Source organism: Oncorhynchus keta, chromosome 28 (assembly GCF_023373465.1).
Source record: "Oncorhynchus keta strain PuntledgeMale-10-30-2019 chromosome 28, Oket_V2, whole genome shotgun sequence".
Classification (NCBI taxonomy): Eukaryota; Metazoa; Chordata; class Actinopteri; order Salmoniformes; family Salmonidae; genus Oncorhynchus; species Oncorhynchus keta.
In genome coordinates, this window is record NC_068448.1 from 72829227 (window position 1) to 72901315 (window position 72089).

The window sequence follows — 72089 nt, forward strand, 5'->3', positions numbered from 1 at the left end:
TCCAGTTATATCAGTACATGTGTGCCAGCCTAAACATTACGAAACTTCTATTCGATCAAATAAGCCTCACGTAATTCAACACTCTCTCATAGACCTCCATACAATATAGAGCTTATCTCACGTGGACAGATAATGGGTGGAGTAAATCCTCTCGCTTCACCTCTTCCTCTCTGCAGCGATTCATATGTATAAAGTGGATATGTACAAATGAATGTGATATTTGAGTCTCTCTCTCTCTCTCTCTCCCCAACTGAAATATTTACAGTTTGTGTGATATGGGGATTGAAGGCATGTTTTTTTTTACATTAAAAATAACTTTTATTAACAATGGCAACACTGCCATGTTGCACTGAGCCTTACTGTTGGAAAACCACATCAGTGTCCGACTTTTGTCTGTAGCAGATGCATCTCCCCCGACTTCCCTTCTCAGCTTATGTCTAAAGTCGATTGCTTCAGCCTTACCACTCAAACGCAGCGTGTGTGTGCCTCCCCCTCATGTGTGAGGTGTCAGTGTTAAAAGAAAGATAGTCTATTATAGTGACAAGATAGTGAAGTGACAATGGAAATACATGTCCTCAAAGATGGAAGGAAGATGGGAAGAGGCGAGATCAGGTGGGACCATTCTAGCCAACGAGAGGGCAGAGACGTGTGTCAACAGGCCATAGAGCTAGGTAGAAGACTCATCTTTGTATCTGTGCCATGGTTTCCGTTAGCCAGTAATTGCCGGCTTCTGGCCAATAACAAAATTGCAAAGCCGATAAATAGAATTGTCCGGGCAAAGGAAAAAATACCATTGCGAAATAATGCTTTTTATCCTATTCATTGATGTAAATACCTTTTGAACGGTCATGCATCGTTTTGTGAAATTAAATTGGCGGTGTGTATATTCGTTATGTATCTTATTTACCACACGCGTACAACATACATATACAGAGCCTTGGAGAGAAAATCTGTCAGACAGCTGAATAGCTGCTGCCACAGCTCCTCAAATAGCTCTTTCTTTGCACCTGGAGTGAAAAGTGATTTTTATAAGCCCAATCTTTGTGCAAAAATTATACATGTAATTGTTTGTTTTGATGGCCATAAAAAGAGCTACTGTTTTTATTTCTCAACTGGTAATTGAAGCATGCTTCCCCATTTGCCATTCAAATGCTTAGGCAACGGAAGGCAGGCTTCATCAGCGCGTCACACGCCACTTTGCAATAAGCTGGAGGCAGTATGCATTTGGAAAACATGTACTTAATCGTTTGAAACCTTAACTTTTTTACTACATATTATGAGGCATGTTTTTCATTGCTTCAAAGTAGTCTTGGCAAAATCCAACCATATTCTTAGAAGCAATTATTTTTGGAAAATATAGTGCCTTGCAAAAGCATTTAACCCCCTATTTTTTTCCTATATTGTTGCATTACATCCTGTAATTTAAATAGATTTTTATTTGGATTTCATGTCATGGACATACACAAAATAGTCCAAATTTGTGAAGTGAAATGTTTAAAAAAATCAAAATTTTTTTGTTTTGTTAAAGTGGTGCGTGCATATGTATTCACACCCTTTGCTATGAACCCCCTAAATAAGATCTGGTGCAACCAAATTCCTTCAGAAGTCAAATAATTAGTTAAACAAAGTCCACCTGTGTGTAATCTAAGTGTCACATGATCTGTCACATGATCTCAGTATATATACACCTGTTCTGAAAGGCCCCAGAGTCTGCAACACCACTAAGCAAGGGGCAGCACCAAGCAAGCGGCACCATGAAGACCAAGGAGCTCTCCAAACAGGTCAGGGACAAAGTTGTGGAGAAGTACAGATCAGGGTTGGTTTATAAAAAAATATTCAAAACTTTGAACATCCCACAGAGCACCATTAAATCCATTATTAAAAAATGGAAAGAATATGGCACCACAACAAACCTGCCAAGAGAGGGCCGCCCACCAAAACTCACAGACCAGGCAAGGAGGGTATTAATCAAAGAGGCAACAAAGAGACCAAAGATAACCTGATTGGAGTATCTGTCCATAGGACGACCACTTTAAGCCGTACACTCCACAGAGCTGGGCTTTACGGAAGTGATCAGAAAAAATACATTGCTTAAAGAAAAAAATGAGCAAGCACGTTTGGTGTTCACTAAAAGGCATGTGGGAGACTCCCCAAACGTATGGAAGAAGGTACTCTGGTCAGATTAGACTAAAATTGAGCTTTTTGGCCATCAATGAAAACTTTGTCTGGCGCAAACCCAACACCTCTCATCACCCCAAGAACACCATGTTTTTATCAGCAGGGACTGGGAAACTGCTCAGAATTGAAGGAATGATGGACAGAGCTAAAGACAGGGAAATTCTTGAGGGAAACCTGTTTTAGTCTTCCAGAGATTAGAGACCGGGACGGACGTTCAACTTCCAGCAGGACAATGTCCCTAAGCATACTGCTAAAGCAACACTCGAGTGGTTTAAGGGTAAACATTTAAATGTCTTTGAATTGTCCCAGACCTCAATCCAATTGAGAATCTGTGGTATGACTTAAAGATTGCTGCACACCAGCAGAACCCATCCAACTTGAAGGAGATGGAGCAGTTTTGCCATGAAGAATGGGCAAAAATCCCAGTGGCTAGATGTGCCAAGCTTATAGAGACATACCCCAAGAGACTTTCAGCTGTAATTGCAGGTTATAAGGCAACAAAAATGCCAAGGGGGGGTGAATACTTAGGTACACCACTGTACTTTCATATGAAACCAGTAGCCTATTTATCTCCTGTTCTATTGTTCTTTCTTTCATTGTCCAGTAGCCAAAGGCACAATCCTAGTCATATTAGCAACTCATGCTAGTTGTTGCATCTTTAAATCTCCCCTCTTTTGATATTTTTTATCTCTGTCACATGAAACCGCTCGCATGTATGGTTCACTTTTGACAACGCTGCTTTCCCACTAATTGCGTAATGGAATGAACATTCATGAGAAGCCTACTGTCTTCTGTGCATTGCAACGTTTATAATGTAAAGTAATAATAGTTTATCTTAAGCTAAACATTCTGATCTGTTGCATCAGACTCATTGCTTTTAAATTATTATTTTTGTGTCGCCTAGGCCTTCTGGTGGTATGAATTTGGGATCTATCATCCCACAACTGTCCCATAGTCTGTTTGGAATAGGCTATTTCTTTCTCCACAAGCTGACCAAGAGAAAATGATCATTTTTCTACTATAGGGGGATAGTAGATTGACATAGGCTAGTGATTTTGCGGTTCGTCACTCGTCTTGTTGGCTGAGGAAAAGCACACGTGGACAGTTATTCTAGCATCTTCAAAGTGTGCATCGGAATTCAGTAAGAGGGATGCAGGACGTTGCATCCTCGACTTGCATGTTCTGTTAAGAGGAATTACCATGAAATACATGTCATTTCTGTAATTCTGAGCGCCATTGGTGGAAGCCCTAATCAGGTCAATGCATATGGGTTGTACATTTCTAAAATATCCAGTAAATAAAACTGTTGCTTCTTCTTCTTCATTGACTGATTGCTTCCAACTCATAGGAATCTCCACCCAGTTCACTAATTTAACATGTTTGAAGCCCTCAATGGCAATGCTAAAATGGGTTATATCTGAGTCCTCTATCTATCTCTATGACAACAGGGTTGCCACGTGCTTCCATGTATATCAGTGCATGCGTAACAACCTAAGCATTACGAAACTTCTATTCGATCAAATTAACTAAATTTAACACTCCCTCGTTGACCTCCAAATAAAAATACAATTATTGATAACTTGTTATTTGTATGAGCCCATATGACCTTTTTCTAAACCTAGTCATAGGTCCATATAATAGAACAGACTAGATACTTTACTGCCCATTTTTCAATGGGAATGAATCATTTTGCTGTCACAATACTCAACCTCACACACACAGCAATAAGGCAGTATAAATTGTAGAGCCTAGGTAATTTGTTTAAGGGCACAATGGCAGTGATTGGTGGGCTATCTTGGATGAAAGATCATCAGCTTTCCTGTTGCCTGTTTAGTTTCCATTTGTACCTGTCCCAGAGGTGAAAATCTGAAAAAAAGTTGTTGTTTAACACGTTATGAGATGATATAAAGACAGTATGGCTGTCATACATGGTTATGACAAATCACACAATATATACAGTACCAGCCAAAAGCTTGGACACATCTACTCATTCAAGGGTTTTTCTTTATCTTTACTATTTTTTACATTGTAGAATAATAGTGAAGACATTTAAACTATGAAATAACACATGGAATCACGTAGTAACCAAAGAAAGTGTTAAACAAATCAAAACATATTTTATATTTGAGATTCTTCAAATTGATGACAGCTTTGCACATTCTTGGCATTCTCTCAACCAACTTCACCTGGAATGCTTTTCCAACAGTCTTGAAGGAGTTCCCACATATGCTGAGCACTTGTTGGCTGCTTTTCCTTCACTCTGCGGTCCAACTCATCCTAAACCATCTCAATTGAGTTGGGGTCGAGTGATTGTGGAGGCCAGGTCATCTGATGCAGCAATCCATCACTCTCCTTCTTGGTCAAATAGCCCTTACACTGCATAGAGGTGTGTTGGGTCATTGTCCTGTTAAAAAAACAAATGATAGTTCTACTAAGCGCAAACCAGATGGGAAGACGTACCGCTGCAGAATGCTGTGGTAGCCATGCTGGTTACGTTTGCCTTGAATTCTAAATAAATCACTGACGTTGTCACCAGCAAAGCACCACCACACCTACTTCTCCATGCTACACGGTGGGAACCACACATGCGGAGATCATATGTTCACCTACTCTGCGTCTCACAAAGACACGGGGGTTGGAACTAAAAATCTCACATTTGGACTCCAGACCAAAGGACCGATTTCCACCGGTCTAATGTCCATTGCTCATGTTTCTTGGCCCAAGCAAGACTCTTCTTATTATTATTGGTGTCATTTAGTAGTGGTTTTTGCATCAGCAATTTGACCATGAAGGCCTGATTCACACAGTCTCCTGAATGGTTGATGTCTGTTACTTGAACTCTGAAGCATTTATTTGGGCTACAATTTCTGAGGCTGGTAACTCTAATGAACTTATCCTCTGCAGCAGAGGTAACTCTGGGCTTTCCATTTCTGTGGTGATCCTAATGAGAGCCAGTTTCAACATAGCGCTTGATGGTTTTGCGACTCCACTTGAAGAAACCTTCAGATTTATTGACATTTTCTGGATTGACTGACTTTCATGGACTGTCGTTTCTCTTTGCTCATTTCAGCTGTTCTTGCCATAATATGGACTTGGTATTTTACCAAATAGGGCTACCTTCTGTGTACCACCCCTACCTTGTCATAACACAACTGATTGGCTCAACCCCATTAAGAATGAAAGAAATTCCACAAATGAACTTTCAACAAATCTGTTAATTGAAATGCATTCCAGGTGAATACATCATCAAGCTGGTTGAGAGAATGCCAAGAGTGTGCGAAGCTGTCATCAAGGTAAAGGTTGGCTACTTTGAAGAATCTAAAATATATATGGATTAGTTTAACACTTGGTTACTATATGATTCCATATGTGTTATTTCATAGTATTGATGTCTTCACTATTATTTTACAATGTAGAAAATAGTCAAATAAAGAAAAACCCTGGAATGAGTAGGTGTGTCCAAACGTTTGAGTGATACTTTATTACAGCATCATAATGCATTATACAGTCAAATGTTGCCAGAAAACTAAAATGGCACTACACATAAGAGTCTAGATTCCTGTGTAGACCTACAACAACCCTACAGCAGCAAATGACCAAATGTTCACCCCCAGCCCAGCATGGGTTGTCAGCCTTGAATGGTGATCTCAACATTTATTGGGCAGTTCATAAATGAAGCCTATTTGATACCACAGGGCTGAAGTAGGCTGACTGGTCATTGTAGTGGTAATAACATTGTGTCAGCAACTAACTAATGATAGGTGTTGAATGCATGACCTGGCTATGAACTTTACTCAGAAGAGATATCGATAACGTTATGGCTAATCGACTACCTTGACTTTTTAGTGTGTGCAGCGTGGCTGGTTGTGTAACGCAGAGCAGGCTTTGTGCAGGTGGAGATTGTCTGACAAGTAGAGAAACTTGAACTCGCAAATATTGGCTTTGTCCAGAAGAGGTGTGACACCCACAGCTCTGAGAATAAATGAAGTACTACTCAGCCTGTCTGTGTAGAAATGGGGAAAGTATACTGCCTCTACCTCACAGTTCAACCAAGGTGTATGAATTGAAGAATAAACTGAAAGTTCAAAAGATTATGAAAATTGAAGTTTAATATGAATTGAACAAAAAACGTTTTGGTATAAAGACTTAATCATTGATGTCTTTGGATATAACATTTCTAAGCACTCAACTGAGTCAGTGGTTGGAACCAATGAATATTGGTATATTCCACATAAGACGAGGGATGTTATGCACCCCAAAATCAGAGGGGGACCAAAGCACGTGAGGATGGCTGGGGGGTGGTCCACAGGGGGGCTATGCCTCCCCTCCATAAATTGGAGAACTTAGCTTTTTTCAAACACCTGAAACAGATTTGTCCTGCAATCTAGAGCCATAATTATTCTGCTTAATTCTATGTAAAAACAATCAGATATATACAGTGCCTTGCGAAAGTATTCGGCCCCCTTGAACTTTAAGACCTTTTGCCACATTTCAGGCTTCAAACATAAAGATATAAAACTGTATTTTTTTGTGAAGAATCAACAACAAGTGGGACACAATCATGAAGTGGAGCGACATTTATTGGATATTTCAAACTTTTTTAACAAATCAAAAACTGAAAAATTGGGCGTGCAAAATTATTCAGCCCCCTTAAGTTAATACTTTGTAGCGCCACCTTTTGCTGCGATTACAGCTGTAAGTCACTTGGGGTATGTCTCTATCAGTTTTGCACATCGAGAGACTGAAATTTTTTCCCATTCCTCCTTGCAAAACAGCTCGAGCTCAGTGAGGTTGGATGGAGAGCATTTGTGAACAGCAGTTTTCAGTTCTTTCCACAGATTCTCAATTGGATTCAGGTCTGGACTTTGACTTGGCCATTCTAATACCTGGATATGTTTATTTTTGAACCATTCCATTGTAGATTTTGCTTTATGTTTTGGATCATTGTCTTGTTGGAAGACAAATCTCCGTCCCAGTCTCAGGTCTTTTGCAGACTCCATCAGGTTTTCTTCCAGAATGGTCCTGTATTTGGCTCCATCCATCTTCCCATCAATTTTAACCATCTTCCCTGTCCCTGCTGAAGAAAAGCAGGCCCAAACCATGATGCTGCCACCACCATGTTTGACAGTGGGGATGGTGTGTTCAGGGTGATGAGCTGTGTTGCTTTTACGCCAAACATAACGTTTTGCATTGTTGCCAAAAAGTTAAATTTTGGTTTCATCTGACCAGAGCACCTTCTTCCACATGTTTGGTGTGTCTCCCAGGTGGCTTGTGGCAAACTTTAAACAACACTTTTTATGGATATCTTTAAGAAATGGCTTTCTTCTTGCCACTTCCATAAAGGCCAGATTTGTGCAATATACGACTGATTGTAGTCCTATGGACAGAGTCTCCCACCTCGGCTGTAGATCTCTGCAGTTCATCCAGAGTGATCATGGGCCTCTTGGCTGCATCTCTGATCAGCTCCTTGTATGAGCTGAAAGTTTAGAGGGACGGCCAGGTCTTGGTAGATTTGCAGTGGTCTGATACTCCTTCCATTTCAATATTATCGCTTGCAAAGTGCTCCTTGGGATGTTTAAAGCTTGGGAAATATTTTTGTATCCAAATCCGGCTTTAAACTTCTTCACAAAAGTATCTCGGACCTGCCTGGTGTGTTCCTTGTTCTTCATGATGCTCTCTGCGCTTTTAACGGACCTCTGAGACTATCACAGTGCAGGTGCATTTATACGGAGACTTGATTACACACAGGTGGATTGTATTTATCATCATTAGTCATTTAGGTCAACATTGGATCATTCAGAGATCCTCACTGAACTTCTGGAGAGAGTTTGCTGCACTGAAAGTAAAGGGGCTGAATAATTTTGCACACCCAATTTTTCAGTTTTTGATTTTAAAAAAAAGTTTGAAATATCCAATAAATGTCGTTCCACAACATGATTGTGTCCCACTTGTTGTTGATTCTTCACAAAAAAAAAAACACTTTTATATCTTTATGTTTGAAGCCTGAAATGTGGCAAAATGTCGCAAAGTTCAAGGGGGCCGAATACTTTCGCAAGGCACTGTATGTAATTCTGCATATCTCTTGATCTCTCTATATCCTCCTGATTGGTGGTTCTTTTGTTAATTAAACTAAATGTGCTTCTCTGCATCATCACAAAAATCTGGGTAAAATATTGAAAGGAATGTGATCCTTATTCAGTATTTAATTATTGCTTGCTTTTCTAAAGTATGCCAACCTTAGCATGCTAAGATAGTTAGACAAGCTAACTACTCTAACTTTATCGCCTGAAATGGCTTCTAAGTAGCTAGTTATGAGGTTGGGAGACTGTGAACCTATATGGAACCTATCTAAAGCCATCTTCATAAAACTACGAAGTGGCTAGTAGCATTACAGAGTCCTTTTATTTTTTCCCCACATTTTTTTTACAGGACACATCTAAGGGAGCAAGGCACGCCTCTGCATAAGACCGTGCATTTATTGGGGGTGTTTTACCAGAACATTATGGTATGACATGATATACTGTCTTTGGATATCTTGAGTTCTCAGAAAGAGTCCATGGCGCCATAGCTTCCTTATCAAGACAGTACCATGAATATACATTATTGAGTCCTGTTGATTGGTAACCATGAATCATATCTTGGAAAAGGAACACTGTTTTATGGATGGGTCAGTGCAGAGAGCGTGGTGTGTCACAAAAGTACAAAGTTCCCCTGGAATGGCTATTCTGTGTCTGTGGTGAAGCAATCACTGGTGCATGTTCTAATCTAAACAATGTCTTGTGGAGACATTTCATAAATGCAAGCCTGAGTTCTGAAAGTCAAAGAATACTTATTCTTGTTCAAATGAAAACAAAGCGTGAGCATTGAATTGAACTTAATGGAGGACAAATAAATATAAATAGGCTACTGACAGATCTGGGACCAGGCTACAGACAGATCTGGGACCAGGCTACAGACAGATCTGGGACCAGGCTACAGACAGATCTGGGACCAGGCTACAGACAGATCTGGGACCAGGCTACAGACAGATCTGGGACCAGGCTACAGACAGATCTGGGACCAGGCTAGTGACAGATCTGGGACCAGGCTACAGACAGATCTGGGACCAGGCTACTGACAGATCTGGGACCAGGCTACTGACAGATCTGGGACCAGGCTACTGACAGATCTGGGACCAGGCTACAGACAGATCTGGGACCAGGCTACAGACAGATCTGGGACCAGGCTACAGACAGATCTGGGACCAGGCTACAGACAGATCTGGGACCAGGCTACTGACAGATCTGGGACCAGGCTACAGACAGCTCTGGGATCAGGCTACTGACAGATCTGGGATCAGGCTACAGACAGATCTGGGACCAGGCTACAGACAGATCTGGGACCAGGCTACTGACAGATCTGGGACCAGGCTACTGACAGATCTGGGACCAGGCTACAGACAGATCTGGGACAATGCTACGTTCAATACCAAACAGTTCATTTAGCCTCACTTCCAACGCATGTATCAACTGGTAACCACCACAATACCTTCAGCTACATATCCACATGGTGGCAGCACCACCACAATACCTTCAGCTACATATCCACATGGCGGCAGCACCACCACAATACCTTCAGCTACATATCCACATGCTGGCAGCACCACCACAATACCTTCAACAACATATCCACATGGCGGCAGCACCACCACAATACCTTCAGCTACATATCCACATGCTGGCAGCACCACCACAATACCTTCAACTACATATCCACATGGCGGCAGCACCACCACAATACCTTCAGCTACATATCCACATGGCGGCAGCACCACCACAATACCTTCAGCTACATATCCACATGGTGGCAGCACCACCACAATACCTTCAACATATCCACATGGCGGCAGCACCACATTCAGCTACATATCCACATGGTGGCAGCACCACCACAATACCTTCAGCTACATATCCACATGCTGGCAGCACCACCACAATACCTTCAGCTACATATCCACATGCTGGCAGCACCACCACAATACCTTCAACAACATATCCACATGGTGGCAGCACCACCACACCTTCAGCTACATATCCACATGGCGGCAGCACCACCACTTCACCACAATACCTTCAACTACATATCCACATGGTGGCAGCACCACCACAATACCTTCAGCTACATATCCACATGGTGGCAGCACCACCACAATACCTTCAGCTACATATCCACATGGTGGCAGCACCACCACAATACCTTCAGCTACATATCCACATGGCTGGCAGCACCACCACAATACCTTCAGCTACATATCCACATGGTGGCTTCAATACCTTCAGCTACATATCCACATGGTGGCAGCACCACCACAATACCTTCAGCTACATATCCACATGGTGGCAGCACCACCACAATACCTTCAGCTACATATCCACATGGCGGCAGCACCACCACAATACCTTCAGCTACATATCCACATGGTGGCAGCACCACCACAATACCTTCAGCTACATATCCACATGGTGGCAGCACCACCACAATACCTTCAGCTACATATCCACATGGCGGCAGCACCACCACAATACCTTCAGCTACATATCCACATGGTGGCAGCACCACCACAATACCTTCAGCTACATATCCACATGGTGGCAGCACCACCACAATACCTTCAGCTACATATCCACATGGCGGCAGCACCACCACCTTCACTACATATCCCATTCAGCACCACCACAATACATAGCTACATATCCACATGGCGGCAGCACCACCACAATACCTTCAGCTACATATCCACATGGTGGCAGCACCACCACAATACCTTCAGCTACATATCCACATGGTGGCAGCACCACCACAATACCTTCAGCTACATATCCACATGGTGGCAGCACCACCACAATACCTTCAACTACATATCCACATGGTGGCAGCACCACCACAATACCTTCAACTACATATCCACATGCTGGCAGCACCACCACAATACCTTCAACTACATATCCACATGCTGGCAGCACCACCACAATACCTTCAGCTACATATCCACATGCTGGCAGCACCACCACAATACCTTCAGCTACATATCCACATGGTGGCAGCACCACCACAATACCTTCAGCTACATATCCACATGGCGGCAGCACCACCTTCACAATACCTTCAACTACATATCCACATATCCACATGGCGGCAGCACCACCACAATACCTTCAGCTACATATCCACATGCTGGCAGCACCACCACAATACCTTCAACAACATATCCACATGGTGGCAGCACCACCACAATACCTTCAGCTACATATCCACATGGCGGCAGCACCACCACAATACCTTCAGCTACATATCCACATGGTGGCAGCACCACCACAATACCTTCAGCTACATATCCACATGGCGGCAGCACCACCACAGCTACAGATCATGCACTGAGTGGACAAAACATTAGGAACACCTCCCTAATCTCCAGTTGCACCCCAGTTTGCCCTCAGAACAACCTCAATTCGTCCGGGCATAGACTCTACAAGGTGTGGAAAGCGTTCCACAGGGATGCTGGCCCATGTTGACTCCAATGCTTTGTGTCCAGTTGGCTGGATGTCCTTTGGGTTGTGGACCATTCTTGATTCACACGGGAAACTGTTGAGCGTGAAAAACTCAGCAGCCCTGCAGTTCTTGACTCAAACCGGTGCTCCTGGCACCTGGTACCATACCCCGTTCAAAGCGACTTCAATATTTTTTCTTGCCCATTCACCCTCTGAATGACACACATACACAATCCATGTCTCAGTTGTCTCAAGGCTTAAAACTCCTTATTTAACCGGTCTCCTCCCCCTTCATCTACTCTGATTGAAGGGGATTTAAGTGACATCAATAAAGGATCAAAGCATTCACCTGGTCAGTCTATGTCATGAAAAGAGAATGTTTTGTACACTCAGTGTAGATTACCTCCGAACATTATCATCAACTCACACATAATTCAGCCCAGCATGCACTGCAGCATTTACGTAGACCTAGTGGTAGGCCCACAAATACTTTATTAATAAAAAATACAACTAATAATAGAGTAAATGTTTTCTCACACACTTTCCATCATGTTAAATATTTTATTTGATAAATAAATCATAAATTATTAACATGATATAATAATAGCAATCATATTAGGCTAATATATTATACAGCACTGTAATTGTTTATGGTAACACTTGGCACTATGCAAAGTGTTGTCAAATCAACAACCACAGCTTGAAGCTGGATGCATTGGTTAATGAACATTTTGTATGTGACAGGTGGAAGTTTGCCTATTCAAATGAAGCCCATATGAAGTCATTTAACTATGCAATGGTGTTGACATAGCAAGTTGGCAGGTGTTCTCTTGAAGAGTGCAAGGTGTTGTAATGGTCACATAGGAAATTGCTGGTTTAAACAAAAATAGAAGGCAAAGGGTTTGCATACAACCTAGGTCTTTAGAGACCTGTTTCAGTTCATTTATGTGTGTGTGTGTCTCTCTCTCTCTCTCCGTGTGTGTGTGTGTGTGTGTGTGTGTGTGTGTGTGTGTGTGTGTGTGTGTGTGTGTGTATGGAACAGTTGCGTTAGAAGGGAGATACATCCGTTTAAGCCATATCCCATTGCAGATAAGGAGCGCTGTAGGTTGACCCTGTAAAGCGTCCTGCCTTGACCGGGTCAATAATGTTGCCTTTTCCCTCCCCGCAGCCTATGTTCATGTGTCATCCAGTGGTTCACTCAGTCTCACGCGTGATTACCCGATTTAGTAGCATCATCATCTAAACAGACAATGCCGGCCCACCCATCCCATCCATCCAGTCATGTTCAACCCCGGCAGCGTCCATGGTATGGTTCGATTGCCTCACCACCGCTGCTAGAAGCGCGCCCACGCTGGCGTGCGCCATGATTGGCCGCAGTCCCTGTCGATCATTTTAGCATCCCCCTACCGCCCCTCTGCCCTGCACGTCTGTGGTGGCATCACAGAGCACAGACCCGCATATATGACATACTATAATTCGAGGGGTTTGTGGATGCATGCCAGAGCGAGCTAAAAGCAGATTCTGAGATACCCTGGACAGCGCACATTCTGTCTCCTCGAGCCCACCTCTCTCTCTCCAGGGTAACGTGCCTCACAATCTCAACGCTATTTGACCTTCGCAGTACAAATTACAGGGCTTTCTACATCCAGCAAAAAGAGATGGTAAGCACACTACACATATCGGCTATACTGTCGGCATTTTGTATGGGCGTCAACTGATGTTTGACACAGGTGACAACACGATCGGAGGGAGATAGACTACCTCTTGGGGAAATAGCTCTGATTCGTGTGATTGTCTGAATTGTCATTGAATTATTGGACGTCTTGTGTCAGACTTGAATTAGAGGCACTATCAGTGTTTTTATACTTGGGAAAGTTAAGTAACAGCAAGGAATGTGCAACTGATGATGGTCAGGCGATGGGAAAGTGCAAATTGCAAACTCAATAGTTATTGAATTGTTACGGAATTGATTTTGTTCACTGCAGAAGACTAAACATAGAAATATATATTATCCTATATTGTAGCAATTTATTGCATGGTGCATAGATCATATGCATTTTAATAATACATGTATTACTATGTGCCGTGTGCACACTATGATAAAACATAGTGCTGCGCTATTAACCCGGTTATTTTTCGTTTTTAAACATCTAATTGACCAATGTAGGTTAAATTATTTGAATCTCATTTCTTTCTTTTTTTCTGTGCACTCATTGCACAGTTTCTCGAGATCAAGCAAGAACTTTGCGATGTTGTAGGGAGTTGTAGTTTCTAACAGGCTAATATTCTACATAGTTTATTGCAGAAAACGTGGTAATTAACTACAATGATCATAATCCATTGTGTGCCTACTTATCTGGTCTGTGTTTCTTTTAGCCTGCTACATAAAAGAAACAAGAATGAGCCATCAAGAGGGATAGAGAGCAGTTGCATCGCAAGGTATCTCTACCTGAAAATACATGATCTAAGTGACTGATAGTTGGTATTCAGCAGTCATAAAAGTATGCCTTATATACTATGAAGAACTACTAAAATAGTGATTTTGTCAGACAGCATAGGCAGCAGTTGTATAGAGATGAGATTATGAATATACACAACAACTGAAATATTTTATTAACTAAAGTAATAAATTATGTCTAAGTGATAAGCAGTAATGGGCAGTCACTACCATCATGGGACTTTTATTAATTGTTTTATTCTGTGTTGTTACAGCATTCAACTCAGATAATGCATAGTGCATTTATTTAAAAAATGTATAATCGAAACCGAAATCGAAACTGTCTTTATTTTTAAAATAGTTGAACCGAAACCGAACCGACCTCAAAAAGCACAGCACCATTTAATACCTACAGTATTCAACCCTTTATTTTTTTCAAAGTCTATAGAGACATTGTCTTTTTTTACTTCGTCAATACCTTGCAATGTCTGGCTTGTTGGTCCCTTTTAGTAGAGTGCTTGTGTCAGCAAGAACCAATTCTGTTCTTTAAAGAGGAAATCTGCAGATGAAACAATAACAAAACAAGCTCCCCGCTACGGTTTCAGTAAAAAGCTGAGGGATGGGGCTGGAGAAATGTAACCTGTTAATTAACAAACCCTGTTCAAACACAACAATACTTCCAAATCCATCTGAATTATTTATTGAACTTTGATTGTTAACAAGAGTCAGAGTTGCTTGAAAGATGCTGTCAGCCAGGAGCTGGGAAATCAGGAATTACAAAGCTGCTCTGGGCATTTCTTGATTGTAAATATGAACTAACAAATGGGGCTAACGATAACCTTGTCAATGCCAATAGGGAAAATCTTAGAGTAATACTTTACTTAGTGTAGGGAGGGATACTGTACTTAGTGTAGGGAGGGATATGGTACTTAGTGTAGGGAGGAATACTGTACTTAGTGTAGGGAGGGATACTGTACTTAGTGTAGGGAGGGATACTGTACTTAGTGTAGGGAGGGATACTGTACTTAGTGTAGGGAGGGATACTGTACTTAGTGTAGGGAGGGATACTGTACTTAGTGTAGGGAGGAATACTGTACTTAGTGTAGGGAGGAATACTGTACTTAGTGTAGGGAGGGATACTGTACTTAGTGTAGGGAGGGATACTGACAATCTGAACCAAAAGCTAGTAGTTATAACTGAGTATCTGTTTGAAGCCAGGTAAAAGAAAGACAAAGAGTAGACTAAAGACAGCCAGGTGACGAAGTAAATGATTGGAAAACAACAGAGGATAGGTTTTATAACTACACCTACTACACAACAAGCTCGTTCTTTGAGGGCAACATAGTATGACATGCATGGGTACCAAAATGTATGAAAGTTACTTTTCTTACAGTCTTTCGAGACTACTCCGCTGATTTGGTTCTGGGTGCTGAGATTACATTTCTCATTGATATATTACAGATGTAGGATCTTAATTTGAGCAAGTTTGATACAACAGGAAAATAATCCTGCAGCTGCAGGAAATGTGAATTATTTGGATTATAATTAATGAACATTTTTCATTGGGGCAAATCAAGTCTAATTTCAAAGAGCAAATTACAAACTACAGAAGCCTTTTTAACCTCAAACACTACAAGTTTGACATTCCCCGAAACAGGGTGATCAAATTAAAATCCTACATCTGTATTTGAATAAAACAGATCCCCCCTGTGACATAGCTTATCAACAATATGAAAGATGGTTATCCATCGTAAATAAAAACAATATTTCCAAGATTTGCATGTGCTCTGGCTGTCATTGCTGGCTCTCCAACTAAGTAGCCAGTCCCGTATGTCTCTCTGTTGGCCCATAGACCTAAGGGATAGTTTAAACTCTCAGCTCAGTTTAATGAGATGAGGGACACTAAGTGCCCCTGGACATGTACAGGACAGGAGATGCCAATATGGTGGCACCAAAGAGCTGAGGACAGGTCACAAATTGTGTTTGTCTCCTCTGCATCAGAAACCCAACACCCCATAGCGTATCAGCTTTGGTCTGTGTCGGCCCATCTCCTAAAGAAGGTGGAGGTAGACTGAAATGTCAATATGGCCCCTACCGCTTGTTCCCCCCAGGTCGCCCTTCCGACATTTGTTACTGCAGAACGCAGTGGCCTGGATCAATAAACAGTAAAGCTCTTGGAAATGGGGGACAAATAGAGGAGAGGCATTTCCCCTAGTGACCTTTTCTCCAGTGTCCCAGTGAGAGAGAGAGATGGAGAGAGAACGAGAGAGAGAGAGAAAGAGAGAGAAAGAGAGAGAGAGACAGAGACAGACAGAGAGAAATAGAAAGACAGAGAGATAGAGATAGGGAGCAAAGAGCAACACACCACTCCCTGACATTATGTATAGGATACCGGTTACTGTGACTCGACAAATATTGTGATGGCTGACCAACATATACAATATGAACATAAGCCACTTCCAACACCTTGCTTACCACCTTGCAGCAAAGGCATTTAGCCAGAGACAATAATGTTTGTAAGAAATAGTCAATTTGACATTTAGCAGACACTATTATCCAGAGTGATTAACAGGAGCAATTAGGATTAAGTGCCATGCTCAAGCACACATCAACAAATTATTACCCCACTGCTCTGGGATTCAACCCAGCGACCTTTTGGTTACTGGCCCAATGCTCTTAACACGCTTAACCGCAAGGCTACCTGCCACCCAAATTTTGGCAATTGCTTAATAATAGATCAGATTTATTAAGTGCTTTTATGCATTTGAGGACCTTGTTTTATTTGTAATTCACTGCATCTAAATTCCAACTGTTTACATGAAAAGTGACTCTATAATGTGATGAATGGGCTCTATAATGTGATAAATGGGCTCTATAATGTGATAAATGAGCTCTATAATGTGGTAAATGGGCTCTATAATGTCATGTACATTATTTTGTTAAATGGGCTCTATAATGTGATAAATTAGCTCTATAATGTGATAAATGGGCTCTATAGTGTGATAAATGGGCTCTATAGTGTGATTAAAAGGCTCTATAATGTGATAAATGAGCTCTATAATGTGATAAATGGGCTCTATAATGTGATAAATGAGCTCCATAATGTGATAAATGAGCTCTCTAATGTGATAAATGGGCTCTATAATGTGATAAATGGGCTCTATAATGTGATAAATGGGCTCTATAATGTGATGTACATTATTTTGTTAAATGGGCTCTATAATGTGATAAATGGGCTCTATAATGTGATAAATGAACTCTATAATGTGATAAATGGGCTCTATAATGTGATGAATGGGCTCTATAATGTGATAAATGAGCTCTATAATGGGATAAATGAGCTCTATAATGTGATTAATGAGCTCTATAATGTGATAAATGGGCTCTAATGTGATAAATGGGGTATATAATGTGATAAATGAGCTCTATAATGTGATTAAAAGGCTCTATAATGTGATGTACATTATTTTGTTAAATGGGCTCTATAATGTGATAAATGGGCTCTATAATGTGATAAATGAACTCTATAATGGGATAAATGAGCTCTATAATGTGATTAATGAGCTCTATAATGTGATTAATGAGCTCTATAATGTGATAAATGGGCTCTATAATGTGATAAATGGGCTCTATAATGTGATAAATGGGCTCTATAATGTGATAAATGGGCTCTATAATGTGATAAATTAGCTCTATAATGTGATAAATGGGCTCTATAATGTGATAAATGGGCTCTATAATGGGATAAATGGGCTCTATAATGTGATAAATTAGCTCTATAATGTGATTAAAAGGCTCTATAATGTGATAAATGGGCTCTATAATGTGATAAATGAGCTCTATAATGTGATAAATGAGCTCTATAATGTGATAAATGAGCTCTATAATGTGATTAATGAGCTCTATAATGTGATTAATGAGCTCTATAATGTGATTAATGAGCTCTATAATGTGATAAATGGGCTCTATAATGTGATAAATGGGCTCTATAATGTGATAAATGGGCTCTATAATGTGATTAATGAGCTATATAATGTGATAAATGGGCTCTATAATGTGATAAATGAGCTCTATAATGGGATAAATGAGCTCTATAATGTGATTAATGAGCTCTATAATGTGATAAATGGGCTCTATAATGTGATAAATGAGCTCTATAATGGGATAAATGAGCTCTATAATGTGATTAATGAGCTCTATAATGTGATAAATGGGCTCTATAATGTGATAAATGAGCTCTATAATGTGATTAAAAGGCTCTATAATGTGATGTACATTATTTTGATAAATGCCATACAAATGGACATACGGTGACACACAGACATTTATTGCAAGTGACTTCTCTTCTCTTTTTTTTTAAACTTTCAGAACCATTTACAAAGTTTGGACGAGCGGTTAAACGCGCTTTTTTACTTCCTGTTTGAAGACAGAGGTATGTATATTCCAATTGAAGACTGCAATGGTTGTTAAAACTACAAATGTGGTTGTCAAAACTACAAATATGTCTGCTCAGACGACAGAACTGATGCGTAACTGACATTACAGAGTCCTTCAAAGCTCACCTCACGCAGGAGGGTAGCGGTCTAGGTACACGTCGGTGTGTGTAATCAGACTGACCCATCTGAATACTACAAATTCCCACAGCTTTGCCATATCCCCTTGTTAATGAACTTTTAACACATTTTACAGTACTTAGGGATATACCTGTGTTATTAAGGTGTAATAACCTATGTATTACCTCTGTGATAGAGTAGTAAATAACCAGTTATGGAGTACACATTTTTCATACAAGCCTACTATGTGAATGCCTATACAGACATACCTGGTCCAAGGTAAGTTATGATAGAATTGTTGCCTTGAGGTCGTGATAGAAAGTCATGTCTTAGGGAATTACTTTTATATGGAGTTTTAGAGAATAAACGTTGGGATTCCTTCCTGTCAAGCACTGTCATAGCCTTCTACTCCATTATAATTTGTCAACAGTTATCTTTTGGTATTATCAATGATTGATATTATTGATTATTGATGTTATTATTGATTGTTGATATTGTACTATACTGTTGAGAGAGATTGCAAGTATGCATTTCATTGCACCATTTATACCTGCTGTGAACTGTGGACATGACGAATACAATTTGATTTGTATTTAGTACATAAACCATATAGGCTACGACAAGGTTTTGTAATCGTATGAAAATCATGAACAACGTACTATATATTTTTTTCATATCAGGTCAAGCAGAGTGCAATGTTAGATCTTATTGCTTATGACAGGTTGAATAGTACTGGCTTGAATAATGGAATGGCATGATGATCCCAACACTGATTGTTCACTGTGTTCTCCCCCCTCCACTTAGACTCCAGGGTACGAGGATGGCTCCTGTTGGACTCATATCTCCCCACCCTCTCCCTCACCATCCTTTACCTCCTCACAGTATACCTGGGATCAAAATACATGAGGAACAGGCCAGCATACTCACTCAAGGGGGTCTTACAAGTGTACAACTTCTCTGTGACCATGCTCTCCCTGTACATGCTGGTTGAGGTAAGTTGTTCTAAGACAAAACCTCAGAGGTCAGAGAGATGTCTGAGTCGGGGATATGAGTGCCTTTATACCCTGGCTCGTGTTCATTAGGCATCAAACGGAAGAAACAGACTGACAGGGAGAGACAACCTTGACTTCTCCAATAAGAATAGTATATTTTCATTTTCAGTTGCAAAACATTTTGAAACGTTTTCCCACAATGAACATAACCCTGGGAAAGGGCATCTGTAAATGGAGTGCGTTAGTGACAGTACAGTAGGTACAGTAGGTGTAAAGAGTGTCTGTTAGTGACAGTACAGTAGGTACAGTAGGTGTGGAAGAGTGTCTGTTAGTGACAGTACAGTAGGTGTAAATAGTGTCTGTTAGTGACAGTACAGTAGGTACAGTAGGTGTAAAGAGTGTCTGTTAGTGACAGTACAGTAGGTGTAAATAGTGTCTGTTAGTGACAGTACAGTAGGTACAGTAGGTGTAAAGAGTGTCTGTTAGTGACAGTACAGTAGGTGTAAAGAGTGTCTGTTAGTTACAGTACAGTAGGTACAGTAGGTGTAAAGAGTGTCTGTTAGTGACAGTACAGTAGGTACAGTAGGTGTAAAGAGTGTCTGTTAGTGACAGTACAGTAGGTGTAAAGAGTGTCTGTTAGTGACAGTACAGTAGGTGTAAAGAGTGTCTGTTAGTGACAGTACAGTAGGTACAGTAGGTGTAAATAGTGTCTGTTAGTGACAGTACAGTAGGTGTAAAGAGTGTCTGTTAGTGACAGTACAGTAGGTGTAAATAGTGTCTGTTAGTGACAGTACAGTAGGTGTAAATAGTGTCTGTTAGTGACAGTACAGTAGGTGTAAATAGTGTCTGTTAGTGACAGTACAGTAGCTGTAAATAGTGTCTGTTAGTGACAGTACAGTAGGTACAGTAGGTGTAAAGAGCATTACTCTGTCAGACAAGTCCGAAGGCATCTGTCTTAGTAAAATCCTAGTTTTATACATCTGTATTGGTAACATCCTAGTTTTACACATCTGTATTGGTAACATCCTAGTTTTATACATCTGTATTGGTAACATCCTAGTTTTACATATCTGTATTGGTAACATCCCAGTTTTATATATCTGTATTAGTAACATCCTAGTTTTATATATCTGTATTAGTAACATCTTAGTTTTACACATCTGTATTAGTAACATCCTAGTTTTATACATCTGTATTAGTAACATCCTAGTTTTATATATCTGTATTGGTAACATCCTAGTTTTATACATCTGTATTAGTAACATCCTAGTTTTATATATCTGTATTGGTAACATCCTAGTTTTATATATCTGTATTAGTAACATCCTAGTTTTATATATCTGTATTAGTAACATCCTAGTTTTATACATCTGTATTGGTAACATCCTAGTTTTATATATCTGTATTAGTAACATCCTAGTTTTATACATCTGTATTGGTAACATCCTAGTTTTATATATCTGTATTAGTAACATCCTAGTTTTATATATCTGTATTAGTAACATCCTAGTTTTATACATCTGTATTAGTAACATCCTAGTTTTATATATCTGTATTGGTAACATCCTAGTTTTATATATCTGTATTAGTAACATCCTAGTTTTATATATCTGTATTAGTAACATCCTAGTTTTATACATCTGTATTGGTAACATCCTAGTTTTATATATCTGTATTAGTAACATCCTAGTTTTATACATCTGTATTGGTAACATCCTAGTTTTATATATCTGTATTGGTAACATCCTAGTTTTATATATCTGTATTGGTAACATCCTAGTTTTATACATCTGTATTGGTAACATCCTAGTTTTATACATCTGTATTGGTAACATCCTAGTTTTATACATCTGTATTGGTAACATCCTAGTTTTATATATCTGTATTGGTAACATCCTAGTTTTATATATCTGTAACATCCTAGTTTTATACATCTGTATTGGTAACATCCTAGTTTTATATATCTGTATTGGTAACATCCTAGTTTTATATATCTGTATTAGTAACATCCTAGTTTTATACATCTGTATTGGTAACATCCTAGTTTTATATATCTGCATTAGTAACATCCTGAATTTAATTGCATCAGTATACTTAGTTTTATACATCTGGTCAGTAACATCCTAGTTTTCAATCTCAGATAACCCTAGTTTTATAAGCAGGGGATCAACTAGTTTGACTCTCAGTCTGTATTAGTAACCACCTAGTTTTATATATCTGTATTAGTAACATCTTAGTTTGAGGCCTGTAGGTACTGAGTTTTCAATCTGTAGAGGTTATCCTAGTTTTATATCTGAGAGTTTCTCTGGATATAATTGTAAATCAGTTTTATACATCTGGTAACCTGTTTTCAGTATCTGTACAGAACAGCTGTTCAATAGTTAAACTAGTTTTAACATCAGAGTCCCTAGTTTTTCTCAGGTCCAGCAAGTTAGAATCTGTATTGTAATTTGAGTTTTTTAGTCACCTAGTTTTAATGCCTTTTAAAATCAAATGGTTGTCTTATGAATTCAGTTTTAATATCTGTAAAGTCAGCGCTAGTTTTATATATCTGCAGTTAGTCTCCTAGTTTTATACATCTGTATTTATCCAGTTTTCACATCTGAGGTCACGTTTATAAGTGTCCTCCTAGTTTCTACAAACAGTTTTTATATATCTTGGAGGACACACAGCTGATTTATCACACATTAACAACAGTTCATATATGGGCATCTGTTTATGACAGTGCCTTAGTTTTACATCTGTATTAGTAACATAGTTTTATGGGCATCTGTTTATGACAGTTTTATATACTGTATTATAACAGTTTTATACATCTATATGGGCATCCGTTTATGACGGTGCCCTTATTCTATCAGCAATGAGTCTAACAGCTGTTCCCATTCAGAGGTGTCACTTGAGGCAGAGGGTGGTTCTTCCTGACACCAGTCTTGTTCAGTACGATACGCTACCCCTGGTTGGAAACATTTATGAGACAGATATATTGTGCCTCCTAATACTAGCTTTAGCTGCAGCTATGACTGTAGTAAGTAAAATAGGTGCAATAGAGAAGAACGGAACAGACGGTATAATGGAACCTGTGTGTGCTACCATAATTGGAATACACTATATAAGCAGGGGATCATTGAAGCAGGCCTAGTTGACATGCTATGTGTCCAAATAGTCAAATTAATGAGAAACCTGGTTGCAATCTTTGTAATTTGAGTTTTAGTCACCAATAAACGAATTCAAATTCAAAAGTCGGCGAGTTTCTAAAACCAAAAGATCAGCTGATCAATGTCCTATTGATTCTAAGTCCAGCAAGGAGAAGAATTTGAGTTTTGGCAATGCCTTTTAAAATCAAACATGCTAAAAATAGTCTGGGGACTCTGTTTACCCATTTTCTTTTCCCCCACCCCCAGCAGGAACCGGAGGAACACTTCTAGCCTGGGCTTGGGGTAAGAACAGCAACAGTTGTAGTGCCTCCACCGATAGAAGGAGTGATAGGAGAGGCAGGTAGGATTGGATAGATGGGTATATGCCCCGTTTCTACATGTCTGGGTTACTAATACTGGTCCGGCGGTTAGGTTAACTATCCAGCCTGATAGCATGGTACCCTAATACTGGTCCGGAGGTTAGGTTAACTATTCAGCCTGATAGCATGGTACCCTAATACTGGTCCAGAGGTTAGGTTAACTATCCAGCCTGATAGCATGGTACCCTAATACTGGTCCGGAGGTTAGGTTAACTATCCAGCCTGATGGCATGGTACCCTACTACTGGTCCGGCGGAACACTTCTAGCCTGGGCTTGGGGTAAGAACATTAGGTTAACTAGCCAGCCTGATAGCATGGTACCCTAATACTGGTCCGGAGGTTAGGTTAACTATCCAGCCTGATAGCATGGTACCCTACTACTGGTCCGGCGGTTAGGTTAACTAGCTAGCCTGATAGCATGGTACCCTAATACTGGTCCGGAGGTTAGGTTAACTATCCAGCCTGATAGCATGGTACCCTAATACTGGTCCGGCGGTTAGGTTAACTATCCAGCCTGATAGCATGGTACCCTAATACTGGTCCAGAGGTTAGGTTAACTATCCAGCCTGATAGCATGGTACCCTAATACTGGTCCGGCGGTTAGGTTAACTATCCAGCCTGATAGCATGGTACCCTAATACTGGTCCAGAGGTTAGGTTAACTATCCAGCCTGATAGCATGGTACCCTAATACTGGTCCAGAGGTTAGGTTAACTATCCAGCCTGATAGCATGGTACCCTAATACTGGTCCAGAGGTTAGGTTAACTATCCAGCCTGATAGCATGGTACCCTAATACTGGTCCAGAGGTTAGGTTAACTATCCAGCCTGATAGCATGGTACCCTAATACTGGTCCAGAGGTTAGGTTAACTATCCAGCCTGATAGCATGGTACCCTACTACTGGTCCGGAGGTTAGGTTAACTATCCAGCCTGATAGCATGGTACCCTAATACTGGTCCAGAGGTTAGGTTAACTATCCAGCCTGATAGCATGGTACCCTAATACTGGTCCGGAGGTTAGGTTAACTATCCAGCCTGATAGCATGGTACCCTAATACTGGTCCGGCGGTTAGGTTAACTATCCAGCCTGATAGCATGGTACCCTAATACTGGTCCAGAGGTTAGGTTAACTATCCAGCCTGATAGCATGGTACCCTAATACTGGTCCAGAGGTTAGGTTAACTATCCAGCCTGATAGCATGGTACCCTAATACTGGTCCAGAGGTTAGGTTAACTATCCAGCCTGATAGCATGGTACCCTAATACTGGTCCAGAGGTTAGGTTAACTATCCAGCCTGATAGCATGGTACCCTAATACTGGTCCGGAGGTTAGGTTAACTATCCAGCCTGATAGCATGGTACCCTAATACTGGTCCAGAGGTTAGGTTAACTATCCAGCCTGATAGCATGGTACCCTAATACTGGTCCAGAGGTTAGGTTAACTATCCAGCCTGATAGCATGGTGCCTAATACTGGTCCAGAGGTTAGGTTAACTATCCAGCCTGATAGCATGGTACCCTAATACTGGTCCGGCTGTTAGGTTAACTATCCAGCCTGATAGCATGGTGCCCTAATACTGGTCCAGAGGTTAGGTTAACTATCCAGCCTGATAGCATGGTACCCTAATACTGGTCCAGAGGTTAGGTTAACTATCCAGCCTGATAGCATGGTACCCTAATACTGGTCCGGCTGTTAGGTTAACTATCCAGCCTGATAGCATGGTGCCCTAATACTGGTCCAGAGGTTAGGTTAACTATCCAGCCTGATAGCATGGTACCCTAATACTGGTCCGGCTGTTAGGTTAACTATCCAGCCTGATAGCATGGTGCCCTAATACTGGTCCAGAGGTTAGGTTAACTATCCAGCCTGATAGCATGGTACCCTAATACTGGTCCGGAGGTTAGGTTAACTATCCAGCCTGATAGCATGGTACCCTAATACTGGTCCAGAGGTTAGGTTAACTATCCAGCCTGATAGCATGGTACCCTAATACTGGTCCGGAGGTTAGGTTAACTATCCAGCCTGATAGCATGGTACCCTAATACTGGTCCGGAGGTTAGGTTAACTATCCAGCCTGATAGCATGGTACCCTACTACTGGTCCGGCGGTTAGGTTAACTATCCAGCCTGATAGCATGGTACCCTAATACTGGTCCGGAGGTTAGGTTAACTATCCAGCCTGATAGCATGGTACCCTAATACTGGTCCAGAGGTTAGGTTAACTATCCAGCCTGATAGCATGGTACCCTAATACTGGTCCAGCGGTTAGGTTAACTATCCAGCCTGATAGCATGGTACCCTAATACTGGTCCAGAGGTTAGGTTAACTATCCAGCCTGATAGCATGGTACCCTAATACTGGTCCGGAGGTTAGGTTAACTATCCAGCCTGATAGCATGGTACCCTAATACTGGTCCAGAGGTTAGGTTAACTATCCAGCCTGATAGCATGGTACCCTAATACTGGTCCAGAGGTTAGGTTAACTATCCAGCCTGATAGCATGGTACCCTAATACTGGTCCGGAGGTTAGGTTAACTATCCAGCCTGATAACATGGTACCCTAATACTGGTCCAGAGGTTAGGTTAACTATCCAGCCTGATAGCATGGTACCCTAATACTGGTCCGGAGGTTAGGTTAACTATCCAGCCTGATAGCATGGTACCCTAATACTGGTCCGGAGGTTAGGTTAACTATCCAGCCTGATAGCATGGTACCCTAATACTGGTCCGGAGGTTAGGTTAACTATCCAGCCTGATAGCATGGTACCCTAATACTGGTCCGGAGGTTAGGTTAACTATCCAGCCTGATAGCATGGTACCCTAATACTGGTCCAGAGGTTAGGTTAACTATCCAGCCTGATAGCATGGTACCCTAATACTGGTCCGGCTGTTAGGTTAACTATCCAGCCTGATAGCATGGTACCCTAATACTGGTCCGGAGGTTAGGTTAACTATCCAGCCTGATAGCATGGTACCCTAATACTGGTCCAGAGGTTAGGTTAACTATCCAGCCTGATAGCATGGTACCCTACTACTGGTCCGGAGGTTAGGTTAACTATCCAGCCTGATAGCATGGTACCCTACTACTGGTCCGGAGGTTAGGTTAACTATCCAGCCTGATAGCATGGTACCCTACTACTGGTCCGGAGGTTAGGTTAACTATCCAGCCTGATAGCATGGTACCCTACTACTGGTCCGGAGGTTAGGTTAACTATCCAGCCTGATAGCATGGTACCCTCAATGTCTTTCCATAGTATTGTTTGGGTGCTATTTTTTTCTAGACTGTTGTTCCAACCAGTGTGGTTAGTTTTGCTTTTTAGCTTTACTGTGGGGAATCCTGGGCATTTGGTATCATTTGCAGTGTCACATTGTACAGGTATGCCCCATCTTTTTGTGAATGATTCCCTTTCGCATTCTTGTTGCTCTAGGTATACTACTTTTCCTATGTCTAGATCTTCTGGATCGTATTTTAAACCCAAATAAAATCCTAATCCTAATCCTTGGTTCTGTACTCCCCCAACTTCATATTTCCTGTGAAATATAAGAGGGAGAGTATCCTTTAGTTTATTCTTATTTTTTAACTATTGGGTTTCTGGGTTTGGATGGGCCCTCTCCAGGGTCTGATCCAAATACCAATTTCATCCTGGCCAGGAATGATCTCTTGGGGGGGCTGTGTTCTCTTTTGAGTGCTGCCTTTTGTTTATATTTTCCCTCTCCAGCAGCACTGTCTGTATATATGTATTTGTGGCAAGAGTAGACTCCTTCTGTCTTGAACACTGGGTCCTGAGCTATGTACAGCTGCCACCCTAGCCCAAGTCTGTACCTCCTCCTGCCATCTCCATCATGGGGAGGAACATCCTTTCCTCCACTCAGAGGGGTGACAAAGGTGAAAATGTGCTGCTTTTCCATTGCTCTGCCCCAGTGTAACTCTCTGACTGGCCTGCACTGACCTTCCCACCAGCACCTTCTCATGAATCAAGGGTGTTTGTTAGACTCGTGGTTGTTGTCTAGGGGATAATCGTCTATCTGGTCCCAACCTGTGGACTCCAGAAGCACTCCATCCCAGGCTACACTAGGGTATACTAGGATCCATTCACCTTGTCCTGTTTCCATCCAGGTCTGTTTGTTGACTCTGTCTATCCCATATCCATCACTAGGTCCCTCTCCAAGGTCCCTAGCTCTCAGATACTCATAACTGGAGTTAAATTGGAATCTCTGGGTCAGTTGGCCTGGTTCTATTCCCAGGGTTGCCGTTGGAGTGGGCCAGAGAGGCGCTTCTATCCTCACTGGGGTCAAAGGGCTCCTTTGGTCAATTTAACTTCTGTAACCCTCTGCCTTCGGCACTCCAGACAATCTTTGTCTGAGATACTTCCCCATCTGTCCCATGCACACTGATGCAGTTGCATCTACCACATACTTGTGTCCTACCATATCTGCACCTATTTTCTCCTGAGGCCCCATCTGAGCATACCTCAATTTTCCTTAGGCTTTGCTCAGCAAGCCCTTCATACTGCATTTCCCCAGTAGGCTCATTACATACGTCACAAGGTACGCACGTCCTCATGCTTGAGCCTGGTGGCCCTGTCAGAACACTAGGTTCCCAGACCACTCTCCCTGTACCACCTCCCTTCAGTCCTTGCCTGGCTACTTCCTCATGTCGGAAGTGCCGGCCTATCCATATGCCACTCGTGCTTCTCCTAACTTATAGGCCCGCTCTGCACTCTAGGAGGTATTTCCAGTCAGGTACATTTATGAAGGACAAACTTTCTTAAGTTGTGTGTCTACTTTTTTCCCGCAAACTGTTTTTAGCGTATTTAGCGCTTATTATTTTCTCAATAATACGTCTTTTACCGTATTTCTTGGGTACTACCAGGTCACATTTGTCTGCCGCTGGATTTTTCCTAATCCTGATCCAGTCTCCTACCTGTAAAAGACAAGGTAGAGGGCTAGACTGGAGATTAGGAATATCCACCGTACTATTCATCCCTGGTAGTCCCATCAGTTCCCTTGGGCGAGGCCCTGAACTGGTTGGGGTGCTGTTTAACTCTATGCATGCCTGCACTAGTTTTGGTCCCCGATCTTTTGTCAGCTCTCCACAACCCCAAAGTTGTTTTTAGCTTGCCAATGGTCCTCTCTGCACACCCGTTTGCTTGTGGTGTGTAGGGAGGTGAGAAGATGTTCCGTATTTCCCCCTGGGATCACCACTCTTCTACCTTTTTTGTTTTTATACTGACGTCCATCGTCAGTCCTGATCGATTGAAACCGTCTTAGGGACAAAGTCAGAAGGTTAAGCATTGTCAACACAGGCAGAGCATTGCATGTTTTCGCTGTGTGTACCATTGTGTAGCCTGTTGACATGCACAACGCTACTATAGCATACCTATGTCCCAGTACCGTAGCACTTTTCATGGGACCCAATAGTGTCTAATGCTATTTGACTCCAGGGTGTGCATGTTTTGATGTGTTGATCAGACACTCTTCCTAGATTACTAGGCTTTTGCTCTTGACAGGTAATGCACTGCTGGCACACCAGTTTGGCCTCTACTGGGTCAAATTCAATCTGGTCCTGTCTAAGACGCTTCATGAAGATTTTGGGACCTGGGTGTCCCCAATCTATGTGTAACGCCTTAAGTTTGTCTGCTTGAGTTTTGTAGAGAACTATTCTGCCCATCTGGACTAGCTCATCTACTTCCCTGTTGCCTTGTTGATTGAAGTCAGCTTCTTTTCCACCCCCATCTACTGTGTGGGCTTTTTGGTGACTGACAACAATATCCATTCAATCCATTAACTCATGGATCTTTCTCCTTCCTCTCCTTCGTGCTGAATTGTTTTGTTTTGAGCACTTCTGCCATCTTTTTAAAAACATTTTTTAAAACTTTATCCATGATTCAGTCATTTTGTCTGTTCAAATGATGGGCTCTTTCCCATATTGCTTATGTGACAGCTCTAGTTTGTTATTTCGTCTGGTAATGCATTTATAGCAATGCTTAGCTACTCTGCTATAGCCCGGTATGTGGTTTCTAATATACCCTAGTTTACCTAGGCATTTCTGCATCTCATTCACTGTTTCTGGCTTCTCCATTCTCTGCACTTTTTCTAGGTATCCTTCACTTGCAGTTATTCCGTCGCTGATTGTGAAACCGAGAAAACTGACTTCCTTCCTGCCTGCCTATCTGGCTTTTTGTCAGATTCAGTTTTCTGCCTGCAGTATTCAACTTGGTTATGGCCTGTTTTGTGTCTGGCTATTTTGCATTGCTCCCCTGGCTTATGTACTCCTCCAATTATTTTATGTGTGTTCTGACTCTCTCTATTTGGTCTGGAACAAAAAATGGTTCTACACCTGCATTGCTTGTTGTTTGGGGTTTTAGGTTGGGTTTCTGTACAGCACTTTGAGATATCAGCTGATGTACGAAGGGCTATATAAATAAATTGGATTTGATTTGATTTATGACTCCCCTTACTTATAATTATTCAGCGTCCAATAAGCTGAGGAGATTTTCTTCTCCTTGTAGCATATTTATCCCTAAGTGGTTTATTATTTTCATATCTTTTTTAAAGTCCATCCTGAAATTGTACCCTGAGGTGTCCACTCTTTGCATTATTTACTTCCCTGTAACGTCCCATTCCCCTACTCCTGTGTCAGTGTCTAACTGACCTAATACATATGCACATGGGTCATATGGAAATAGAGCGCTGGTAGGGGCCGTTAACTCAGGTAGTAGTAGAGTCTTAAATAGAGGTGTGGGTGTATTAGTAACATCCCAGTTTTACACATCTGTATTGGTAACATCCTAGTTTTATATATCTGTATTGGTAACATCCTAGTTTTATATATCTGTATTGGTAACATCCTAGTTTTATACATCTGTATTGGTAACATCCTAGTTTTATATATCTGTATTGGTAACATCCTAGTTTTACACATCTGTATTAGTAACATCCTAGTTTTACACATCTGTATTAGTAACATCCTAGTTTTATATATCTGTATTAGTAACATCCTAGTTTTATATATCTGTATTAGTAACATCCTAGTTTTACACATCTGTATTAGTAACATCCTAGTTTTTTGTATTAGTAACATCCTAGTTGTATACATCTGTATTAGTAACATCCTAGTTTTATATATCTGTATTAGTAACATCCTAGTTTTATACATCTGTATTGGTAACATCCTAGTTTTATATATCTGTATTAGTAACATCCTAGTTTTATACATCTGTATTGGTAACATCCTAGTTTTATACATCTGTATTGGTAACATCCTAGTTTTATACATCTGTATTGGTAACATCCTAGTTTTATATATCTGTATTGGTAACATCCTAGTTTTATATATCTGTAGTAACATCCTAGTTTTATACATCTGTATTAGTAACATCCTAGTTTTATACATCTGTATTGGTAACATCCTAGTTTTATTTTATAACATCTGTTTATATATCTGTATTGGTAACATCCTAGTTTTATATATCTGTATTGGTAACATCCTAGTTTTATACATCTGTTTTATCTGTATTAGTAACATCCTAGTTTTACACATCTGTATTAGTTTAGTTTTATACATCTGGTAACATCCTAGTTTTAGTATTGGTAACATCCTAGTTTTATATATCTGTATTAGTAATCATAACCTAGTTTTATACATCTGTATTAGTAACATCCTAGTTTTATACATCTGTATTAGTAACATCCTAGTTTTATATATCTGTATTAGTAACATCCTAGTTTTATACATCTGTATTAGTAACATCCTAGTTTTATACATCTGTATTAGTAACATCCTAGTTTTATATATCTGTATTGGTAACATCCTAGTTTTATACATCTGTATTGGTAACATCCTAGTTTTATACATCTGTATTGGTAACATCCTAGTTTTATACATCTGTATTGGTAACATCCTAGTTTTATACATCTGTATTGGTAACATCCTAGTTTTATATATCTGTATTGGTAACATCCTAGTTTTATACATCTGTATTGGTAACATCCTAGTTTTATACATCTGTATTGGTAACATCCTAGTTTTACACAGCGGCTCAAAAGTGATGCTGACGCTTCGATAAAATATTAATGTGAAAAAATATATGATTCCTCAAAGTGATGATCTTTCATCCCTCCCAGGTGTTTGTGAGTGTGTGTCTGTATGTATCTACAGTTGAAGTCGGAAGTTCACATACACTTAGGTTGGAGTCATTAAAACTAGTTTTTCAACCGCTCCACAAATTTCTTGTCCACAAACAATTGTTTTGGCAGTTAGGACATCTACTTTGTGCATGACACAAGTAATATTTACAATTGTTTTCAGACATTATTTCACTTGGAAATTATAAGTTATAAGTCTGTAAACAATTGTTGGGAAAATTACTTGTGTGTATGTACTCTTCTGACTTCAACAGTGTGTGTGTATATATATATATATACAGTGCCTTGCGAAAGTATTCGGCCCCCTTGAACTTTGCGACCTTTTGCCACATTTCAGGCTTCAAACATGAAGATATAAAACTGTATTTTTTGTGAAGAATCAACAACAAGTGGGACACAATCATGAAGTGGAACGACATTTATTGGATATTTCAAACTTTTTTAACAAATCAAAAACTGAAAAATTGGGCGTGCAAAATTATTCAGCCCCCTTAAGTTAATACTTTGTAGCGCCACCTTTTGCTGCGATTACAGCTGTAAGTCGCTTGGGGTATGTCTATCAGTTTTGCACATCGAGAGACTGAAATTTTTTCCCATTCCTCCTTGCAAAACAGCTCGAGCTCAGTGAGGTTGGATGGAGAGCATTTGTGAACAGCAGTTTTCAGTTCTTTCCACAGATTCTCAGATTCACAGATTCTTATATTTATATATAATATATAATATACAGTACCAGTCAAAAGTTTTCTACACATCTACTCATTCAAGGGTTTTTCTTTATTTTGACTATTTTCAACATTGTAGAATAATAGTGAAGACATCAAAATTATGAAATAACACACATGAATATCATATCACTCCGTCTCTCGCTCTCTTCGTCTCCCTCTCTCCGTCTCTCGCTCTCTTCGTCTCTCGCTCTCTCGCTGTCTCCCTTTCTCCGTCTGTCTCACTCTCGCTGTCTCTCGCTCTCCGTCTCTCGCTTTGTCTCTGTCTCCGTCTCTCCTTCTCAGTCTCTTCGTCTCTCCCTCCCTGTCCCTCCCTCTCTCTCTCTCTGTCCCTCCCTCTCTCTCTCTGTCTCCCTCTCTCCCTCCCTCTCTCTCTCTGTCTCCCTCTCTGTCTGCCTCTCTGTCTCTCTCTCTCTCTCTGTGTGTCTCTGTCTGTCTCTCTCTCTCTCTGTCTCTCTCTCTCTCTGTCTGCCTCTCTGTCTCTCTCTCTCTCTCTCTCTCTCTCTCTCTCTCTCTCTCTCTCTCTCTCTCTCTCTGTGTCTCTGTCTCTCTCTCTCTCTGTGTGTCTCTGTCTCTGTCTCCCTCTCTCTCTCTCTCTCTGTCTCCCCTCTCTCTCTCTCTCTCTGTCTGTCTCCCTCTCTCTCTCTCTCTCTCTGTCTGTCTCCCTCTCTCTCTCTCTCTCTCTCTCTCTCTCTCTCTCTCTCTCTCTCTCCCTCTCTGTCTCCCTCTCTGTCTCCCTCTCTGTCTCCCTCTCTGTCTCCCTCTGTCTCCCTCTCTTTCTCTCTGTCTCCCGCTCTCTCTCTGCCTCCCTCACCTCTGTCTCTCTCCCTCTCTCACCTCTCTCTCGCCTCTGTCTCTCTCTCTCCATATACCTATTTATTTCTCTTCCCTCTCCTTCTCACCTCCTCTCTCTGTCTTCCTTTTTCCCTCTCTTCCTCCTTTCTGTCTTCCTCTCCTCTTCTCCTCTTCCTTTCTCTCTCTCTCTCACTCTCCTCCTCTCCTCTTCTCTCTGTCTCCTTCTCCCACTGTGACCTCTGGGCATGGGCCCGTCTGCTGACTCATATGACATGTTGTGCAGTGGTTCAGATGCCATATCGGCTTAGATTCCAGGCTAGGTGAGAGGGTGAAGGACCATACAGACAGATTAACCTCACTGGAAACCCTCCTAGGCAGGCTACCACTCTCGCACAACACAGATTGACTATTTATAAAGCTAGAAAGATGATACTGTTATGATTATTAGTAGGAATGTGAATCATGAAGATATCTACAGTGTAAGCTATGTCTAATGTCTATATGATAGGCAATGTGTGAAATATAGCTTGAGATGTAGTTTGTAGGTTGTGTTGTTAGTTCCAAAGTGGCACTGAGGTCTAAGACACTGCATCTCAGTGCAAGAAGTGTCACTAAAGACCCTGGTTCGATTCCAGGCTGTATCACAACTGAGTCCCATGGGGCGGCGCACAATTGGCCCAGCGTCATCCAGGTTTGGCCGGGGTAGGCTGTCATTGTAAATAAGAATTTGTTCTTAACTGAAAAACACAGCCATTTTTCCAGCCAAAGAGAGGAGACACAAAAAGCAGAAATAGAGATAAAATTAATCACTAACATTTTATGATCTTCATCAGATGGCACTCGTAGGACTTCATGTTACACAATACATGTATGTTTTGTTCGATAAAGTTCATATTTATATCAAAAAATCAGTTTACATTGGCGCGTTACGTTCAGTAATGTTTTGCTTCCAAAAGATCCGGTGATTTTGCAGAGAGCCACATCAATTTACAGAAATACTCATCATAAACGTTGATGAAAGATGCAAGTGTTATGCATTTAATTAAAGATATACTTCTCTTTAATGCAACCGCTGTGTCAGATTTCAAAAAAGCTTTACAGCAAAAGTACACCATGCAATAATCTGAGTACAGCGCTCAGACACGAAAACAAGCCATGTTGTGGAGTCAACATAAGTCAGAAATAGCATTATAAATATTCACTTACCTTTTGCTCTTCTTCAGAATGCACTCCCAGGAATCTCAGTTTCACAATAAATGTTCGATAAAGTCCATAATTTATGTCCAAATACCTCCTTTTTGTTTGCGCGTTTAGTCCAGTAATCCAAAATCCACAAGGTCCAGACGAAAAGTCAAAAAAGTAATATTACAGTTCGTAGAAACATGTTGTAACGGCTCTCTTCTATCTCCTCCTCTGACGAAGAGGTAGAACAAGGATCGGACCAAAATGTAGCGTGATGATGATTCATGATATTTTAATGAAGGAAAACTATACATACAGAAACTACAAAAATAACGAAATGAAATAAAGCGTTTAACCTTAATTGTTCCTGTAAGTCACTCTGAATAACAGTGTCTGCTAAATGACTAACATGTAAGTGGAGTTTGCCTGAAGGCATATAGGGATGGTTTCACAGCTGGAGCCTAGTCCTAGACTGAAAATTATGCTCAATTGTGAATCTCCGTTGAAAGTGTTTTTCAATAGAGCTTGGTCTATGTATGAATCCTACACTTGTGCACTACATACATTCACTAAAACGTAGAGAGAGGGAGAGAGGGAGGAAGTATGCTGTCGTCTGAGAATAATGACCTCCAAGCAGTGAGATCTATTTAAAGAGCACTTGAGCACAGTTAGGATGCGGAGAGCAGTCATATATCCCTCTTTGTGGAAGTTTATACAGGGGTGACCGAATACAACTACAACCATTACAACTACTCACTGGGTTAGACTGACACGGCAGAGAAAGGCAGGGAGGATTGGGCTACTGCCTCAGCTCAGTCAGTCCTGACAGGGATACAGATGTGTGTGTGTGTGTGTGTGTGTGTGTGGGGAGGGGTATGTGTGTGGAGCAGGGTGGGGTGTGTGTGTGTGTTACAGGGAAATGGTGCATGACTGTGTGTGTGGTGGGGGGTGGTGAGAGTTATACTGTGACGTTGACCGTGGCGTTTTTGGTTGCAGCTCGTCTCGGCAACCTTGTCGGCAGGCTACCGTCTGCAGTGTCAGGGACTCCACGAGGCAGGGGAGGCGGACCTCAGGGTGAGTAACACTGTGTGTGTGTGTGTGTGTGTGTGTGTGTGTGTGTGTGTGTGTGTGTGTGTGTGTGTGTGTGTGTGTGTGTGTGTGTGTGTGTGTGTGTGTGTGTGTGTGTGTGTGTGTGTGTGTGTGTGTGTGTGTGTGCCGACTCCTTCCCACCCTCCATGCTTCCTCAGTAACATTTGTGTTGGGCTCTGCTGTCTACACCATGACTGGCCTCTGAAAACCATAGACTTCTGCATTTCTATGTCAATCTAATGAATAACACAAACCTACTCTTAACATCTTGAAGAAAGGAGTCATGTCGTGTTGACTGTTGTTCTCTTACTACTTATTAGAAAACGTTACAACCATCTAGTTAAGAAATGCAATGTCTCCTGCACTCAACTATCAAGTGTCTCAACAGATGCTATCATTGCTATGTTTGTTCATATTGGGGGCTCTCGTTAACTGACTTGCCTAGTTAAATAAAGGTTAAATAAATAAGATAAATTAAAATACAGTACATACAGTATATGGAGCTTGTATAAATCAGTTATTGGTGACTCAAGTCAAATATGCTGAAGCCCTTGGTGTGTAGCCTCGGACAACCAGCCTGGTCTCTGATACACGGATTACATTGTTCAGTATGGAGAATGATTTATGTCAGCTGGCGAGATCAGGCTGGTTCCACAGTGTGAGGAAAGGCTAGAGGTCCCGCTTTCCCTGGGAAAAGAGTGGTAGTAGATCTGTGAGTACCATCACATGCTGTTACCTCCTACAACTTCAAAGGGAATGGGTTGTATAATATATTTCTGTCAGCTAGTGTCCACAAATGGCATCCCCCCCATCCCCCATCTTCTGCACCCCCCCCCCTAGTTTGAAAAATATATATATATATATGAATGTGATAACGTAAAGCAACATATGCAAGAGTACAATTGTGTAATTAATTAACACAAAGAGTTAATTACAATGTATTACAATTAAATGAATTACAATGAATTACATAACTTAATTACAGTTACATTAGCTGTAAATTAAAGAATAATAATGAATATCCACTGCCACACAAAAATATTGAAATTACATCTTGGTCCCATTTTTTGATTTTTTTGTTGTCGTTGAAGGTCATAGTTCCAGACACAATCATGAAAGGGAAGTTGATTCAGTACTCGCCATATTACTGCACAGTCCCCTACATGCTCTTCTATAAACTCACCAGGTAGCCAAGGTGCTGTGGTGGTACTACTTCTCCAAGGTGATTGAGTTCCTGGACACCATCTTCTTTGTGCTGCGGAAGAAGAACAGCCAGATCACCTTCCTGCACGTTTATCACCACGCCTCCATGTTCAACATCTGGTGGTGTGTTCTGAACTGGATCCCCTGTGGACAGAGTAGGTCACACCCACTTCCACCTACATCACTGTTAGAATCAAAGGGACTCGATTGATGTAAGAGCGAATCAGTAGGCGTGGTATAGGCAGAGACGAAAGGGGGAAGCAAGACATCTCACTCGCTCCTTTTTTCTGGTTCATATACAGTCAATGAACTAAGCAGACCAGACCATAAAGATATATAGAAGACTCATCTTTGTATCTGTGCCATTATAGCTTATGTGACAGTATGGGCAACGCCATTGAGGCTACCTATATTTTAAAGGAGTCCATTTTCTTCTTCACGATTGGCTGATCCCTCCTTATGACCAGGTTGGACTCCAGCTAATATGACCTTTTAGCCACTAGAGGTCTCTATCATTCTCTATGGACCAGACCCAGCTGCTAATGCATTGGTGCCTATGGGAGAGCCACCTGCTTAAGTAGACCAGGAAAAAAAAAATATCAATGGCAAACGGCATGAGTGGGACATCTTCATTCATCCACCATCTTTGATATAGGTTGACGTTAGGGTCAGATTGAGATGAGAGCTGAGGTTGATGTTCTTCCTGTGGAAATGTTCTAACACCTATTCTTCAATGTTGAAGCCCAATGGGGGTAGTTGTTATTTTGCTGATTATGCCAACGTTCTTCAAGCAGGGCTAAGGCACTGCATCTCAGTGCTAGGGGTGTCACTACAGGCCCTGGTTTGATTCCAGGCTGTATCACATCCGGCCGTGATTGGGAGTCTCATAAGGCAGTGCACAATTGGCCCAGCGTCGTTAGGGTTTGGCCAGGGTAGGCCGTCATTGTAAATAAGAATTTGTTCTTAAACTGACTTGCCTAGTTAAATTAAGGTTAAATAAAAATGTAATGGGGCCTCCCGGGTGGCGCAGTGGTCTAAGGCTGGTTGCAATTGCCACCAGAGACTCTGGGTTCGAGCCCAGGCTGTCACAGCCGGCCACGACCGGGAGGTCCATGGGGCGACGCACTATTGGCCTAGTGTCGTCCGGGTTAGGGAGGGCTTGGTTGGTAGGGACATCCTTGTCTTATCACGCTAGGTGTACGGTGTTTCCTCCGACACATTGGTGCAGCTTGTTTCCGGGTTGGATGCGCGCTGTGTTAAGAAGCAGTGCGGCTTGGTTGGGTTCTGTTTCGGAGGATGCATGGCTCTCGACCTTCGTCTCTCCCGAGTCCGTACGGGAGTTGTAGCGATGAGACAAGACAGTAACTACTAACAATTGGATACCACGAAATTGGGGGGAAAAAATAAAATACAAATATCTAAAAAATAAAAACGTAATAAATAAAGGGATCCGCCCCCCCCCATGAGGCCGGCAGCAGAGTGTCATTCCATCCCAGCAGGCCATATATAACTACACCAGGAGCAAACTCGAGTGAGCATGTCCTGTCCTATAATAAATAAATAAATAAATAAAACTAGCCAACTTTAACATGTCCCTGCTACAAGCAATTTACAAAATATGTTTAATTATTTTTCTCACTGTAGTTGTGTTGTCTTGGTGACAGACCAAACTTCTGATTTTCAATGTGAAAGGTTTGTCAAGTATGTCAATCAATAATACATTTTTCCCAAATCTTTTTTTCCAAGGTTTCTTTGGGCCGACTCTTAACAGTTTCATCCATGTGTGTATGTACTCCTACTATGGCCTGTCCACAATACCCTCCATGCAGAAATACCTCTGGTGGAAGCGCTACCTGACTCAGGCTCAGTTGGTGAGTACACTGGTTGCAAATTCCTTTCATGAAATGAGCGCTGATATTCAATCAAGCCTATATGATCTCACTTGAACAGTGAAGGGAACTACTCTTCTAGTCTAAGAGCAACGGCCTACATTAAGCATAGACATGGGACGATAAAAGCCACGCATGTTAGAGGAGTTATACGACCCCTGACGGAGGGGTTTCCCCTTTTTGTTCTCTGTCTCAGATCCAGTTTATACTGACCATCACACACACCCTGTCTGCAATCGTCGTCCCTTGTGGTTTCCCCGTTGGATGCCTGCTCTTCCAGTTCTCCTACATGGCCACCCTCGTCATCCTCTTTGTCAACTTCTACGTCCAGGTACAGTAGCGCCTTGGGGTTACCTTCCCATGAACACTGGATTCAAACTGTGCTCTGTATAATAGGACACGGTAAAAAAAAAAAATCTAAAATTATTGGAAAAGTCCACAAATACGACAATGTTCTTTGTTACGGGATTCATTTAAAGGCATGTCTGAATGTTTGTTGTTTTTTCAATGGTCGAAAGTTAACCGATTTTATCCCAGACCTACAGAAAAAGAAGGCCAGAAGAATCCACCAAGTCCAGTCGCCCAAATGGCCACTCTGTCTCCACCAATGGCACCAGCTTCAAGAAGAGAAAGTAGTATTTGGACCTGGTTGTCAAGACAACGACCTACTTCAACAACCACCAGAATCTATACATGTCGTGACACTACTGCTAAAATGCTCCAAAACAGGGATAAGTTTCAGTATGCATGTTATGTATAGAAACCTTTGTACTTAATTTTTGTATTAAATTCTTTATTTGGTTTCCTTGGAGCTTGACAACATATGCGTAACATACTGTACGTACAGGAATGATGCGCTCATTTCCTTTGCGCTTTCAATTGCTGAAATGCAAGTGTGAAAACTCCATCCATTCCTGACCACGCAGTAACCTATGCAATTCATAGTTTATATTCTCACAGTGTAAAAACCTGAATACAATCAGCAATTTCCACAATACTTTGACATAATTTACATTGCTATTGCTTTATTGAATATAGCCCATGTGTACAGTGTGTACTCATCAAAAATATCAGTCCAGAGCATTCACTGAAATCATTGTTAAACTAAAGATGCCTTAGAAACACTGCAGATCCTTATACCTAATGTATCACAATGTATTTGAATGTCTTCGTTTACGGGTACAACATGTGCTGGTAAACATGACTGGGTGACTGGGTCTTTAGAAAAAGCAATATTGAACAGGCTTTCCTGACGACTTTGGTAGACTTTATACATTGAGAAATGCAACCACTGATCAATATCTTTGAATGGCTATCGGCAAACAGACAAAATAAAAGTACTTCAAAAAAATAAATGAGCATGGTCTGCCTTGGTCTATGGCGACGAACCACATCCCTGAAATTCATTAGCTATGACCTTTTAGCTATGGATGTGTTAGCTACTAGCTATGGATGTGTTAGCTACTAGCTATGGATGTGTTAGCTACTAGCTATGGATGTGTTAGCTACTAGCTATGGATGTGTTAGCTACCAGCTATGGATGTGTTAGCTACTAGCTATGGATGTGTTAGATACTAGCTATGGATGTGTTAGATACTAGCTATGGATGTGTTAGCTACCAGCTATGGATGTGTTAGATACTAGCTATGGATGTGTTAGATACTAGCTATGGATGTGTTAGCTACCAGCTATGGATGTGTTAGCTACTAGCTATGGATGTGTTAGATACTAGCTATGGATGTGTTAGATACTAGCTATGGATGTGTTAGCTACCAGCTATGGATGTGTTAGCTACTAGCTATGGATGTGTTAGCTACTAGCTATGGATGTGTTAGCTACTAGCTATGGATGTGTTAACTATTAGCTATTATTGTGTGTATTTTGAAGAATGCCAGAAAAAAAGATGAGCGAGATTGCTTGTGTGAGAACTGTGATCACGGTCTATGAACCATTATGCGTATCTGTATGACGTCACCGCCAGGGTCCAAGGTGGTGAGTGTTTCAACAGGAAGTGGAGGGTCTTGTCCTCTCTTTCCTTTGTCACCAACTCATTGGAGGTTCCTGTGGAGAGGAAGAGAGGATAAGTCATCTTAAAAAGAGAGAGTTTACTTACTTTATTTTTGATTTACCGATGTGGTTGTCGTTTCATAAAAAATATTTAAAAATGAGTTCATTGGTTGGTTATGAAGCCACATCCAGAATGTCCTAACAAGAAAAAAAATCATTTTATTCCAACTTAATCCCATATATTGTTACCTGCATACTGCCAGACCTAGAAATCCGAGCAGCCATATTTACACTGACGTCACTCGGGTTGGAAAAATCAGGTGGATTATGAAGTGTCGCTGCTGGCTCAGATCTTGGTTCCATGTGGTCCGTAGCTCCTACGGGGGGAGACTAAGTACATCCCCGAAGCCCACTAACACAGTAACTCTGTGACCATGGTTCACGCCACAACCCTACCAGGAACACTGGATGCCCTGCTTCACCCTGGATATATTTACAGATATTATATTTGGATATTATATTTGAATATTATATTTGAACTTTCTCTTCAAATCCCTCGTTTTCACGAACCGACTCACAAAATAAAGATAACGTGGGTGATCCGTTTCGGTCTTAATACAACAGAAAATCTAATTTTCCATTTAAAAAGAAGATGGGAACGAGATCCAAGGGCAGGCTGGACTGAGTTTATTCCACAGTGACCTACCATGTGGAATACAGTGTGTGGGTCAGAGGGGGACGATACAATTATTTCCATGACAGAATTAAAAAGCAATTTTCAACTGACCAATGCAGACATCAATCTGAAATAATTTGGACATCAAAGCAATATTGAGGGGATCCTATTTGAGTCAGAAAATGATACTCATATGATAGATAAGATATACAAAACCTTCAAGATAGCCTATCCAACTAAGTCTCATTGAAAAAAATATAAACTATTGGAACTAAGACCTAAAAATAACTGATATTGGCAAAAGATGAAGTTTTGGAACATAACTGTAATTTTGTTAGTTAACTAAAATGTATGCTTAATCCAGTACAAACCAATATACAGAATTCATTATACAAGTGACAAGTGACACCATTCACAAATTCTACAACCCTACGGCCAAGTCATGTCTTACGTGTAAAACAATCATTCAATCAATCATTTATGCCTTCTTTGAGTGATGGGCGGAGTTAGAAAGTTGCCTTGCAGAAGCTTTGAAATGCAAGTTACCTTTTTAATCCATCTATCTGCATATTTAAAGGCACGGTACATGAAGGTGAGGTGAGATACCTTTTATGGGTTGGACCATTACTTTCTCATAAATTTTTTGACTTTACTGGAAATCAAAATGATCCTCCATCGTTCAGACAGTGGATGAATCAAAATGATTATATATATATTTTTAAATGAGAGCTACCGATTTGAAGCCTGTGGTATAAAGAATTCCAAACCCTATAAATATGCAAAGGATAAAACATAATTTTTTTCAAATTATGAGACCAAACCAGATGAGTTTGGCTACTGAGGGAACATGTAGGTTTGAGCAAGTATGATGTCATTAATGTTTGTTGAAATTCATGTACTTCTTAATTGGGTGTTTTTCTCGTCATTCATCTTTTGAGTTGAAGCCAACGTCATGTCTAAATTCCCAGATTCCATACCATAAAAACTCTATGGCATACACATTTTGACACTCACTGCCCAACAGGCTAATGGCATAGTTATGAGCCCCAGTTGACCATTTCAAAATGGCCTGGTAGTCAGTCTGTGGTAAGGGCACCCTCTACTGTTCATAACTATGGAGACTGTTTGGTAGCCTAGGTGCAATAGGGCTAGGGCTGCGACTAGCCATAGAGTTCTAAACCTAAAGTGTAAGAGAGACGCGTGTTATCGCAACGACAGAGGCCTTGTTTGCGCTGCTGGGAGAGGACTGGGAGAACTGTATAAGAGAGTGATGGGGGGCGGAATACAGCAGGGTGTCTACTAGATGGGGTACAGCAGGGTGTCTACTAAATGGTCTATGGGAGGGTGTCTACTAGACGGGGTACAACAGGGTGTGGTCTATACCAATGTAGTTCAGAGCACTCAGACACAATCAATGGGTGTAAGGGGAGGAGGGACAGGACAGGGCATGCTCACTTGAGTTTGCTCCTGGTTTTGGGCTTCTTCCTAGTGTAGTTACAGTGGGGCAAGTCAGCCACCAATTGTGCAAGTTCTCCCACTTGAAAAGACAAGAGAGGCCTGTAATTTTCATCATAGAGGGTGTCTACTAAATTTCAACTATGACAGACAAAATGAGAAGAAAAAAAATCCAGAAAATCACACTGTAGGATTTTTTATGAATTTATTTTTTTAATTTTAATTTTACCTTTATTTAACCAGGCAAGTCAGTTAAGAACATATTCTTATTTTAACATAAATATTCACTTACCTTTGATGATCTTCATCAGACTGCACTCCCAGGAATCCCAGTTCCACATTAAATGTTTGATTTGTTCGATAATGTCCATCCTTCATGTCCAAAGAGCTACTTTTGTTAGCACGTTTGGTAAATAAATCCAAAGTCATGAAGCGCGTTCCCTAGTTGCAGACTAAATGTCAAAAAGTTCCGTTACTGTCCGTAGAAACATGTCAAACGATGTATGGAATCAATCTTTAGGATATTTAATATAATAATGATAATATTCCAACCGGAGAATTCCTTTGTCTTCAGAAAAGCAAAGTAGGGCGAGCTACCTCTCATGTGAAATGCGCGTGACTGCTGCCAGAACTCTGACTCAATCTTCTCTCATTCTCTCCCCCTTCACAGTAGAATCCTCAAACAAGTTTCTAAAGATGGTTGACATCTAGTGGAAGCCTTAGGAAGTGCAACATAACTAATATCCCACTGTGTATTCAATAGGTGCTGGGTTGAAAATTGATCAACCTCAGATTTCCCACTTCCTGTTTGGATTTCTTCTCAGGTTTTTGCCTGCCATATGAGTTATGTTATACTCATAGACATCATTCAAACAGTTTTAGAAACTTCAGAGTATTTTCTATCCAATACTAATAATAATATGCATATATTAGCAACTGGGACTGAGGAGCAGGCAGTTTACTCATCCAAGCTACTCAATACTGCCCCTGCAGCCATAAGAAGTTTCAATAGGCTAAATTAGACATTCTGTAAACTTCTGACTCCAGAGTGATCTTTTCACAAAATAATTTGGATGTAGTGAACTACTTTTTCAAAGATACTTAGTTAAGTAAGTTAACTATATTTTTCTGAAAGGTAGCTTCCAGTGTTCAGTTTGTTAAACTACATTTTCAGAGTAGCTTCCCAATTGCTGCTGGTGAGTACACATTTTGTCGGGTCAGTCTCACCTCTGGTTCTTTTGACAAAAAAGCTAGTGCAGGACGTTCCCAGGTTGAAGTCCTTCAGTTTCTCATCCTCTGACATTAACATCTGAATCTATAGACGCATATTAATTCATGTGTTATATACATAATTGGCTGAGAGGAATATCAGACAGAGTCAAACCCCATTGGGGAAGTACTTATAGCTGACATGAGATGGACACTGAGTTAGCTTTAGAATAAGACGCATGTGTCATAACTGCCACACATGTGTCTTTATCTTACCTGGGGTTTCATCCATATGTCGAGGTATGTCACCTTAAAGCTTGTGTAACGGATGTGAAACGGCTGGCTTAGTTAGCGGTGTGAGCTAAATAGCGTTTCAATCGGTTACGTCACTTGCTCTGAGACCTTGAAGTAGTAGTTCCCCTTGCTCTGCAAGAGCCGCGGCTTTTGTGGAGCGATGGGTAACGATGCTTCGTGGGTGACTGTTGTTGATGTGTGCAGAAGGTCCCTGGTTCGCGCCCGGGTATGGGCGAGGGGACGGTTTAAAATTATACTGTTACATTGATGCTGTTGACCCGGATTACTGGTTGCTGCGGAAAAAGGAGGAAGGTCAAAAGGGGGGTGAGTGTAACGGATGTGAAACGGCTAGCTTCGTTAGCGGTGTGCGCTAAATAGCGTTCCAATCGGTTACGTCACTTGCTCTGAGACCTTGAAGTAGTAGTTCCCCTTGCTCTGCAAGAGCCGCGGCTTTTGTGGAGCGATGGGTAACGATGCTTCGAGGGTGACTGTTGTTGATGTGTGCAGAAGGTCCCTGGTTCACGCCCGGGTATGGGCGAGGGGACGGTTTAAAAGTAATTCTGTTACACTTGGATCTGCATAAGGTGAAAAACTGTTTGCTCCAGCGCCTTTGTTAATGTTTACATTTTTTTGATGACAGCATGGTAAAAAAAAATGTGCACTACCTATTCTGGTGTTCTAGTGCACGTGCAATGACGTCATAGAGGGGAAAAATACTGTGATCATTATTTTAAGTAACTTTGTTGTTGTAATATTCCAAACAGACGTGGCTGTTTCACCAAGTACAGATTCCAGCTTTAAGTTATCCATATGTCCACCTATGTTACCTTAAAGTGACTGCCCAATGAAAATCTCACTTTTAAAAGTTAATATTCTGTTAACTCATATGATGACAATAACCAGCTGACAAGATGTCATGACCGGTACAGCCCTACTCATACCCAAATAATGTTTTTGACTCTTACTATACTCATATTTGTGACCAAAGCATACATACATTGGAGAAGAAACACTTCAAAAATCCCACCTCAAAATTGTATCTCTAACTGATTGTTAAAAAAAATACTTGATATTTTCTCATAGAACATGATGTCATTTCCCTGAGATGGCCAATCAGCGGTCTATTTGTGTGAATATTTTTCCTGCGCGGTATACGCTCACACCATTCTTTTCTTGGGGTATGTCCACACCATTCCAACACAGAAAAGCTGTTTTTTAACATATATATATTTTTAATTGAAAGGAAAACAATTTTATTCATGTTGTTAATAATTATAGGCAATATATCATATAAATCTGGAAGCACTGGGCAGGTACGTCTGCTGCCGCTCCCCCTCTCTGGCGCTGGAGGCTGCTCATCATTACGCAAACCTGTCACCATCGTTACGAGCGCAATCGCTTCATCGAACTCACCTGGACTCCACACCTCATTGATTGCCTCCCCTATATCTGTCACTTCCTCAGTTTCATTCCCGTGTCTGCATTGATGCTGTTTTGTTTCTCTTGTCCAGATGCTGGTCTTGTTAAGTTTCATGTCTATTTATTACTAAATCCTCACCCTGAACTTGCTTCCCATCTCCCAGCATCTGTAGTTACGGAATTGTTATAGGTACTTTAAGTCATCCATATGACAGCATCTACTGACTTTGGATCAATGACTCAGGAACTGCTGCTGTGCTTGTTTCAGTGGTATCCAGAAACGCTCTGATGCAGGGGGATGTGACATCACCACAAGGGAGAAGGATCATTATCTAACCATGAGGGAGACCGATCATTATCTAACCATGAGGGAGACCGATCATTATCTAACCATGAGGGAGACCGATCATTATCTAACCATGAGGGAGACAGATCATTATCTAACCATGAGGGAGACCGATCATTATCTAACCATGAGGGAGACCGATCATTATCTAACCATGAGGGAGACCGATCATTATCTAACCATGATTGAGACTGGTCATTATCTAACCATGAGTGAGACAGGTCATTATCTAACCATGAGAGAGATAGGTCATTATCTAACCATGAGGGAGATAGGTCATTATCTAACCATGAGGGAGACCGATCATTATCTAACCATGAGGGAGACCGATCATTATCTAACCATGAGGGAGACCGATCATTATCTAACCATGAGGGAGACAGATCATTATCTAACCATGAGGGAGACCGATCATTATCTAACCATGAGGGAGACCGATCATTATCTAACCATGAGGGAGACCGATCATTATCTAACCATGAGGGAGACAGATCATTATCTAACCATGAGGGAGACAGATCATTATCTAACCATGAGGGAGACAGATCATTATCTAACCATGAGGGAGACAGATCATTATCTAACCATGAGGGAGACCGATCATTATCTAACCATGAGGGAGACCGATCATTATCTAACCATGAGGGAGACCGATCATTATCTAACCATGAGGGAGACAGATCATTATCTAACCATGAGGGAGACCGATCATTATCTAACCATGAGGGAGACAGATCATTATCTAACCATGAGGGAGACCGATCATTATCTAACCATGAGGGAGACCGATCATTATCTAACCATGAGGGAGACAGATCATTATCTAACCATGATTGAGACTGGTCATTATCTAACCATGAGTGAGACAGGTCATTATCTAACCATGAGAGAGATAGGTCATTATCTAACCATGAGGGAGATAGGTCATTATCTAACCTTGAGGGAGACCGCTCATTATCTAACCATGAGGGAGATAGGTCATTATCTAACCATGAGGGAGATAGGTCATTATCTAACCATGAGGGAGATAGGTCATTATCTAACCATGAGGGAGATAGGTCATTATCTAACCATGAGGGTGGGTCATTATCTAAGATAGGATCATTATCTAACCATGAGGGAGGGATCATTATCTAACCATAGGTCATTATCTAACCATGAGGGAGATAGGTCATTATCTAACCATGAGGGAGATAGGTCATTATCTAACCATGAGGGAGATAGGTCATTATCTAACCATGAGGGAGATAGGTCATTATCTAACCATGAGGGAGATAGGTCATTATCTAACCATGAGGGTGATAGGTCATTATCTAACCATGAGGGAGATAGGTCATTATCTAACCATGAGGGAGATAGGTCATTATCTAACCATGAGGGAGATAGGTCATTATCTAACCATGAGGGAGATAGGTCATTATCTAACCATGAGAGAGATAGGTCATTATCTAACCATGAGTGAGACAGGTCATTATCTAACCATTAGAAACTGTTGTTCTGTGTGAAATATTCTTTACAGAAATAGTACAACTTATTTAAATTGCTTGTGAAACTAGAGGTGGGTGTTTGAAATGTTTTGAAAATAATGTGGAACTAGCCTTGTTTCATCTCCAAAATAGATGTTCACTTCATTGCAAAAAGTTGTATTCTTTGACAGGTAAGACATGCATGTATTGTTGACCCCAAATAACAACATTCATCTTTGACTACCACTATCAGCAGTTCATTTCTTCATGGGCTAGTGAAGAACTCAGTCTACACAGTATGAGAAACATATTATGTCTCTGTCGTTTATTGCATTGAAGCTCTCTGCAAAAGCTGGGTTGGTGAACCACTTGTTGGCCAGCTCATTCCTGGACCTCGTTATGGTCATTCGACAGAGTGCTTCAGGGAGGACCACCTGCATCTCATAGTCTGAACAAAACCACTGCCTAAGTCACATTCCCAGACAACTATCCATTTTTCATAAAATGAGTTGTACGCCATAAAAACAATAACTGAAACATTTGTGTGATTCACCGCCCACGTTGAATTACTTTTGCGAATTGCTCGCTGAAAAAAAGACAAACTGCACCACAATTCTGAGGATGTGGGTGAGTGATATCATGACTCTATTGGTAAATCCTGATGTGAAAACTAAATGAAAGGAGGAAGATAATGATGCAAGTTGTCTGCATCTATCCATACAAGGTTGGGGAATTCAGATCCATAGTCAATGTGGACATAACCTACTGGGTCGTGTTCATTAGGGCATGCAACGGAAAACACTTTGAAGCGGTTTGCAAAGGAAGTCCAGATACAGTAGTCCCTCCCTTTTTCCGTCTATTTTCTTTCGCTTGGTGCCTAATGAACATGACCCTGCTGAGGAAAAGAAAATGCAGACAGTGTAGACAATCTATCCGCTAGGGGGCAATACATTCTCAGACATCACAGTCAATGTTGGAATGGTCTCTCGTCCTCTCCATCATAGTATACCTTCTAATCACAGGAATCTGACATGACTGAAAACTTACAGGAGTAGACAATGATCTTTGGCCAGGCTTGGTTTCCGCCTCTTCTTTTGTAGTATTGTTGAGGATCGAGTGAATCGACCTTATAGCTTGAATGGATAAAAAAAAGGTATATTATGGTGGAGTATTAGTTTAATAATTTTGGAGACGAGAACAAGTTAACGTCAATAGAACTGCAGGGGTGTTAATTATTCTTTTCGAAAATAGATTCTGTTCTTTAGTAAGCATCATCAAATGTGACGTCATCGATGAACAGACTGTAAAACAAACTTTTTCCTTGCTTTTCTATTAGACAGTCTCACTTCGTAGTGAACAAAATGGCATCCTACCTAACCTTCTGAGCCAACGTCGTCTCTCTCAACAGTTAACTGTACTGCCTTACCTCCTAACTCAGACCAAATGTGACTTCTGGGTCAGTCCCAACCACTCCCAACATGCAGCAGGAAGATGCTGGTGAGCTGACCTCAGTCTTTCCCCAAATAGCAAACAGCATGACTGTAGCTACCAGCATAAACAAAGCAAGGGAAGCAAATCGTGGAATGATGAAAATTATGGAAAAAAACTCACCTTCCACAGGAGGAGAAAAACGCTGGAAAACTAGGAAATATTAATATTTAATCCAAAACAATCATAAGACCGGTATCACCTAGACGAGGGATGGGCAACTTGCGGCCCCCACCCCCATCAAAGTTTCACATCCCTGCCCTAGACCCAGCCTGGTCTCATACACTAGACGTAACATAGTAACTGTAAATCCGGGACGCTCAAATTAGTATGATATGTTATGTTTGGTATGGTTACATAAGATATATGGTTACTTAAGACAAATGGAAAGCAGGGTGGTTGAATGGGCTGGATGGGTGGGGGTATAACGCGACTGTCTGGCAACCCAACGTTGCGAGTTAGAATCTCATCATGGACAACCTTAGCATTTTAGCAACATTAAATTACTTACCTCTTTTTAGCTACTTTGCAAATACTTAGCATGTTAGCTAACCCTTCCTCTAACCCTAACCTCAACCCTTTTAGCTAACCCTTCTCCTAACCCTAACTCTAACCTTAACCATTTAACCTAACTCCTAAATTTAACCCTAATCTTAACCCTAACCCCTAGCCTAGCAAACGTTAGCCAGCTAGCTAACGTTAGCAACCTAGCCACTTAGCTAGAATTGGTAACATATCATACGTTTTTGTAATTTGTAACATATTATACTTTAACAAATTTGTAACATATTGTACGTTCACAAATATGTAACATATTGTATGTTTTGCAAATTCGAAACATATAATACAAATTGTAATTTGTAACATATATGAAATGGGTGATGGACATACACAAATTAATACATACCATACAAAACATGTCTTACTAAATGGAGTCTCTTGGATTTACGTGCAGAAAAATAAGAAATGCTTTGGGACCAGGTTGCTAGACCAGGGCTCTTCCAACCCTGTTCTTGGAGAGCTACCCTCCTGTAGCAAAAACCTAGGGGACGGTAGCTCTCCAGGAACAGGGTTGGAAGAGCCCTGCCTCAGATCTGAAATGACATTAGGTAAGCACTTCGGTAAACAGACCATCCAGCCTATCATAAGGCAAGGTGAAGTAATTGATATATTGCTTAAACATATCCAACATTTTCAGATGTACATGAGTGCCTAGGGAGTAGGGGATAGGGGTTGATTGAATATTCAGACACACAGGCTGGTACAGGAGGTAGGCTGGAACCTCACACGCTTGTGAAGAACAGGAAGGCCCGCACACTGTTTAAGCTCCCAGTTAACCACTTTATTGACAACGTTTCAATCCGACCCGGATCTTCGTCAGGTCAAACAGTAACAATAAAAAAAGATGAAGTTGGAAACTGTTGGAATAACCACACTTATGACCAGGACGTGCGTGGCAGTAGATATAATTACAGCAGCTTTTCCCAAACTCAGTCCTCTGGACCCCAAGGGGTGCACATTTTGGTTTTAGGCCCCAACACTATAAAAGCTGATTCAAATGATCAAAGCTTGATGATGAGTTGATTATTTGAATCAGCTGTGTAGTGCTAGAGTAACAACCAAATGTACACCCCTTGGGGTCCCAAGGACCGAGTTTAGGAAACCCTGAATTACAGTGACCCATTTCCAAAACCAATCAAATTCATTCAAATGTCCTTTTTACAGCCGATGTCACAAAGTGTTAATACAGAAACTCAGCTTAAAACCCCAAACAGCAAGCAATGCAGATGTAGAAGCACGGTGGCTAGGAAAAACTCCCTAGAAAGGCAGGAACTTAGAAGAAACCGAGACAGGGACCAGTCCTCTTCTGGCTGTATATTACAAGAGTACATCGCCATTAAGGCCAGATCGTTCTTCAAGATGTTCAAACATTCAGAGATAACCAGCAGGGTCAAATAATAATCACAGTGGTTGTAGAGGGTGCAACAGGGCAGCACCTCAGGAGTAAATGTCAGTTGGCTTTTTTTCATGGCCAAGCATTCAGAGGTCGAGACAGCAGGTGCAGTAGAGAGGGAGTGAGGGAGAGAGAGTGATATCAATGAGATGGGCAAATGTAGTAGTTACAGAAAATATGATATATACAGTCGTATGAAAAAGTTTGGGCACCCCTGACAATTTCCATGATATCCATTTATAAATAATTGGGTGTTTGGATCAGCAATTTCATTTTGATCTATCAAATAACTGATTGACACAATAATATTTCAGTAGTGAAATTAGGTTTATTGGATTAACAGAAAATGTGCAATATGCATCAAAACAAAATTAGACATAAATTAGTGCATAAATTTGGGCAACCCAATAGAAAAATCACATCAATATTTAGTAGAGCCTCCTTTTTCTAAAATAACAGCCTCTAGACGCTTCCCATAGCCTCTAATGAGTGTCTGGATTCTGGATGAAGGTATTTTGGACCATTCCCCCTTACAAAACATCTCCAGTTCAGTTAGGTTTGATGGTTGCCGAGCATGGACAGCCCACTTCAAATCATCCCACAGATTCCCAATGATATTCAGGTCTGGGGACTGGGATGGCCATTCCAGAACATTGTACTTGTTCCTCTGCATAAATGCCCAGGTAGATTTTGAGCAGTGTTTTGGGTCGTTGTCTTGTTGAAATATACAGCCCCGGCGTAACTTCAACTTTGTGACTGATTCTTCAACATTATTCCCAAGAATCTGCTGATGTTGAGTGGAATCCATGCGACCCTCAACTTTAACAAGATTCCCAGTACCGGCACTGGCCACACAGCCCCACAGCATGATGGAACCCCCACCAAATTTTACTGTGGGTAGCAAGTGTTTTTCTTGGAACGTTGTGTTCTTTTGCCACCATGCATAACGTCCATTGTTATGACCAAATAACTCACTCTTTGTTTCATCAGTCCACAGCATCTTATTCCAAAATGAAGCGGGCTTGTCCAAATGTGCGTTTGCATACCTCAAGCGACTCTGTTTGTGGCGTGTGTGCAGGAAAGGCTTCTTCTGCATCACTCTCCCTATACAGCTTCTCCTTGTGCAAAGTGTGCTGAATTGTTGAACGATGCACAGTAACACCATCTGCAGCAAGATGATGTTGTAGGTCTTTGGAGGTGGTCTATGTTCCTCACAGTGGACACTGACAGCTTAAATCTCTCCAATAGCTTTTTGTAGCCTTCCTCTAAACCATAATGTTGAACAATCTTTGTTTTCAGGTCATTTGAGAGTTGTTTTGAGGCCCCCATGTTGCCACTCTTCAGAGGAGAGTCAAAGAGAACAACAACTTGCAATTGGCCACCTTAATAAATACTTTTTTCCATGATTGAGATGCACTTGTCTATGAAGTTCAAGGCTTAAGGAGCTCACCAAACCAATTGTGTGTTCCAATTCATCAGTGCTAAGTAGTTACAGGTATTCAAATCAACAGAATGACAAGGATGCCCACATTTTTGCATAGCCTATTTTTCACATCTGATTTAATTTCAAACAGCTTAATATTGCTACACTAAAAATCTTTGTCTGGACAATACCCCAGTACTCAGCTTTTATTAGAAAATGAATGGCATGCCACTGTGATAATTTTCTGTGACGACGGAGTAAATTATTATGCAGCCTCAGAGGGGTGCCCAAACTTTTTCATACGATTGTACATAGGGTATGTACAAAATGACACCTCACATGCTTATCAGGAAAAACAATCATAGACGCCTCAATAAGGCTTGGCAGGTCCTTCATGCCGTTGTAATTCCTCAATTTTCATGAAGTCTACAGCCCTTTCAAACCACGTCATCACGTGGACATGAGCAAACACACAGGAGAACATACAGCCAAACAGACACAGAACCCAATAGATGACTAAATGTACGAATGTTAAATACATTTCTTTAGGTAAAAAAAATAAAAATGTTGCTGGGTTAGATTACCTAATGAGACCTTTCCTGGGAAGGCGGGTAAAGCAGTCTTCATCCGTCTGGCATGCATCATCAATGGCTCTCGCTCTCAAAAGCTGAGTGACGCTGTTGAATCAAATCAAATCAAATCAAATGTATTTATATAGCCCTTCGTACATCAGCTGATATCTCAAAGTGCTGTACAGAAACCCAGCCTAAAACCCCGAACAACAAGCAATGCAGCTGTAGAAGCACGTGTTGCAGGTGTAGAACACTTCTATCAAGGTCCTGCAATTCACAAAAAGGAGATAGTGGGAGAGAAAATTTAAAAAAAATAATTCTAACAGAACTGTTCAACAGATTTCTCGTGGAACCAAGATTCTTTTATAAGGTTGTTGAAAGTAGGCTATGCTACTTCTGGCAAGAATGTCATACCCACAAAGGGTTAACTATAATTGAATGAATATGTGGATGTGAGAAAATAAACCTGTTAACCAACGACTTGGGAGGCGTTCTCCCTCAGAAGTGATGCGGTGATGGCTACAACAGTATTACTGACGAAATACTCCTCCAAAAATGATTTCGAAATGATAGAAAATGTTAAATATACATGGTTTTGATAAATATAGATGCAATACATAGGACTATACTGTAGGCTAGTTATTGCTTTACACTGCAGGTCTCGTCAATGGGGTCCTTTTCACGAAGGTGTTTTTCGTGTTTAATTAAACCCATAGGTTAATAATATAAACATATTTTGATAATTTACCATGTTTTACGATACTATCATGAACCGTTTTTTCGGCTACTATAATTATTAAAGAAAGAATTTGCTTTCATTGTTTAAAAAATGAAAAAAAAATGACGATCATAATTTGCAGTGTGCAAGTGTTGCTGTAGAGACAATTTTGCCACAGGTAAATCTAATTAGTGAACCGCTTGAAAAGACGCCCTAACAAGACCATGATCAGTCAAAATAAATAAATAATGTTGTAATCATTGTTATTCCTATTTGTTAAAGACAATAATTTTTTGGGGGGAAATGAATGCTTTTTTTATGTGTGGAGGCATTCGATCATTTGCATATAATAGCAAACACAAACATCTAAAGATGTAACATTATAATTTCGATAAATTAAAATGGAACTTTCACAGTTATGATAAATTTAACTGAAACTGCCTTATTTACGGTTATACAATGTAATAGCTAATAACGCCCTTCAATAACAAATGGCACGCTTGGTTGTTTGATCTACAAACAGTGACAGATACAATCTATTGATTTATTATTGTGTCGTGTGCTTTGCCATTTGTAGGTAAATATAACAACAACTGTTAAGCGATAGCCTAATGATTACACCACTTAGACCTTCTGTGAGAAGGGAATGTACTCAAGGAATAATGGACAGCAAATATGTTAAGATTTCACTTGAGGGAAAATGATAATCGTTTTTTTGTTGCATAAAATCGTATACAGTAACGTAAGCCTATGTTTTGATCAGCCTCGTTAACAGTGCCAATTTGGCTAATGGAAACATGCAAACCCCTGGCATGCTTCAAATGTAAAATATTGTCGGGAAAAAATCCAAACTATGGCCATGCCTGATCAGATTCCCGAATAAACGAAAAGAGAACAAAATTCCACAATAAAACAACATTCCACAATAAAACAAAAAGATACATTCGTAAAGACATGGGTGTAGCCTACGAAAATCTATCCGCTGAAACATGAAATTCGTTAACATTGCCGCATGACTGATGCTTTGTTTGTTGTTAATGTGCAGCCCCGGTAGTTTTGATGTTTACACGTCAGTGCGGCTTAAGGTTTACATACAACAACTCCTAATGATCTCAGATAGATCACATGACACCTGTCACTGTAGGCTACTTGTGTAACCGTTGAATGTGGTTATTTCACATTCAGATTACTCACATAAATGTTTGCTGATTTATTGAGCTAATCGTTATTCCTAACCAACAGGTTTGACATTTACAACACATATACTTTTCCTGTCAGAACTGCAAGCATAATCGAAATAGGCCTATTTCCATTGTTTTCCAGTTTCAAGATTCAAAGTTTATTCGCCACTTGCACAGGATAAAACAGGTTAAAAACCAAACCGTGAAATTCTTACCTTGGGAGCTCTTTCCCAACAATGCAGTGATAATACTACTATTACTACTACTACTAATGATAATAATAACAATAATACAAATATAGAGAGTAATAATAATAGAAAATCTAATGAAACAATTAAAATAAGCGTAAAACCCACACAAGAACTACGAGGGATAAAGAACCGTTTGTTAGCGGCCTTGTGTAACTTCATGACGTGTAAGTGTATTCAAGATCAACATAGATAGATATAGGTTAAAGCATAGTTAATTGGATTTGGTGTTTCATACATACACAGTGCTTGGAAGGAATGCTCGGGGAAACCGCCACGCAGTAGGATAAGTGGAGGTCAGTGCCACGGATCAGGTGAACTGAAAGTGCACAGTGCTCAGCCTCAACAGAGCTGAGGCTAGACATATTTTCTAGTCCTGCCTCCTCCTCCTTTACATAGACGAGACAGCGTACCTGTAGTCATTCACATTGCTACTCCCGTGGCTGCGTAACACTACTCAGTAAGCAAAGGGAGCATTGGATTGAGATAAAAGATACAATGTGCGCGGTTAGGGGACGCTAGCTGTAGGCCTATTGATGAATCCTGCTATGAGTCAAGTTCAAAAATCGTCAAATTGAGAGAATCTTACAAGATGGCAAAGTCCTCGGAACAGTTTGATGACCCCAACTGTGTTTGTTCCGTCGGTATGAAGACAACGTGGGATATCAACGACCCAAAACTGCCTCAGGTATGTCCAAATCTCTCATATGACAGTTTACGCTATGCTTTAGACTATAGGCTATTCAATGAGAGATATTTACATCTCCAAAGTATATATCACTTGACACTCTATTAAAAATCTAAATATGTCAAGGTTGAATTTAAATAAATCATTGTTTCAATTTGCAGCCTAAAGATATACAAAGTTCAGGATAAATGAGTTTGCACTCAGATTGTCATGATTTGCCTAATATGCTTTTCACAACTCAGCTATCAGATAGATATTCATTTGCGCTTTGTGACCATATCTTCGGGTCTCTCCACAATCTAAACGTATTGCAGCAAGCCAGGCATATTCTAATCATTGGCCTGTACCTTTCGTGTGTAGCCTTATTATCCATTTAGAAAGCAACTATAAAGTAAGGAATGTATATTTCCCCCTAATTCTGACAGGACACAAAGCAGTATGACGCTTTTCAGGAGTGGACGGATGGTTATGTGCGTTACATCTACAATGGCGAGGACAAGAACGCACAGCGCCACCTGAGCGGATGGGCTATGCGGAACACCAACAACCACAACTGTCAGATTCTCAAGAAGTCCTGCCTGGGTGTCGTAGTATGCGGTCGAAACTGCACGCTGGCTGATGGAAGCAAACTCCAGCTCAGACCGGCGATTTGCGACAAAGCACGACAAAAACAACAAAGTGAGTAAATGCATTATGCACATCTGTATTGCATGGTGTACACTTGCCGACGAGTCCCATCGGGAGAAAATGATGAAAACATCGTCTTTTTAACATGAACAATACAGCTGTTGATGCTGTATCAAATTAATCATAATGATAGCCTACTTACTGGGCCTGTCGACTATGTAGACTGTTTTTGAGAATATAACCCCACTCTGGATCGAGATATTCAACTTTTGATCTGGTCTCAACACTTGGTAGGTTTCCTGTGACTCCTTCATTCAGTCATCACCTTGACACACGATAGGAAATGTGGCACTGTGCTTCATCATAATAATAATATCCTCACTTTAAAAAAATAACGAAGTTGGCTACAGTCGAGGATAGACCACAGGAGCAGCCAAAATGTATGGAAAACATTCTTGGTTGTATTTTGAAAAAGCAACTAGGTTCTTAGTGTGCTTAGATTGTAATGATCATAATAACGTAATGATCATAATAACATAATACACAGCTTTATATACAGGACACCTAGTCAAACAACTTCAATTAAACAATATTGTTGGTCTGAATGAATTTTTTAAATTTTTATTTAAAATAATGTTTATTTTATATATATTTTTTGTATTAATTTCCTTAAATAATTGTTTCACTTGTGACCACTCCCCACACTATGATCTTCCTCTCACATCCAGAAAAGTATCATAGTTAATAAATAAATGTACAATACCTGAATACAAAAGGTTGCTTTTATATTATTTATATTATTTATTTTTATTATTTATACTATCAGCCCAGAGGGAAGCCAAATACAAAATCAAATAATATGGCCTTGTTAAAAATTGTGTCGTTGTTTAAAACTGTGTGTTTGTTTAAAACTGTGTGTTTGTTTAAAACTGTGTGTTTGTTTAAAACTGTGTCGTTGTTTAAAACTGTGTGTTTGTTTAAAACTGTGTGTTTGTTTAAAACTGTGTGTTTGTTTAAAACTGTGTGTTTGTTTAAAACTGTGTGTTTGTTTAAAACGGTGTGTTTGTTTAAAACTGTGTGGTTGTTTAAAACTGTGTGTTTGTTTAAAACTGTGTGGTTGTTTAAAACTGTGTGTTTGTTTAAAACTGTGTGTTTGTTTAAAACTGTGTGTTTGTTTAAAACTGTGTGTTTGTTTAAAACTGTGTGGTTGTTTAAAACTGTGTGTTTGTTTAAAACTGTGTGTTTGTTTAAAACTGTGTGGTTGTGTGTACTGGTGGTTGTTCTCCAGAGAAGCTGTGCCCCAGCTGTAACTCTGCCCTGGAGCTGATGCCATGTAGAGGACACAGTGGCTACCCTGTCACCAACTTCTGGAGAATAGATGGAAAAGTCATATTCTTCCAGGTTTGTGGGCTCATATTCTCAACTGAGATTCTGGAAACACTTTATTTAACGCTCTTCTTTCCTCATAAACCATTAATAACCTGTTTGTTGATCATCATATATAAACACATTTATTACCTACGAAGACCATGTACAATAGCTGTTTTCTACTTACTTCATGCTATAAATGTTTAGTGGTTTATAACCAAACCTTCAGGTAAAGTGTTAAGGTTTCAGTATAAAGAAAAATTGACAATGAATTAGCAATTGGCGTGGGTTCATAAATTTGATGATTGATTAATAATATCTGAAGGGAAATAATTTGAATTCACGATAAAGTGGAAAACAAGAAACACATTGTTTTTGGTTACGAGCTTCGGTGCAAAAAAAATCTAAGTGCGTGACTAAAGATTTTCTAAATTATTTCAAGAAAGTAACAATCGTAGTATGTGTTGATGTGATTGCAGGCCAAGGGAGTCCATGACCATGCCAGACCGGAGAGTAAGTCTGAGACGGAGGCCCGGAGAAGTGCAGTGAAGAGGAAAATGTCCTCTCCACACTTCTCCCAGAAGAGGAGGCTGATAGAGTCAGATGTAAGAACATTTACCCTCCATGGTCATATGCAGTTGAAGTCTGAAGTTTACATACACTTATGGTTGGAGTCACTAAAACTCCTTTTTCAACCACTCCACAAATTTCTTGTTAACAAACTATAGTTTTGGCAAGTCGGTTAGGACATCTACACTGTGCATATGACACAAGTAATTATTAAAGATACAGAAGTATCTATATCCACTAAATAAAGTGGTGATCCAAACTGACCTAAGAAAAGGGAACTTTTACTAGGATTAAATGTCAGAATTGTGAACAACTGAGTTTAAATGTATTTGGCTAAGGTGTATGTAAACTTCAGACTTCAACTGTATGTACTCTGAATTATGTCTACCTGCTTAGCCAGAGGTGGATGGTTCCTCTCAAATGTTTTCCTGTAGGAAAATTTGTCTTGCCACTGTTGCCTTTGCTTTCTGTATAAGCCCTGTGCACCTACAAGGACATTGAAATATGTACTGTTGTGTACCGTTACTTGTTCAGACTGGGAGATACCATGACCTGGGTGCTCCTTTCCCCAACCTGCACCAGCTGTCCTGCATGGAGGGCCCTGACCGCTTCAGCATAATCGCTGAGTCCAACTTCCCCTTCCAGAACCCTGAGCCCTACAAGACCCAGCACTACCCGCCCTTCCAGAATCCTGAGCCCTACAAGTTTGCCTACGACTCCCATGCCACCCTGGGTGAGGCTCCCTCCACACTCCAGAAGCCGGCCAACCACCGTCTGTACATGCCCAGGCCTCCATGTAGCTACGACTTTGCTGTGCCGGGCTATTTAGGCTCTGGCTCCTACACAGCCCTCTACAAGGACCCCAGTAGCCACCAGGCAGAGGCCCCTGAGACCAGCAAGGTGAGCTTAGGCCTGGGTACCAGCACCACCACACCCCACACTACCGGCACCCTCTCGGGCCATGACCGCAGCAGCTACGACACTTCCAGCAGCAAGCATCACGGCTGGAAGCAGATCCTGGGCAAGGGGACATACGGGGAGCGGGGTGAATATGGGCAGCTCCCTGGCAACGCCAACCACCACTACTACAACAGTGAATATCCATGCAGGACCCTGACGGGCCCAGTGCCAGCCACGCCCGCCTCCCTGCAGACCATCATCACCACCACCACCAAGGTGTCCTACCAGCCCTGCCCCAAGCCGTCCGTGGTCAAATACGGCGATAACATGTACGACGTTAAGGGCCTACCCAACTGCAGCTCCTTGCTCGAGGACACCTCGCCCTCCTCCTACTCTGATCTAAAGATTACAGAAGATTCCGGGGTCATCAAATCGGCGCTGTCGTACCAACCGGAAACCCTGCCAGCCAAAATCGAGAGGGCAGAGAACTTTGACACTTACCGATACAGCAACTACGCGTCCAACAGCTATCCCGACAGGGTTTCTCATCCACTTAGGTATGACGGAGTAGGGTACTAATAGCTCACACCAACAGAGCAGAGAATAGGGAGATATGACAGAGGAGTACATTTGATAGTTGTAACCTGTATACAAATGGTCAGAAAGAACACTTGGAACAGACTTAATGACACCTTGAACCTTGAACCTTGAACCTTTTTATCAGGTTTGTGAATATCTATTGTTATTTATATATTTGAGGTGTTGGAATGCGTTTGGACTGCTAGTGATGACAGTCATCTCGGACATTCACAACATTTCCCAATTTGCATTTAATGTATTAGGAAAATCCACAAATGAGTTATTATGCAGGTTGACCTTTATTGTCATGAGTCTTGCCCTGGGGGCAGAACTGAACAGTTTCTGCTAGATGGGCCAGCTGCAAAGTCAAAATTGGCAATATCTTAAAAATTCATGATAACAATGAATTTGCTTTTTAGTCTTAAAGGGATACTTTGGGATATTGGCATGGAGGCCATTTATGTACTTCCCCAAAGTCAGATTGACTCGTGGATACCATTTTTATGTCTTTTGAGTCCAGTATGAAGGAAGTTAGAGGTAGTTTTGTGAGCTAATGCTAAATAGTATTAGCGCAATGACTGGAAGTCGATGGGTATGTGCTAGCATGCTAGGCTCCAGGGTTATCAGTGTGGTTAGGATTATAAGGTTAGAGTTAAAATCAGATTTTTGACTTTGTGGCTGTGCCAGCTAGTGACCACTCAGCAGAGCTGCCTCCAGTACACGAGTCATCCCAATAAATGCAAACCTGCTGTTATTATTGCCTTTGGATAAAATAAAATAAAATAAATCAGTTTATTATGTTTGTAGAACATGAATAGGTATTTTGTCTGTGTTACGTTATATTCCTATGGTACTGGAATAAATGTTGTATAGATTGGGATGAGCTACAAAAGCATAATGAATATGATCTTGCTACCAGTGCAACTGTAGATACAGTCTTGAACAGTACAGTCTCTGAACATAATTATGTGACATTAAAATTCAATAAGCTCCCACTATAGATTTGACACATTCTGAAGTTGTGGTTATGGCCTTTGTTTTGGTCCAATTATCATTCACCTCCAGCCCTTTGAAAGGGCCCCCCTCCATTTTGGGGTAGGGATGGGAGAAAGGGAGAGAGAGAGAGAGAGAGAGAGTAAGAGAGAGAGAGAGAGAGAGAGAGAGAGAGAGAGAGAGAGAGAGAGAGAGAGAGAGAGAGAGAGAGAGAGTAAGAGAGAGAGAGAGAGTAAGAGAGAGAGAGAGAGAGAGAGAGAGAGAGAGAGAGAGAGAGAGAGAGAGAGAGAGAGAGAGAGAGAGAGAGAGAGAGAGAGAGAGAGAGAGAGAGAGAAAGAGAGAGAGAAAAGAGAGAGAGAGAGAGAGAGAGAGAGAGAGAGAGAGAGAGAGAGAGAGAGAGAGAGAGAGAGAGAGAGAGAGAGAGAGAGATGTCTTTGTCCCTCCCTTCAAGAATGCCGGTAACACACGCCGCTGACAGTATCTCTCCTCACGGCCGGATCAGCAGGGAAGCAGCGCCGCTTCATTCGTTGACCCCGCCGGGGAGTTTCCTCTGATGTCCCGTCTAGATAAACAAATTACTCACTATTATTGTAATGACAGAGGTGGTGTGAGCCATGAATCAGTTTGCCCATATGTGGATGAGTAGGTAACACCAGAGGGGATTTGATCCTCTGTAAGGTAACTGTGTGCAGACAGGAGACATAACTGTGCCCCTGTCAGACAGACAGATTACAGACTGATAAAGCTCTGTCTCAATATTGTTTTGACGATTATGGAATTATTTGTCACAAAAATCGCCATGGTTCTTATCATAATTGTCAATTTTGTTGAAAAATATTTTGAGGTTGTAAAGCATCATAATGCATCTTTTAAAATGAACCACGACATACCTAATGAATACAACACAGCTCTGGTGACACCCCTGTCTCAAAAACAACTCGTTTGACCGCTTTGAACTATGGGAAACTAAGCTTCTCCTCCCGACCGTGCTGGTGTTGTGACGAAAATCTCCCCCTGCCAGAACCCCCCCCCCCTTTCGCGTGAATGCACATGCACTCAATTCTTCATTGCTGCGACTTGCTTGCTAGTTGAGATTTCTGCTCTTCACTCCGTTGTCAGTTTAATATAACACACATACATTAATTATTCATTTTGGTTGCCTGTGCTGACATGAAGTTTGTTCTATAGAAAGTCTTTGACTCTGATGTGTGCCACAGAAAGTATTTGACTCTGATGTGTGCCACAGAAAGTATTTGACTCTGATGTGTGCCACAGAAAGTGTTTGCCTCTGATGTGTGCCACAGAAAGTATTTGACTCTGATGTGTGCCACAGAAAGTCTTTGACTCTGATGTGTGCCACAGAAAGTATTTGACTCTGATGTGTGCCACAGAAAGTCTTTGACTCTGATGTGTGCCACAGAAAGTATTTGACTCTGATGTGTGCCACAGAAAGTATTTGACTCTGATGTGTGCCACAGAAAGTCTTTGACTCTGATGTGTGCCACAGAAAGTATTTGACTCTGATGTGTGCCACAGAAAGTATTTGACTCTGATGTGTGCCACAGAAAGTCTTTGACTCTCGTGACAAAATTAAGGAAATTAGAAGGGGGGGGATTCTTGTCCGCAGAAATTCTCCCCCCCTTCTATCTTGGGACTGCAAGGCCTGGCACACTTCAGAATCATTTTGGTAGCTCATGTTGACCAGTAGCGTGTACCATAGAAAGTATTTGGGCAGGAAAATGGCCTTGCCGAACCCCCCCCCCCCTCCCCTCCCGCCTTCTAATTTCCTTAATTTTGTGGCTAGAGTCAAATAATTTCTGTGGCACACACCAGAGTCATTTGTTTCTATAGAACAAACTTCATGTCAGGATAGGCAACCAAGATGAATGTTTAATGTATGTGTGTTATATTAAACACAGAGGAGGTAGTAAAATGTTGTCAAGCATGAAACATTTCAGAACAACTACTAGTTGAATAAGACATGGGAGAGATGACAAATTTTGGCAAAGAGATTTATTTATAAACTAATACACTTGAAACAAATAGCCAAACCGAAAACTGCAGACATTACTAGTGCCTCCCCCTCAATCAAACCGCAATAAAAACAATTATAATGAAAGCTGACAGCTGCCTTGAAGGACACAAATAAAACCTGCTTTCTGCTACTAAGATCAGTGAAATGTAGGCTGAACTGACAACGGAGTGAAGAGCATAAATCTCAACTAGCATGCAGTCGCATCAATGAAGAATTGAGTGTGAGTTCACGCCGGTGGGGGGGGGTTCTGGCAGGAACACCTGTTCTGTTCACAAAATGAGTTTACCCACTTCATGTAAAAATTCAAAACTGCTTTTGGGTAAGCTATATCTACTTGAATATGACAATTATTATTTTAGTTCACATTTATTGTCCACAATTTTCAGTTACATATACAATATTTTTGCCATCTCTCCAGAAACCTATTACCCTGTGTTCCCTTACTTTTACAGAGACATAACTTCTTCTGGATAGTGGAGATGGGTGTGTAGGCATACACCTAAAATGCAGCGTTTTGACAGAAAAAACAATTTCATATACAACATGTTTGTAAAAACGTTGAAATGTAAGGTAGAGCACATGAGACTACAAGGCAGTATAGGTATGTGACATGTGAGTATTATCTTTAAAACTATACACTTGGCTGACGATAGTATGTTAGAATCACAGATGATAGTACAGTGCATGGTAGGCTATGGTGCTTTATACAACGGGTGGGTCTAATCCTGAATTCTGATTGGTTAAAAGAGCATTCCAGTCGGTGCATTCCAGCTAAGTCTATGATGTTACAATGCCCATTTACTCTGTTCCATCTGACTGTGCAATCCACTGTCTCATCAGCCCAGCCAGGCAAGTTATAAACTAGACTGTAAAAAGCACCTAGATATTATCTCCAATTTATTTTAGACTAACATTTGGTTTTCAACAGAGGAGATTTGAGTGATTCATCAAACCTAACTTGTTTACCTGAAAGGATCTCGTTTACAATACCATTCCCCTCTGTATGGCATGGGTCGTGGCTTTATTCTACAGTCCTGTTTGAGCTTGCAACTTTCTAGATCTTATCGAAGACTGAACTAAATTGGTAAGCAGATTGTAGGCCTACATAGTGGTGCTTGTTTCAGTGAATGGTATCACTATTTCCATGTCCAGTTTCAGCTGGTTTCTATAAGGTAAACCTAGGAAGTATCAATTATTTTCCTTCAAAAGCATTGACTCAACTCCCATTCACACTGGACGGAAAACAAGTCAAATCAATTTAGCTGCTGTTTAAACTCCACCATATAATCACCATCAATCATATCAAGTTAACTTTCAACACTATCAATGGTTTGTATTCATAGCAAATGTACAAACAATTTGTAATACAAAAAGAAAGGGGTCCAAAAGGGTTCTTAGGCTGTATCCATTGGAAAACCCGTTTTGGTTTGAGGTAGAACCTTTTGGGTTCCAGGTAGAACCCCTTGGGTATCCATGTAGGACTCTCTGTGGAAAGGGTTCTACATGGAATCCAAAAAGGATTCTACCTGGAACCAAACATGATTCTTCAAAGGGTTCTGCTATGGGGACAGTCAAATGACCCTTTTAGATTCTAGATTGCACCTTTTTTCTAAGACTGTAGTGGTGGTGGTAACTAATAATAATTCAATTACCCCCATTCGTGAACGTTCTAGAACAAGTGGATTCCAACCCACATAATACACACATGTCACTTTTACTCTTCACCCAAACACGGCAAACTTTGACCTCTAAGCCTCTCTGACCATTGACCCTTCTCTGCCATGAAACCTGTCTTGATTTCCACTGAGGGGTTGACTAAGCCTGTATCCTCCCCTTAGAAGGTAGAGTACCACAGAACTACACTCAGGTCTGTAGCACTGGCTGTCTGATAGGTGTCTGATTAATGTTGGTGAATCTGCAGCCACCCCTATATTCCTCGCCCAGCCCTCATCCTACACCACCATACTTCAAGAGGATATGTTTACAAACAGTGGGGTAGAGATACACCATGTTTAAAAGCAGGTGCCTGGTTATCTCTGCCTTCATATAGCTTCAAAGAGACCCAAAAGGGGCTCAGAGGTGGGACTGTGCCTTAGATGGTTGGACACATCACGGGCCTTGGTATTGCCAATAAGTAGGAGGGTGCATAGCACAGTACAACATACGCAGCTGTATTATCTGAGGTGCATATTCTGAAAACAAATTCAAACGTAAAACTGTTAAACACAGAATACCAGTGGGAAGGAATTGTACCTTCATGGTTAAATTAGCCATTTCAAAAGCACTAATGTAAGCTTCCTGCACTGTCATGTCCCTTTTTTTCTTTTTTCTTTTTACCATTGCACACTTCTTTCCAATCTCCCCCCCCCAAAAGAATGGAGCTTTGAGTATTTTTTTCAACAAAAAAAAAGCATTCCTGTGAAGATTAAAATGGAAGGTCCCAGGTGGCGGGTCCACTGAACCAGCCCTCTAACAGCCTGAGTGACTCCTCAACAGACACTCTACTACTTTGGCATCAGCTGCTGAGTGGTAGTGGTAGTGGTAGGGGTAGAGGTAGTGGTAGGGGTAGTGGTAGTGGTAGTGGTAGAGGTAGTGGTAGAGGTAGTGGTAGTGGTAGTGGCTGTGCCAGTGGTAGTGGTAGTGGTAGTGGTAGTGGTAGAGGTAGAGGTAGTGGTAGTGATAGTGGCTGTGGCAGTGGTAGTGGTAGTGATTGTGGTAGTGGTAGAGGACAGTGGTAGTGGTAGAGGTAGTGGTAGCGGTAGTGTTAGAGGCAGTAGCGGTTGTGGTAGTGGTAGAGGCAGTGGTAGTGGTAGTGGTAGTGGTAGTGGTAGTGATAGAGGTAGTGGTAGTGGTAGTGGTAGAGGCAGTGTTAGTGGTAGAGGCAGTGGTAGTGGTAGTGGCTGTGCCAGTGGTAGTGGTAGTGGTAGTGGTAGTGGTAGTGGTAGAGGTAGTGGTAGTGGTAGTGATTGTGGTAGAGGTAGTGGTAGTGGTAGAGGACAGTGGTAGTGGCCAGTGGTAGTGGTAGTGGTAGTGGTAGAGGCAGTAGTGGTAGTGGTAGTGGTAGAGGCAGTGGTAGTGGTAGAGGTAGTGGTAGTGGTAGAGGTAGTGGTAGTGGTAGAGGACAGTGGTAGTGGTAGAGGTAGTGGTAGTGGTAGTGGTAGAGGCAGTGGTAGTGGTAGTGGTAGAGGCAGTGGTAGTGGTAGTGGGTAGTGAGGTAGTGGTAGAGGTAGTGGTAGTGGTAGTGGTAGAGGCAGTAGTGGTAGTGGTAGTGGTAGAGGCAGTGGTAGTGGTAGAGGCAGTGGTAGTGGTGGTGGCAGTGGTAGTGGTAGTGGTAGAGGCAGTGGTAGTGGTAGTGGTAGTGGTAGAGGTAGTGATAGTGGTAGTGATAGTAGTAGTGATAGTGGTAGTGGTAGTGATTGTGATAGTGGTAGTGGTAGTAGTGATAGTGGTAGTGGTAGTGGTAGTGGTAGTGGTAGTGGTAGTAGCTGTACACATAGCAGGCAGGCTGTTTAAAATATATTTATTAAAAATATATATACAGTACCAGTCAATCGTTTGGACACACCTACTCATTCAAGGGTTTTTCTTTATTTAAAAAAACTATTTTCTACATTGTTTAATAATAGAAAACATCATAACCATGAAATAATACAAAGTAACCAAAAAAAGTGTTAAACAAATCAAAATATATTTTATATTTTATATTCTTCAATGTAGCCACCCTTTGCCTTGATGACAGCTTTGCACACTCTTGGCATTCTCTTAACCACCTTCACCAGGAATGCGTTTGCTTTTCCTTCACTCTGTGGTCCAACTCATCCCAAACCATGTCAATTGGGTTGAGGTCAGGTGATTGTGGAGGCCAGGTCATCTGATGCAACACGCCATCCCTCTCCTTCTTGGTCAAATCGCCCTTACACAGCCTAGAGGTGTGTTGGATCATTGTCCTGTTGAAAAACAAATGATAGTCCCACTAAGAGCAAAACAGATGGGATGGCGTATCGCTGCAGAATGCTGAGTAGCAATGCTGGTTAAGTGTGCCTTGAATTCTAAATAAATCACAGACAGTGTCACCAGCAAACCACCCACACGCCATCACACCTCCTCCTCCATGCTTCACGGTGGGAACCACACATGCGGAGATAATCCGTTCACCTACTCTGCGTCTCAGAAAGACACGCGGTTGGAACCAAAATTCTCCAATTTGTACTCATCAGACCAAATGACAGATTTCCACCGGTCTAATGTCCATTGCTCATGTTTCTTGGCCCAGCAAGCCTCTTCTTCTTATTGGTGTCCTTTAGTAGTGTTTTCTTTGCAGCAATTCAACCATTCAGGCCTGATTCACACAGTCTCCTCTGAACAGTTGATGTTGATGTCTGTTACTTGAACTCTGTCAAGCATTTATTTGGGCTGCAATTTCTGAGTCTAGTAAACTCTAATGAACTTACCTTCTGCAGCAGAGGTAACACTCTGGGTCTTCCTTTTCTGTGGCGGTCCTCATGAGAGCCAGTTCCATAATAGCGCTGGATGGTTTTTGCGAATGCATTTGAAGAAACTCTTAATTAAAGCTCTTGAAACTTTTGACTGGTACTGTGTATATATTTTTTGTTATTGTTGTTTCTCTGCAATACTACTAGCCACCTAGACATTTTATGAAGTTGGCTTTAACTAGCCCAGATAGTTATGAGGTTGGGAGATTGGGAACCTAACTTCCAAGAAGCCATTTCAGGCTATCAATTAAGTTACATTTACATTTACATTTAAGTCATTTAGCAGTTAGAGTAGCTTGTCTACAGTGGTGTAAAGTACTTAAGTAAAAATATTTTAAAGTACTTATTAAGTAGTTTTTTGGGTATTTGTACTTTATTTTTCTATTAATATTTTTGACATCTTTTACTTTTACCTCACTACATTCCTAAAGACAATAATGCACGTTTTACTCCATACATTTTTCCTGACATCCAAAAGTACTCGTTACATTTTGAATGCTTAGCACGACAGGAAAATGGTCTAATTCACAACTCATCAAGAGAACATCCCTGGTCATCTCTACTGCCTCTGCTTTGGCAGACTCACTAAACACAAATGCTTTGTTTGTAAATTATGTCTGTGTGTTGAACTGTGCCCCTGGCTATCCGTAAGTTTAAAAAAATGAAAATAAATTGTTTTGTCTGGCTTGCTTAATATAAGGAATGCGAAATGATTATTTATACTTTTGATACTTAAGTACATTTCAAACCAAATACTTGTAGACCTTTACTAAAGTGGTATTTTACTGGGTGACTTTCACTTTTACTTTTCTTTTAAGGTATCTTTACTTGTACTCTAGTATGAAAACTGGGTACTTTTTCCACCACTGCTTGACTAACTATCTTAGCTGGCATACCTGCTGGCAAGGTTGGTAGACTTCAGAAAAGAAAGCAATAACTACATTTACTGAATGAGACAGACAGACAGACAGACAGACAGACAGACAGACAGACAGACAGACAGACAGACAGACAGACAGACAGACAGACAGACAGACAGGGTCTTCCAGCCTTTTTGATCTGAGTGAAAACCCTAACATTGATGTGGGACTTTTGTACATTTTATTCTTAAAAAGAGCTGCATTAATAACTTACACAAAGCAGATTCATCACACCAACCACACTTCTAGTCAAATTCAAACATAAATTCTGGTGAAGTTGATCTATGTGCCAAAAATAATTACGTTTAGAGAGTTTTGTCTCTCGCCGTTTTTTTTTCTTCCTCAATCAACGACAGCCAATGGCAGTCATGCATCTGGCCTTCAAACATGAAATGTATGTCTGCCTAGGAAGCTGTCTCACCTGATGGTTACTGTTGTTTTGTCCTTAGCCATGACCGAAACAGGAACCTCAGGCATTCCAGTCTCGAAGATGTCACATAATTGTTAAGAATGGATGGTTAGGGACAGGTTATTCTTTACACCAGGTCTTGATATCTCTGCCTGAAAGGCTGCTGGAATGCCGGTACTTTGCGGAATGCCGTGGCCATGTAGCTTTATCATAAATCAACTGAAACCAACTCTAAAGGGGTGCTGAGCGTGAGAGTCCATGTCATCACATCTCCTGCAATGACGAATCGGCAGCCAATGTTTCCCTTTAAACCTTCATCTGCCGCATAGTACTGTAATAACATTAACCTCTGTTGACTGCAGACAGCCCAGTCTGGCAGTCTAGGTGTTGTGTCACTTGTAAAAATGTAGAGCTTTTCCGATGTATCTGGCAGCATTCAACTTCTTCAATGAGGTCTCTCAACTGGGGTTAAAAGGGTCAATAGGAAGTGGATAAAAGTTTACATTTTTTTATTTCACCTTTATTTAACCAGGTAGGCAAGTTGAGAACAAGTTGTCATTTACAATTGCGACCTGGCCAAGATAAAGCAAAGCAGTTTGACACACACAACAACATAGAGTTACACATGGAGTAAAACAAACATACAGTCAATAATACAGTAGAAAAATAAGTCTATATTCAATGTGAGAAAATGAGGTGAGAAGGGAGGTAAAGACAAAAAAAAGACCATGGTGGCGAAGTAAATACAATATAGCAAGTAAAACACTGGAATGGTAGATTTTCAGTGGAAGAATGTGCAAAGTAGAAATAGAAATAATGGGGTGCAAAGGAGCAAAATAAATAAAGAAACAAATAAATACCGTAGGGGGAGAGGTAGTTGTTTGGGCTAAATTATAGATGGGCTATGTACAGGTGCAGTAATCTGTGAGCTGCTCTGACAGCTGGTGCTTAAAGCTAGTGAGGGAGATAAGTGTTTCCAGTTTCAGAGATTTTTGTAGTTCGTTCCAGTCATTGGCAGCAGAGAACTGGAAGGAGAGGCGGCCAAAGGAAGAATTGGTTTTGGGGGTGACTGGAGAGATATACTGTACCTGCTGGAGCACGTGCTACAGGTGGGTGCTGCTATGGTGACCAGCGAGCTGAGATAAGGGGGGACTTTACCTAGCAGGGTCTTGTAGATGACCTGGAGCCAGTGGGTTTGGCGACGAGTATGAAGCGAGGGCCAGCCAACGAGAGCGTACAGGTCTCAGTGGTGGGTAGTATATGGGGCTTTGGTGACAAAACAGATGGCACTGTGGATAGACTGCATCCAATTTATTGATTAGGGTATTGGAGGCTATTTTGTAAATGACATCGCCGAAGTCGAGGATCGGTAGGATGGTCAGTAATGTATTGTTACTTGAATGACTGTCACTACAATATAACAATGTACGTTATTATATATCCGTTATATATCCGTTATTGCGTAATATAAAAACGTTACTTTCATGGCACATAGTAGGTATCAGAATAGAGTCCTCAGATATCTGACAGATTTAACTCTAGCCCCCCCACACCTTTCAGTCATACTGTCTCAACGCATCTTTCAAATCCTCTCCCCAAAGAAAAGCAATACCTTCGCCGGAGATCCTGACAGAGTGATGGGAGAACCTTGAAGGCAAGGGGAGTGGGGGAAAAGGACAAAGCAGACGGCCATGCTCGGCTTGCTCCATCGGGGCTGGAACCCCCAACCGATGCCTCAGATCTCCCCCTCTCACAGCTCCCCTGACCCCCAACGGAGCCCTCCAGCATGGGGAAAGATTAGCACCTGCACAACCAAGGATCGCACGTATCCCCCCACTGCCTGGCGGAATATCAAATGCTCCGACGGATGAGATGAGTCCAAAGAGGCCTAGGGAGAAGTGCGGTACAGATACCTGCAAAACTCATGTGTCAAGCTGTTTTCAATAGCTGTACAATGGCACAGAGATTTTAATCTCCATCTTGCTTTAACAAAGTAGCCCAGCAGTGATGGATTAGTTAATGGATCCCGTATAGGGTCATGTGGGCAGGTGTCCGAAAATACACCAAGACCTGACACACAAAAGTGTCAAACGAGAATTCTGACTTCCATGTCAATGACTGTGCAAGTATGTAAAAATAACCTTTAATAATTCTGACCCCCCTCCATGATCAGGATTCAAAGAGAGGGCCCAGAGGAAGATTTCCTACTGGTATTACTGTCTATTCTTGGGATGCGGGCAGAGTTAGGATCAGTTGTTTATCTGTAAACCAATGACTTGGGCCAATGATCTCAGATGGCAACCTGGAATTAACTAAAAATAGACTGCAGAAAGGAAAGGCATCAAAATGGGGCCTATTTTCACAGGTGAGGTTAGAGCAGACAGACGTGGGCAAAAAGGTCTGCAAAAAGGTCTGCGCAGAGTCAGGATTGGAGTCAGGATTGGAGTCAGGATCGGAGTCAGGATCGGAGTCAGGATCGGAGTCAGGATCGGAGTCAGGATTGGAGTCAGGATGAGAATAAGGATCAGAGTCAGGATCAGAGTCAGGATCAGAGTCATGATCCGTTGTTTGTCTGTAAACAAGACTGAAGCCAATGAACTTGGGCGAGCCATGGAAAAACATTCCAGAAGGAAATGGCAGGTAAGGTTAGAGAGTCACGTTTATATTTTTGCCAACCCATCTTTGGCTTTGGACAAGTTACAGTAATTACAGGGACAGTTTCTTAGTGGTCACAAAATGAGGCTAAAGCTACCAATCATAACAGTTTGTTGACTCATTTACTGGTCATCTGCATCATAACAGAATTGATAACAATATTGATTAGTAAATAAACTTTATATCACATTCTTATAGAGTAGCCTGTTCTCTGGGCAGCTGAATGAGTAGAGGAGAGACTGTGTGTAAAGTAGAGAATCCTACACATACGCAGAAGCTTCTGACCTTTAGCTGTCGGGAAGAGGGTTTCAGAAAAGTTGGATCCGCAGCCACTTTGTTCTTATAAATAGCTACCAGACAAGGTGGTTGAGCGCTAGCTAGATGTGACACTGCCTGCATAGAGTATTCTTGAGGCGTCAGTGAGTATTTATTTACAGTAACACTCTGAGAGGTCTAAGTAATGTCTTTCCTCATGTCTCAGAACATAAACACTGCCCTCATTTCCAAATGACTAAACTAATCCCTAATCCCCATGAAGTTACACTGCCTGTTTACGAAATTAGCATTAGCGCTAAACAGTCAAACATGTCAATACAGTCTCAGATTGTATCTGTGCAAACCCCAGGTTTGCATAAACACAGTTTTCGATTAGAAGGTAACTAACCACTGATCCATTCATTCTAAGATAGGACAAATCAACAATGAAAATATGAATCATATGACAAACTCACAGTTAGTGAGTTTCATAAAATACTTAAACATGTGCTAAATATACAGTGCAACATACAAAATCAACTTAAATGTCCTAATGAATTTGAAACAAAATGTTGGGTTTGAGACGTGACCAAACATCCTCTTTTATCCGAACATCAAGAACGTCCGTTCTGCTTCATTTTACTTGTACACTGTCTCGGGGTCGGCGATCAGTCAACTGATCCTTATCATGAGTTTAGACCGATGATTCAGTGTTTTACCAGAATATGTTACAGACATTATACCTAGACTTCTGCCACTGCACCTACAACCAACACATGTTTAAGCACTCAATCACTTCCACCACGCCGACCTACAGACAAGCTATGACAGAAAAGAACAACACTCTTCTCTTGTGTCAAGATCATCTTTGCTTTAAACTACTTATTTCTCCTCAACTGAACCAGAAAGACAGCA

General features: G+C 41.1%; 2 protein-coding genes and 1 long non-coding RNA gene across 4 annotated transcripts; 2 read left to right on the top strand and 1 right to left on the bottom strand.

Annotated features, from left to right (window-relative positions):
- Positions 1–13126: 13126 nt before the first annotated feature.
- On the top strand, positions 13127–40394 carry LOC118361200 (elongation of very long chain fatty acids protein 2-like). 2 transcript variants are annotated; one of them, XM_052483873.1, is made up of 9 exons: positions 13128–13366; positions 14082–14144; positions 18511–18574; positions 19500–19687; positions 35042–35119; positions 36321–36492; positions 38084–38208; positions 38423–38557; positions 38764–40394. In XM_052483873.1, the coding sequence occupies exons 4-9, from the start codon at positions 19598–19600 to the stop codon at positions 38860–38862; spliced, it is 699 nt and encodes a 232-aa protein (XP_052339833.1). In that variant the 5' UTR covers positions 13128–13366; positions 14082–14144; positions 18511–18574; positions 19500–19597; the 3' UTR covers positions 38863–40394. The 2 variants fall into 2 exon arrangements, with proteins under 2 accessions (XP_052339832.1, XP_052339833.1); XM_052483872.1 differs by lacking the exon at positions 14082–14144 and having other exon boundaries at positions 13127–13366.
- Positions 40395–49921: 9527 nt separating this feature from the next.
- LOC118361780 (uncharacterized) lies at positions 49922–55023 on the bottom strand. The gene is made up of 3 exons (XR_004821061.2): positions 54925–55023; positions 52548–52640; positions 49922–50605 (listed from the first exon to the last, which is right to left on the bottom strand). It is a non-coding gene; the product is annotated as an uncharacterized LOC118361780 (long non-coding RNA).
- Positions 55024–55115: 92 nt separating this feature from the next.
- On the top strand, positions 55116–60428 carry LOC118361779 (chorion-specific transcription factor GCMb-like). The gene is made up of 5 exons (XM_035741996.2): positions 55116–55370; positions 55796–56048; positions 57286–57398; positions 57845–57970; positions 58470–60428. The coding sequence occupies exons 1-5, from the start codon at positions 55275–55277 to the stop codon at positions 59412–59414; spliced, it is 1533 nt and encodes a 510-aa protein (XP_035597889.1). The 5' UTR covers positions 55116–55274; the 3' UTR covers positions 59415–60428.
- The last annotated feature ends 11661 nt before the right edge of the window (positions 60429–72089 follow it).

What these genes read in the sequence shown, in the direction of transcription:
- LOC118361779 (XM_035741996.2), top strand. Translation starts at nt 55,275, where the DNA reads ATGGCAAAGTCCTCGGAACAGTTTGATGACCCCAACTGTGTTTGTTCC. An exon ending in ACGACCCAAAACTGCCTCAG is followed by an intron (nt 55,371 to 55,795) that starts GTATGTCCAAAT and finishes TAATTCTGACAG; the next exon opens with GACACAAAGCAGTATGACGC. An exon ending in AGCACGACAAAAACAACAAA is followed by an intron (nt 56,049 to 57,285) that starts GTGAGTAAATGC and finishes GTTGTTCTCCAG; the next exon opens with AGAAGCTGTGCCCCAGCTGT.
- LOC118361200 (XM_052483872.1), top strand. An exon ending in ACCTGACTCAGGCTCAGTTG is followed by an intron (nt 38,209 to 38,422) that starts GTGAGTACACTG and finishes TCTCTGTCTCAG; the next exon opens with ATCCAGTTTATACTGACCAT. An exon ending in TTGTCAACTTCTACGTCCAG is followed by an intron (nt 38,558 to 38,763) that starts GTACAGTAGCGC and finishes ATTTTATCCCAG; the next exon opens with ACCTACAGAAAAAGAAGGCC.